The 70,426-nt window shown below is 42.1% G+C and overlaps 4 protein-coding genes and 2 long non-coding RNA genes across 27 annotated transcripts in view; 1 reads left to right on the forward strand and 5 right to left on the reverse strand.

Annotated features, from left to right (window-relative positions):
* Nucleotides 1-640: 640 nt before the first annotated feature.
* Nucleotides 641-4,537, reverse strand: LOC106585322 (uncharacterized). The gene is made up of 3 exons (XR_001323937.2): nt 4,097-4,537; nt 1,080-1,230; nt 641-852 (listed from the first exon to the last, which is right to left on the reverse strand). It is a non-coding gene; the product is annotated as an uncharacterized lncRNA (long non-coding RNA).
* A 6,500-nt stretch (nt 4,538-11,037) lies between these two features.
* Nucleotides 11,038-11,724, reverse strand: LOC106585323 (uncharacterized). Its single transcript, XR_001323938.2, has 3 exons — nt 11,588-11,724; nt 11,322-11,423; nt 11,038-11,163 (listed from the first exon to the last, which is right to left on the reverse strand). It is a non-coding gene; the product is annotated as an uncharacterized lncRNA (long non-coding RNA).
* An 11,480-nt stretch (nt 11,725-23,204) lies between these two features.
* Nucleotides 23,205-33,046, reverse strand: susd1 (sushi domain containing 1). Of its 18 annotated transcripts, XR_006761746.1 has the most exons (24): nt 32,833-33,044; nt 32,250-32,592; nt 31,927-32,067; nt 31,639-31,794; nt 31,221-31,373; nt 30,786-30,965; nt 30,440-30,619; nt 30,052-30,231; nt 29,697-29,876; nt 29,294-29,473; nt 28,885-29,064; nt 28,401-28,580; nt 28,055-28,234; nt 27,777-27,956; nt 27,408-27,587; nt 26,675-26,839; nt 26,441-26,535; nt 26,136-26,322; nt 25,895-25,988; nt 25,514-25,769; nt 25,297-25,336; nt 25,112-25,205; nt 23,817-23,930; nt 23,205-23,379 (listed from the first exon to the last, which is right to left on the reverse strand). XR_006761746.1 is itself a non-coding variant. In XM_014172279.2 (23 exons), exons 2-23 carry the CDS (start codon nt 32,302-32,304, stop codon nt 23,349-23,351), a joined length of 3,087 nt encoding a protein of 1,028 aa, XP_014027754.2. In that variant the 5' UTR covers nt 32,305-32,592; nt 32,833-33,044; the 3' UTR covers nt 23,205-23,348. The 18 variants fall into 18 exon arrangements, 14 of the variants coding, with proteins under 14 accessions (XP_014027754.2, XP_014027747.2, XP_045562730.1 ...); XM_014172279.2 differs by lacking the exon at nt 23,817-23,930 and having other exon boundaries at nt 28,885-29,052; nt 29,462-29,473; XM_014172272.2 differs by lacking the exon at nt 23,817-23,930.
* A 13,271-nt stretch (nt 33,047-46,317) lies between these two features.
* LOC106585371 (immediate early response 3-interacting protein 1) lies at nt 46,318-50,837 on the reverse strand. 3 transcript variants are annotated; one of them, XM_014171493.2, is made up of 7 exons: nt 50,596-50,771; nt 50,193-50,294; nt 48,627-50,022; nt 48,312-48,475; nt 47,897-48,139; nt 47,533-47,742; nt 46,318-47,367 (listed from the first exon to the last, which is right to left on the reverse strand). In XM_014171493.2, exons 3-7 carry the CDS (start codon nt 48,878-48,880, stop codon nt 47,165-47,167), a joined length of 1,074 nt encoding a protein of 357 aa, XP_014026968.2. In that variant the 5' UTR covers nt 48,881-50,022; nt 50,193-50,294; nt 50,596-50,771; the 3' UTR covers nt 46,318-47,164. The 3 variants fall into 3 exon arrangements, with proteins under 3 accessions (XP_014026968.2, XP_014026967.2, XP_045563033.1); XM_014171492.2 differs by having other exon boundaries at nt 48,312-50,022; XM_045707077.1 differs by lacking the exons at nt 46,318-47,367; nt 47,533-47,742; nt 47,897-48,139; nt 48,312-48,475 and having other exon boundaries at nt 49,273-50,022; nt 50,596-50,837.
* Nucleotides 50,838-51,183: 346 nt separating this feature from the next.
* Nucleotides 51,184-63,269, reverse strand: LOC106585370 (mothers against decapentaplegic homolog 2). 3 transcript variants are annotated; one of them, XM_014171491.2, is made up of 11 exons: nt 62,969-63,269; nt 61,645-62,044; nt 59,562-59,651; nt 59,086-59,279; nt 58,727-58,861; nt 58,566-58,628; nt 58,330-58,383; nt 57,766-57,978; nt 57,467-57,604; nt 53,777-53,921; nt 51,184-53,426 (listed from the first exon to the last, which is right to left on the reverse strand). In XM_014171491.2, the coding sequence occupies exons 2-11, from the start codon at nt 61,869-61,871 to the stop codon at nt 53,303-53,305; spliced, it is 1,383 nt and encodes a 460-aa protein (XP_014026966.1). In that variant the 5' UTR covers nt 61,872-62,044; nt 62,969-63,269; the 3' UTR covers nt 51,184-53,302. The 3 variants fall into 3 exon arrangements, with proteins under 3 accessions (XP_014026966.1, XP_014026965.1, XP_045563032.1); XM_014171490.2 differs by having other exon boundaries at nt 58,554-58,628; XM_045707076.1 differs by having other exon boundaries at nt 58,554-58,628; nt 61,645-61,931; nt 62,969-63,198.
* A 1,870-nt stretch (nt 63,270-65,139) lies between these two features.
* Nucleotides 65,140-70,426, forward strand: part of LOC106585369 (low-density lipoprotein receptor-related protein 2) — a 9,218-nt gene continuing 3,931 nt past the window's right edge. Inside the window, exons 1-13 of the mRNA XM_045707075.1 lie at nt 65,140-65,245; nt 65,421-65,579; nt 65,792-66,007; nt 66,151-66,372; nt 66,687-66,899; nt 67,522-67,751; nt 68,031-68,160; nt 68,297-68,487; nt 68,620-68,806; nt 69,013-69,225; nt 69,361-69,547; nt 69,812-70,013; nt 70,332-70,426. The exon at nt 70,332-70,426 is cut by the window's right edge and continues 70 nt beyond it. Coding sequence (XP_045563031.1) covers nt 65,200-65,245; nt 65,421-65,579; nt 65,792-66,007; nt 66,151-66,372; nt 66,687-66,899; nt 67,522-67,751; nt 68,031-68,160; nt 68,297-68,487; nt 68,620-68,806; nt 69,013-69,225; nt 69,361-69,547; nt 69,812-70,013; nt 70,332-70,426 — 2,291 coding nt within the window. The 5' untranslated portion in view covers nt 65,140-65,199. The remainder of the gene's footprint in view (nt 65,246-65,420; nt 65,580-65,791; nt 66,008-66,150; nt 66,373-66,686; nt 66,900-67,521; nt 67,752-68,030; nt 68,161-68,296; nt 68,488-68,619; nt 68,807-69,012; nt 69,226-69,360; nt 69,548-69,811; nt 70,014-70,331) is intronic.

Genomic DNA, 70,426 nt, shown 5'->3' on the forward strand with positions numbered 1-70,426 from the left:
TGTGTGGGTCGCGGTGTGAGTGTGGGTTGCGGTGTGTGTGTGGGTTGCGGTGTGGGGGTGGATCGCGGTGTGTGGGTGGGTCGCGGTGTGTGTGTGGGTCGCGGTGTGTGTGTGGGTTGCGGTGTGTGGGTGGGTCGCAGTGTGTGTGTGGGTCGCAGTGTGTGTGTGGGTCGCGGTGTGTGGGTTGGTCGCGGTGTGTGTGTGGGTCGCGGTGTGTGTGTGGGTCGCGGTGTGTGTGTGGGTCGCGGTGTGTGTGTGGGTCGCGGTGTGTGGGTGGGTCGCGGTGTGTGTGTGGGTCACGGTGTGTGTGTGGGTCGCGGTGTGAGTGTGGGTTGCGGTGTGTGTGTGGGTTGCGGTGTGGGGTGGGTCGCGGTGTGTGGGTCGCGGTGTGGGGGTGGGTCGCGGTGTGTGTGTGGGTCACGGTGTGTGGGTGGGTCGCGGTGTGTGTGTGGGTCGCGGTGTGTGTGTGGGTCGCGGTGTGTGGGTGGGTCGCGGTGTGTGTGTGGGTCGCGGTGTGGGTCGCGGTGTGTGTGTGGGTCGCGGTGTGTGTGTGGGTCGTCGCGGTGTGTGTGTGGGTCGCGGTGTGTGTGTGGGTCGCGGTGTGTGTGTGGGTCGTGGTGTGTGTGTGGGTCGCGGTGTGTGGGTGGGTCGCGGTGTGTGTGTGGGTCGCGGTGTGTGTGTGGGTCGCGGTGTGTGGGTGTTGGTTGCAGTGTGTGGGTGTTGGTTGTCTCTGCTGGTGGCAGAAGGGTCGGTGGAGCTACTGTGGTCTTTCTGATGAGTGAACTCAGTGTGAGACTCTGGAGAGGAGGCTGCTGCAGTCAGCTTGTACAGAGACGGGGTGTCACTGAAGAGCTGGAATAAAAACAAGATATTGTATTACTGCAAGTATTATCAATATAGCACCACCAGAGTTTGACTGATAAACAAAGTTGGCAAAGTTCGTAATGAAGAGGATGCAGCTGCTCCAGTGTATATGGAAACACAACACAATATACAACCCCATATTGTCTTCCCAGTGAAGGCAAGGTGTATGACAAGACCAGGACACTAAATTGAGAGGAGGTGACTGGCCAGGTCACCTTGATGACTTTGTGAGGGACCTCAGAGAGCAGCTCCTGCAACTGGGAGAGGGGTGGCCCCCAGGAGCCAGTGGCGAGAGGGGCCCCTCCTCAACATCAGCTGAGCCGCTAGAGGGTTCATACAGGGGAACTCTAGCAGACACCTCTCCTCCTGGGGGGAAGACAGGGGGAGAGCAGGGGGTTAGACCTAACAAACAAACATATACACACATGCATGCACACACACACACACACACATATACAAATAAACATTTGCAAATACACATGCAAACACACACACGCACACACACACGCACAAACCATCCACTGGGACGACTCATTCTCTCTGTGTAACCTGTATACTTCCATCAGTAATGAATTTAATGATGATACTGCTACTATTACACAATAGATAATGAAATTAAAGGGAACGTTCACCCATTTTAAATGTTATATTGTTTTTGTGCATCTCTGAGTGATGTTCTATCGATTCCTGGGTAATTTCATGTTTATCTGAGTTATTGGCATTCAAGCAGGCAGAAATCCAGCTGGTATGACGTAGCACCATGATAAAGTCACTCACTACACTGGAAGTTAATAGGAATCCGACTTTTAGATCGCAAAAACATCTATCATACATGTCCGTTTTCAATACTGGCCGATGTCATAACTCGGACGATGTCTTCTCTCGAATGAGCCATTGATCATATTTTTGCTGTATTCCTACCTTGAGAAATGTGTAATTTAACGGAGGGTCTAGCACACAAATCAAATCAAATTGTATTAGTCACATGCACCGAATACAACAGGTGTAAACTTTATAGTGAAATGCTTACGAGCCCCCTAACCAACAATGCAGTTGAAAAAAAAAATGAGTAAGAATAAAAATGAAAAGTAACAAGTAATTAAAGAGCAGCAGTAAAATAACAATAGCGAGACTATACACAGGGGTTACCGGTACGGAGTCAATGTGTGGGGGCACCGGTTAGTTGAGGTAATATGTACATGTATGTAGAGTTATTAAAGTGACTATGCATAGATGATAACTATAGCCATTTATAGCCATTTGATTAGATGTTCAGGAGTCTTATGGCTTGGGGGTAGAAGCTGTTTAGAAGACTCTTGGACCTAGACATTGCGCTCCGGTAACGCTTGCCGTGCGGTAGCAGAGAGAACATTCTATGACTAGGGTGGCTGGAGTGTTTGACAATGTTTAGGGCCTTCCTCTGACACTGCCCGGTGTAGAGGTCCTGTATGGCAGGGAGCTTGGTCCCAGTGATGTCCTGGACCGTACGCACTACCCTCTGTAGTGCCTTGCGGTCGGAGGCCGAGCATTTGCCATACCAGGCAGTGATGTAACCAGTCAGGATGCTCTCGATGGTGCAGCTGTAGAAGCTTTTGAGGATCTGAGGACCCATGCCAAATCTTTTCAGTCTCCTGAGGGAGAATAGGTTTGCCGTGCCCTCTTCAAGACTGTGTTGGTGTGCTTGGACCATGTTAGTTTGTTGGTGATGTGGACACAAAGGAACTTGAAGCTCTCAACCTGCTCCACTACAGCCACGACGATGAGAATGGGGGCGTTCTCGGTCCTCTTTTTCCTATAGTCCACAATCATCTCCTTTGTCTTGATCACATTGAGGGAGAGGTTGTTGTCCTGGCACCACACGGCCAGGTCTCTGACCTCCTCCCTATAGGCTGTATCGTCGTTGTCGGTGATCAGGCCTACAACTGTTGTGTCATCGGCAAACTTAATGATGGTGTTGGAGTCGTGCCTGGTCGTGCAGTCATGAGTGAACAGGGAGTACAGGAGAGGACTGTGCACGCACCACTGAGAGGCCCTGTGTTGAGGATCAGCGTGGCGGATGTGTTGTTACCTACCCTTACCACCTGGGGGCAGCCCGTCAGGAAGTCCAGGATCCAGTTGCAGAGGGAGGTGTTTAGTCCCAGGGCCCTTAGCTTATTGATGAGTTCAGTGCGGATGTTGCCTGTAATCCATGGCTTCTGGTTGGGGTATGTACGTACTGTCACTGTGGGGACAACGCCATCGACGCACTTATTGATGAAGCCAATGACTGATGTGGTGTACTCCTCAATGCCATCGGAGGAATCCATATTCCAGTCTGTGCTAGCAAAACGGTCTTGTAGCTTAGCATCTGCTTCATCTGACCACTTTTTTATTGATCGAGTCACTGGTGCTTCCTGCTTTAATTTATGTTTGTAAGCAGTAATCAGGAGGATAGAATTATGGTCAGATTTGCCAAATGGAGGGTGAGGGAGAGTTTTGTATGCGTCTCTGTGTGCGGAGTAAAGGTGGTCCAGAGTTTTTTCCCTCAGGTTGCACATTTAACATGCTGATAGAAATTTGGTAAAACGGATTTAAGTTTCCCTGTATTAAGGTCCCTGGCTACTAGGAGCACCGCCTCTGGGTGAGCGTTTTCCTGTTTGCTTATGGCGGAATACAGCTCATTCAGTGCGGTCTTAGTGCCAGCATCAGTCTGTGGTGCTATGTAGACAGCTACGAAAAATACAGATGTAAACTTTCTAGGTAGATAGTGTGGTCTACAGCTTATCATGAGATACTCTACCTCAGGCGAGCAAAACCTCGAGACTTCCTTAGATATCGTGCACCAGCTATTTACAAAAATACATAGTCCGCCTCCCCTTGTCTTACCTGACGTAGCTGTTGTGTCCTGCCGATACAGTGTATAACCAGCCAGCTGTATGTTGATAATGTTATCGTTCAGCCACGACTCCATGAAGCATAAGATATTACAGTTTTGAATATCCCATTGATAATTTAATCTTCCATTTGTTAACATTTCTTATCAGAGTGAATTGAAAGACTTTTATTTTGAAGAGAGCTGAAATGTATGTTACCTTGACATCCAGATCTTCACTCTTGAAGCCAAACAGAACCAGAGAGGAGTAGACTAACAACAAGTTGTTGAAACCCTCACTGGTCAACCTACACCCACCGAGACAACCACACACATTTCATCTGTGGGAAATGTGTGTGTGTGTGTGAGATGAGTACTAACCCTGAGTCCTGCAGGTAATGCAGGATGAGTCAGCAGCAGTTGTACCACAGAGAGAGTGGTCAATCACATCACTATACTCTCACAGGCCCTCTCCTGGCACAGCTCCTTCTGCTCCTGGTGATGGGGGAGACCAGAGCAGAGGACACACATATTCACAGTTTGAGTTGAATGTCTTAACTTACAATTATTCTAGATATAAGACAAAAAACAGAATACAAAAGTCTTATCAATTGGGGAATGAATGATGTGGTATTCTACACTCTGTAATACTAGTTAAGTTAGACAGGGGGAGACCTAGGATAGGACGGGGAGTGTATGGAGGGACAAGGTCAAGGGAATATTATACATTTTGGTGGAGACATCCTTCTGAAGAACAGTTATTGGGACACAACTAGGGTTACAAAATTCAGGGAACTGTCAATAAATTCCCTAGTTTTCCAGAAATCCTGGTTGGAGGGTTCCGGATTTCCTGCTTATTTCCTCCTGGTTCTGGGATCCTCCAACTGTGATTTTGGGAAAACCAGGGAATTTATTTAAAGTTCTTGGAATTTTGCAACCCTAGACACAACTAGACGAAGGATAAGATCCTTCTAAAGACAAACAGAGCAAGGCCCTCTCCTCACTGTGACTGACTATGACCTACCTGAAAGACGAGTGACTATGGCCTACCTGAATGATGACTGACTATGAGGACCTTCCTGAATGATGACTGGCTAGTACCTACCTGAATGATGACTGGCTAGGAGGACCTACCTGCATGATGACTGGCTAGGAGGACCTACCTGAACAATGACTGGCTAGGAGGATTTACCTGACTGATGACTGACTATGGCCTACCTAAATGATTACTGACTATGGCCTAACTGAATGATGACTGACTATGGCCTACTTGAATGAAGACTGACTAGGAGGACCTACCTGAATGATGAATGACTAGGAGGACCTACCTGAATGATGACTGACTAGGAGGACCTACCTGAATGATGACTGGATAGGACCTACCTGAATGATGACTGACTAAAAGGGAACTACCAAAATGATGACTGACTAGGAGGACCTACCTAAATGATTGACTAGGAGGACCCACCTGAATGATGACTGACTATGAGGACCTACCTGAATGATTACTGGTTAGTACCTACCTGAATGATGACTGGCTAGGATATACCTGAATGATAACTGACTAGGAGGACCTACGAGAATGATGACTGACTAGGGCCTACCTGAATTATGACTGACTAGGACCTACTTGAATGATGAATGACTAGGAGGACCTACCTGAATGATGAATGACTAGGAGGACCTACCTGAATGATGACTGACTAGGGCGTACCTGAATGATGACTGACTAGGAACTACCTGAATGCTGACTGACTAAGAGGACCTACCTGAATGATGACTGGCTAGGAGGACCCACCTGAATGATGGCTGACTATGGCCCACCTGAATGATGACTGGTTAGTACCTACCTGAATGATGACTGGCTAGGGTCCTACATGAATGATGACTGACTATGAGGACCTACTTGAATGATGACTTACTAGGAGGAACTACCAACATGATGACTGACTAGGAGGACCTACCTAAATGATTGACTAGGAGGACCTACCTGAATGATGACTGACTAGGAGGACATACCTGAATGATGACTGACTAGGAGGACCTACCTGAATGATGACTGGTTGAATGATGACTGGATAGGACCTACCTGAATGATGACTGACTAGGAGGACCTACCTGAATGATGACTGAATCGGAGGACCTACCTAAATGATTGAATAGGAGGACCTTACCTGAATGATGACTGACTAGGAGGACCTACCTGAATGATGACTGACTAGGAGGACCTACCTGAATGATGATTGGATAGGACCTACCTGAATGATGACTGACTAAAAGGGAACTACCAAAATGATGACTGACTAGGAGGACCTACCTAAATGATTGACTAGGAGGACCTACCTGAATGATGACTGACTAGGAGGACCTACCTGAATGATTACTGGTTGAATGATGACTGACTTGGAGGACCTACCTGATGACTGGCTAGGAGGACTTACCTGAATGATGACTGGCTAAGACCTATCTGAATGATGACTGACTATGAGGAACTACCAAATTGATGACTGACTTGGAGGACCTACCTGAATGATGACTGACTAGGAGGACCTACCTGAATGATGACTGGCTAGGAGGACTTATCTGAATGATGACTGGCTAGGACCTACCTGAATGATGACTGACAAATTTTCTACTTTTAACCTAGGACAAAACAGAGATGCTTGTTCTAGGTCCCAAGAAACAAAGAGATCTTCTGTTGAATCTGACAATTAATCTTGATGGTTGTACAGTCGTCTCAAATAAAACTGTGAAGGACCTTGGCGTTACTCTGGACCCTGATCTCTCTTTTGACGAACTAACATTGCAAAAATCAGAAACTTTCTGTCCAAAAAAGGATGCAGAAAAATTAATCCATGCTTTTGTCACTTCTAGGTTAGACTACTGCAATGCTCTACTTTCCGATTACCTGAATAAAGCACTAAATAAACTTCAGTTAGTGCTAAACACGCCTGCTAGAATCTTGACTATAACCAAATAATGTGATAATATTACTCCAGTGCTAGCCTCCCTACACTGGATTCCTGTTAAGGCAAGGGCTGATTTCAAGGTTAAACTGCTAACCTACAAAGCATGACATGGGCTTGCGCCTACCTATCTTTCTGATTTGGTCCTGCCGTACATACCTACACGTACGCTACGGTCACAAGACACAGGCCTCCTTACTGTCCTTAGAATTTCTAAGCAAACAGCTGGAGGCAGGGCTTTCTCCTATAGAGCTCCATTTTTATGGAATGGTCTGCCTATCCATGTGAGAGATGCAGACTCGGTCTCAACTTTTAAGTCTTTATTGAAGACTCATCTCTTCAGTAGGTCCTATGATTGAGTGTAGACTGGCCCAGGAGTGTGAAGGTGAACGGAAAGGCACTGGAGCAACGAACCGCCCTTGCTGTCTCTGTCTGGCCGGTTCCCCTCTCTCCACTGGGATTCTCTGCCTCTAACCCTATTACAGGGGCTGAGTCACTGGCTTACTGGTGCTCTTCCATGCCGTCCCTATGAGGGGTGCGTCACTTGATTGGGTTGACGTGATCTTCCTGTCCGGGTTGGCGCCCCCCACTTGGGTTGTGCCGTGGTGGAGATCTTTGTGGGCTATACTCGGCCTTGTCTCAGGATGGTAAGTTGATGGTTGAAGATATCCCCCTAGTGGTGTGGGGGCTGTGCTTTGGCAAAGTGGGTGGGGTTATATCCTGCCTGTTTGGCCCTGTCCGGGGGTATTGTTGGACGGGACCACAGTGTCTCCCGACCCCTCCTGTCTCAGCCTCCAGTATTTATTCTGCAGTAGTTTATGTGTCGGGGGGCTAGGGTCAGTCTGTTATATCTGGAGTATTTGTCCTGTCTTATCCGGTGTCCTGTGTGTATTTAAGTATGCTCTCTCTAATTCTCTCTCTCTTTCTCACTTTTTCTCTCTTTCTCTCTTCCTCTCTTTCTTTCTTTCTCTCTCTCGGAGGAACTGAGCCCTAGGTCCATGCCTCAGGACTAACTGACCTGATGACTCCTTGCTGTCCCCAGTCCACCTGGCCGTGCTGCTGCTCCAGTTTCAACTGTTCTGCCTGCGGCTATGGAACACTGACCTGTTCACTGGACGTGCTACCTGTCCCAGACATGCTGTTTTCAACTCTCTAGAGACAGCAGGAGCGGTAGAGATACTCTGAATGATCGGCTATGAAAAGCCAACTGACATTTACTCCTGAGGTGCTGACCTGTTGCACCCTCGACAACCACTGTGATTATTATTATTTGACCCTGCTCGTCATCTATGAACATTTGAACATCTTGGCCATGTTCTGTTATAATCTCTACCTGTCACAGCCAGAAGAGGACTGGCCACCCCTCATAGCCTGGTTCCTCTCTAGGTTTCTTCCTAGGTTTTGGCCTTTCTAGGGAGTTTTTCCTAGCCACCGTGCTTCTTCACCTGCATTGCTTGCTGTTTGGGGTTTTAGGCTAGGTTTCTGTACAGCACTTTGTGACATCAGCTGATGTAATAAGGGCTTTATAAATACAATTTATTGATTGATTGATTGACTATGAGGAACTACAAAAATGATAACTGACTAGGAGGACCTACCTAAATAATTGACTAGGAGGACCTACCTGAATAATGACAGCAGTGTTCTCGTCTACTGCAATCACAGCATTATGGTAAGTCCCTCCAAGCATCCGTCAGGACTGAGAGTGGCTTCTCTCCAGTACAGTCATATTATACAGTTACAGTCAAAAGTTTGGACATAGCATTTTTGTATGTTCTCTATAGTTATGTACTTGAAAATGTATCAATTGACCAATTCGGCACATTTGGTCAAACTCCTGGCAGACTTCCTACAAAATATTGTGTAGTGATGTAATTCTTCACTGGATCAGTCTGAAATGCTAACTGGCTAGGAGGACCTACCTGAATGATGACTTACTAGGAGGAACTACCGAAAGGAGGAACTAGTAGGAACTAGGCAACAGGCTTTACATCTAACCCAGGCCTTGGTTCTGTGGTGGGTGGCTGTGGTGCATGCTGCTTCACCTGTGACACTGAAAAAGCACAGCTACCCATCACTCACAGACTTATTAAATATGTGAAATGCTTTCAGGGCCTAAAATCATTTCGCAAACCCCTGTTGTGGTGAGAACTGGTTGCCACCAATGAGTTTAGCGTATTGTATCCTATCTCTACATAATACTCTGTCTGGGTGCTTGTATAGTTCTGAGGCAACACAGAGACGGAGGTTCTCTGTTGGGACCGTAACATCATGAAAGTGGACAGAGGGTCTAAGTCCTTCTGAGATTTAGCCACTGTGAGACTCCTGTGACTGTCTCTCACACCGGGCCTGGGAGTTGGGTGTTTGGATTCGTTAGCTCTCTGGTCAGGTAAGCCCTCCTTCTTCTGAGGTCTAACTGCATGGTTCAATTTCTCCAGATAAGTAGTGGTGGTAGCCTGTGCTGCTGTGATAGCCATACTAAGTAGTGGTGGAAGCCTGTGCTGCTGTGATGGCTATACTTCCTGCCTTCTCTGTGATGGCCCTACTCTCTTGGGAAGAAGTAGAGGGGGCCATATCCCAAAGGCACCAGCTTGTGCTGAAAAGACGGTATTCCCAGATTTCTCTTTCCCATGGGAAATGGCAACAGCCTGTGCTGAAACGACTGTATTTCCAGCTCTATCTCTCTTCTGATGAGATGGCACAGTCATGGGTTTTTTATTCTTCAGGATGGCCTTGACTTTGATCTCACCAGGTGAGACTGACAGATCTGGGCACAGAGAGAGGAGCGAGATTCAGAACTTTGCTGCAGCCACATTAGACACCTTTTCAATGGTTTTTAAGAGGCGCTACGGAAGATAGTGGCAGCAAAGTGCTTATAATATTAGATGGTAATAAACTGATTCATATATCGGCCTGATCTCTGCCTGATGAAGAACTGATCTGACGCTTATCAGGGTCATCGACAGTACAGGTTCACTCAAATTATCTGCAAAACAATATTACACAACTTTCTCAATAACTTTCATTCTTTGAAGGAATGAACTAAGTTAACTAGACAGGTTGCTAGCAACACTGCAGTGGGACAATAGGTAATATTGTTTTATTGTTTTGTATTTTTTGTATTTTACCCTCTTTTTCCTCCCCAATTTTGATCTTGTGTCCTCGCTGCAACTCCCCAACAGGCTTGGGAGGCGAAGGTCAAGTCATGCGTCCTCCGAAACATGACCCGCCAAACCGCACTTCAAAATGCCCACTTAACCCGGAAGTCAGCCACACCAATGTGTCGGAGGAAACATCTTCCAACTGACGACCGAGGTCAGCCTGCAGGCGCCCGGCACAAGGAGTCACTAGAGCGCTCGAGCCAAGTAAAGCCACTCCGGCCAAACCCTAACGTGCGTCGCCCTATGGGACTCCCGATCACGGCCGGTTGTGATACAGCCCGGGATCAAACCCGGGTCTGTAGTGACACTCTATCACTGTGATGCAATGCTTTAGATCACTGCGCCACTCGGGAGGCCAGGGACAATAGGTTTTATATCTCAGTCACACTCTGTCCATCTGGCAGGGTGATAGTGGTGTGAAGTCCTCTATCTTACTGCTCAATGTCTCCATAATGTGGGGTTGCTCTGAGCTTGTCATACTCTCATTCATCCCTGTCAGTCCTGGTGAGCTTGTTCCTTCATTGAGTGTCACAAAGTTGTCCCGAACAATCAGTAATAACTTCAAGGCTTCAGTCAAAGGCTGGAACTGCACAAATGATTACGACTTCTGGGGCTCTGTTAGCATTTAGCAAAGAGAAGAATATGGCTTTTTAGTAATTCAATGCCGCTAAGAATGCACTGTGCAAAATGCAGTATGAATGCAGGAAAAGGACAAGTGTGACAGGAAACATAGGTAACAGTGAACTGGTAAGTGCATATTCTAATTTGTGATTAGTCTTGTTATGTCAAACACTTCATACAACTACAGGACTACGCTCTTCTTACCTGCTAAAAGAAAGCCCAGTAGAAAGTGAGGGTGCTACTCTGTCCTCCATCTCTTCCTGATCTTTCTCGGACACTAAATAACTACAAGACAATCACCGGCCCCATGAGACCCTGCACCACTTAGTGGCACATTTACAGAGCCATATATAGAGATATACTATACTATGAATATGGGGCTGCACACTTAGTGATGAAACCTCAGAAAACACACTATTGCAGGTTGCTGTGTCTTGTAACCTGATACAAGTAGCATCTGTGGTGGTAGAAAATGTCAAGGAATGTACCTCCGCTATGAAAAGTACATGACATTATCTCTAGCCTTACCCCCACACTGGTCATAGGCCAAGAGTTGACTTACTGTCTGTAGACTGGAGAGATCTGCTCTGCTGGGAGATGGGAGGAGACCAGACTGAGCTGGGTCAAGCTGGGCTTGGGAGAGTGGGTGAGGGGGTGAGGGGCAGGTCCATCTCCATCTGAGTAGGCAACATTAAATTATCTGAGAGGAGAGGGGGGAAATTCAAATAATTCACATTTGGATTTGGTTACACCGTATGTCGATAATACACTGTACAGTGTAAGTAGCCATTTTGTTTATTCACTGACTCTTGACACATGAGAAACAGTGAGATCTACAGTAAATTGCCAGTATAGTACCTGATGACTTGATATCCATCTCACAGTGAGAGTCATTGACTGTTAGCCTTGGCACTTCAAACTGGGATATGTCCACTTATACCAGTGCATCTGAGGGAGAAGCTGAAAGAACATATAAAACAGGTTGTTATTGAAAATGCTAATTTTTTCTCAATGACTTACCTGGCTAAAGGTTAAATAAACAAATGACTCGGGACGTTGCAATTAGCCTCAATGACAGTCATTCTACACTGTAAATGTTGGTCCTTGACAAAATTATCGCTCACCTGTGGTGAGCATATCCAGGCTAGAGGTTTGGTCCTCTATCAATTCTGCTAAAACATTCAATAGTTTATGAATATTTGAAAAGGGGTTAAAATCTTTCCTCTTGAGTGTGCAGGTGTCCAATTCAACTGGTAACATCAGAGACTGTAAGAAAGGAATAACATTGTAGAAATAAATCATTACATCTGGTAGCTATTTCCTAAACAGATGTGTTATGTCATCCTTCTCCTCAGTGTCCCAGTGTTTCCCTATATTCATTTGCAGTGGCAGGCCGCCGCTGCTAAATTGTTGCTGCCACTCCAAGATGTACTTATTTTTTTTTTTTTAAATGTTGGTTATGGTAAAAATTTGGTAGTGTAAACTTAAACGACTAAAACTAGATATAAAGTATGTAGAAAAGATAAAGGAGCAATATATTTTTTTAATAAGATCATCTTGGAGAACTAACAATCCCCAATAAAAACTGGACAGTCAGAGAGAATCAAAACTGTTAAAAATGTCATGGCTGTCACGACTTCCGCCGAAGTCGGTCCCTCTCCTTGTTCGGGCGGCGTTCGGCGGTCGAAGTCACCGGTCTTCTAGCCATCGCCGATCCACCTTTCATTTTCCATTTGTTTTGTCTTCTTCCCACACACCTGGTTTCAATTCCATCATTACATGTTGTGTATTTAACCCTCTGTTCCCCCCATGTCCTTGTCCGGAATTGTTTATTGTAGTGCTTGTGCACGTTATGCTGGTGTGTAACGGGTTTTGTTTACCCATTGAAATATTTGTTCTGTTTACGGTGGTTTTATTTATTAAACTGCGCCGTTGTAAATCAGTTTTTGCTCTCCTGCGCCTGACTTCTCTGCCGCCAGTACGCACCCCCTACAATGGCAGGGTGATAGGGATTTTGTTATAATGTTTGAGTCACTTAGATAGCATAAGGAGATGGAATAAACCATGGCAAAATGTGTACAATTTCAGGAAATGTGCTTTAAAAAAGCAAAATGTTGTCTCTGCTGCCAAGAGGGACTTGAAAATCTTTGGTCGGAGACCAGGCAATTGGCCACACCCACTACCATGCCCCCCATGCTAACTTTGCCACCGCTGCTTCATTCAACAATCTTTGCTGAACTCCTTGTCAGTGTTTGAACAGGTGTTTGAGCTTTCTGTCTCTGTGTCAAGGGGTACCTCATAGGCCGCACAGTGCTTGAAAGCTCCATAAGACATGGAATAGTTTACAAAACAATAACTAATTATTAATAAGGATCCAACCCTTTTTTTTCAATTTTAGCCTAAAATGACATGACAAAAGATTTAAAGTGCCTTTGAACAGGGTATGGTAGTAGGTACCAGGTGCACCGGTTTGTGTCATGAACTGCAACACTGCTCAATTTTTCACGCTCAACAGTTTCCCGTGTGTATCAAGAATGGTCCAACACCCAATGGACCTCCAGCCAACTTGACACTGCAGGAAACAATGGAGTCAACATGGGCCACCATCCCTGTGGAACGCTTTTAACATCTTGTAGAGTCCATGCCCTGAAGAATTGAGGCAGTTCTGAGGGTAAAATGGGGGGGGGGTGTGCAACTCAATATTAGGAAGGTGTCCTAATGTTTTCTACACTCAGTGTAACTCATGAATTGATTATTGCCTATTGATTTCTATTTGGATTTTTTCAATTAACTAAATTTCAAGGAGGGCAGACTTTTCTTGAGCTGTGGCAAGTGATCGAAAAACAGCACCTCCTCTGGCATGACAAGATCTGAGACAGAAATGCAGGTTTGGTTAAATCAGCACATGTCCACATAGTTATTGGGTGACTTGTTTCTTTTAATTTACCCCTATTGACATAGACACATTTTATATCAGGGATTGGGATTAGAAAAACAACAAAACAGCCACCCTGCCACTGTTATACAGCTGACAGTCCATGGCATCCACATGATAGTTTCAAACATAATTAGAAGAGCAACGTATACCTCTATACATCGGTTTGTTTACGAGCTTTGAATCGACCCGCTTTCTGTGTTTACAAACATTGCCGCACGAGGGTGAAGCGGGCAAATTGTTGGGAGAACAAGGGGGTGTTCTTATAGAACGCCAGCAAAAAAATCCTTGATTTACATGTTGTTTATCAGTGCACTTTTGGATTACAATTTGATTTTAAGGCTCGTATGAATGTCCTACTTAAAATAATGTTTGTGGCATCATCGCAAATCAACTGCATTATACTTAAAAAAAACACTTCAACTTCAACCAGTAAAATGGCTCTTTGGATAGCTTTTGCCACAGCCCATATCAATGAACGTTAGTATTCTAGCAAACAACTGCGGCATCCAAAATAGTTATTTTAAAAATATCAGGGGTTGAACTGGCTATTTGTTTGCATAACCTATATAATATACCGGGGAAGCTATGCTACAATATTAAGTATATAAACTACGGATAAGTCAACTGCTGAAGACAAGAACTACACCCGGCGACAGGAAGTGCGTCATGAGGCTGGGACCAGCCTGCACGCCGACGTTAGGATGAGCAAGTTTAAACCACGCTCATCCTCCCTCTGACAGGCCAGCATTGAGCGGGAACTATCTCTGTCAGAGTATATAAGGGAGAACAAAAGGATGTGATGCTCTCTTCTCTGTCTGCCCTGCGTGGTGTCACAGTGAGACCGTATATACGTACAACATATTTACCATTCAAGTGTTTGCAATAGTTAAAGAACAAAGAAAACTTGAGTTACTCGTTGCTAAATAATTCGTTCTAATAACAGATTCGAATTGACGTGACCCGACAAAATGTAATCTTAGTGACTGTTCAAGCAAGAATCAAAACAAGCGTATGAGAACGCATCTGTGCGTGACGTCAGTGTCGTGTACTGGAAAAGGGTCTATAGTTTATTGTAGCTGTGTAACTTGTGATTTATTTTAGTTAGCTAGTACAGTAGTACACTCTGTTACAGAGAACTCCTAATCCTCTGCGCTTTATATGAAGATGTTCTTCATTTAAAGCTAGGCCTATATTGTATTGTGTACAGTACATTACCCAGGGCCAAAATAAGCTTACTGTATGATATTAAGTTTATAATGTGTTTTTGTTGCTAAAGAGTTGAATTATATTCTCATGTCAAAATCAAATTGTATTGGTCACCTACACATGTTTAGCAGATGTTATTGCGAATGTTATTGCGGGTGTAGCTGAAACAAATGTGGATTGTGTTATACAAAAACAATGTCTTCTTTGCAATACAAGTTAGGCCTAATTTTGTTTTCTACTATGAAGTACACTTGTGATGAGGTGAGAGAGACGTTACAAGGATGCTGTTAGCTGTAACGATCGTCTGGAAGAGGGGACCAAGATGCAGCGTGGTAAGTGGTCATAATGATTTTTAATGAGACACTTCAAAAACAAACAGGGAAAACGAAAGCCAACAGTTCTGCCAGGTGAACACACACAAGACAGAAAACAACTACCCACAAAACCCCAAAGGAAAACAGGCTGCCTATGTATGATTCCTAATCAGAGACAACGATAGACAGCTGCCTCTGATTAGGAACCCTACTCGGCCCAAAACAAAGAAATACAAAAACATAGAAAAATGAACATAGAACGCCCACCCAATGTAACACCCTGGCCTAACCAAAATAAAGAACAAAAAACCCCTCTCTATGGCCAGGGCGTTACATTAGCTAACTCTTTTTTTAGTCATTTGCTTTCAAGTATGATTTCAGAAAGCTAAAGCCAACCAGGCCATCTGATCTGGGCTAGCTAGCTAACACTGTCACAACAAATAGTGGGTTACTGTTGACTAACTAGCAAGCAAGCAAGCTCTGGCCATGGAATCAAGCTCTCTACAAATAAAGATTATTCACAGGATTGTGAATATTATTGTACAGTGAGGGAAAAAAGTATTTGATCCCCTGCTGATTTTGTACGTTTGCCCACTGACAAAGAAATGATCAGTCTATAATTTTAATGGTAGGTTTATTTGAACAGTGAGAGACAGAATAACAACAAAAAAATCCTGAAAAACTCTTAAAGGGAGTGCTCCTAATCTCAGCTTGTTACCTGTATAAAAGACACCTGTCCACAGAAGCAATCAATCAATCAGATTCCAAACTCTCTACCATGGCCAAGACCAAAGAGCTCTCCAAGGATGTCAGGGACAAGATTGTAGACCTACACAAGGCTGGAATGGGCTACAAGACCATCGCCAAGCAGCTTGGTGAGAAGGTGACAACAGTTGGTGCGATTATTCGCAAATGGAAGAAACACAAAAGAACTGTCAATCTCCCTCGGCCTGTGGCTCCATGCAAGAGCTCACCTCGTGGAGTTGCAATGATCATGAGAACGGTGAGGAATCAGCCCAGAACTACACGGGAGGATCTTGTCAATGATCGCAAGGCAGCTGGGACCATAGTCACCAAGAAAACAATTGGTAACACACTACGCCGTGAAGGACTGAAATCCTGCAGCACCCGCAAGGTCCCCCTGCTCAAGAAAGCACATATACATGCCCGTCTGAAGTTTGCCAATGAACATCTGAATGATTCAGAGGACAACTGGGTGAAAGTGTTGTGGTCAGATGAGACCAAAATGGAGCTCTTTGGCATCAACTCAACTCGCTGTGTTTGGAGGAGGAGGAATGCTGCCTATGACCCCAAGAACACCATCCCCACTGTCAAACATGGAGGTGGAAACATTATGCTTTGGGGGTGTTTTTCTGCTAAGGGGACAGGACAACTTCACCGCATCAAAGGGATGATGGACGGGGCCATGTACCGTCTAATCTTGGGTGAGAACCTCCTTCCCTCAGCCAGGGCATTGAAAATGGGTTGTGGATGGGTATTCCAGCATGACAATGACCCAAAACACACGGCCAAGGCAACAAAGGGGTGGCTCAAGAAGAAGCACATTAAGGACCTGGAGTGGCCTAGCCAGTCTCCAGACCTTAATCCCATAGAAAATCTGTGGAGGGAGCTGAAGGTTCGAGTTGCCAAAAGTCAGCCTCGAAACCTTAATGACTTGGAGAAGATCTACAAAGAGGAGTGGGACAAAATCCCTCCTGAGATGTGTGCAAACCTGGTGGCCAACTACAAGAAACGTCTGACCTCTGTGATTGCCAACAAGAGTTTTGCCACCAAGTACTAAGTCATGTTTTGCAGACTGGTCAAATACTTATTTCCCTCATTAAAATGCAAATCATTTTATAACATTTTTGACATGAGTTTTTCTGGATTTTTTTGTTGTTATTCTGTCTCTCACTGTTCAAATAAACCTACCATTAAAAGTATAGACTGATCATTTCTTTGTCAGTGGGCAAACGTACAAAATCATCAGGGGATCAAATACTTTTTCCCCTCACTGTATATGACCAACCATTACATTGTATCAATACTTATAGCTGTGTTATTAATTGACACTTGCGTGGTGGCCCCAATGACCTGATTGACCTCCCTTTATCTAAAAATAAATACATGCAGAACCTCCTCTTCACTTCAGTCTCACCTTCCGATGCTCTTGTGACATTCACTTGACAGAAAATCATGACGTCACAAGTAGGACCTCCCATCCATAGAATGACATATTTCCATCTGGAACTCTCATGTTGTTTAGAGGTGTAACCAGACCTCAACTTCTTGACCTACCCTCGCTTAATCCAGTTGACTCTCCAATAGGAAAAATGTTTCTCCTTGCCCCCTCAGAACAACAGATCTATACGTGCTTTATTTCAATGGGATAATGTATCCATTCCTTATGTAACAACTTACTGGAATATGTTTGTTATAATATCTGTTGGAAAAGTCTGGTTATAACCACACAAATACCTGCTTGTTAACAAGGTCAAAGAGGTCTATTTCAGAATGATCCATAAGTATTACCCTGCGAATCATTTTACCTCATAAATCTAATTCAATTGTGCTAATGGTAAATGTCATATTCATAAATGTAAATTCACTTATAAAAAACTATTCCGTGTTTTCTATAAGTTCGAACAGTACATTAAGACCATTCTACATTCTTCTTAAAAGAAAGCTGTTAAAACAATCAATATGTTTGCATCTTTTAAGGTCTTTGTATAATCTGTCATTTTCAATATGTTATCATTGTCTGTTTGTATACTTCTTGTATGTAAACTGTTTTTTTCTGCACTAATTTAAAAATAACAAAAATAGAATTACATATTGACTATACTCGTTATTACCGTCCTTCTTCACTCATAATTATATTGTTATGCTTCCTTGAGCTCAATGATTTGATTATTCTAATAAGTGTGACTGAATCACTGAAAGTTGATCTTTCCTTCATGAAATATTGTAATTTTGTGTATAATAGAAAACCTATAAGACTATGCAGTGGTGGAAAAAGTACCCAATTTTCATACTTGAGTAAAAGTATAGATATCTTAATAGAAAGTTACTCAAGTAAAAGTGAAAGTCACCCAGTAAAATACTACTTTAGTAAAAGTCTAAAAGTATATGGTTTAAAATATACTTAAGTATCAAAAGTAAATGCAATTGCTAAAATATACTTAAGTATCAAAGTAATTTCAAATTCCTTATATTAAGCAAAGCAGACAGCAAAATGTTTGTTTTTAAAATGTATGGATAACCAGGGGCACACCCCAACACACAATATTTACAAAAGATGCATTTGTGAGTCCTCCAAAACATAAGCAGTACGGATGTGTTCTCTTGATAAGTCTATGAATTTCACAATGTTCCTGTCCTGCTAACCATTCAAAAGGTAAGGAGTACTTTGGGTTGTCAGGGAAAATGTTTGGAGTAAAAAGTACAATATTTTCTGTAGGAATGTTGTGAAGTAAAAGTAAAAGTTGTAAAAAATTTTTTTGTAAATTAAGGTACAGATACCCCCCCAAAAAACTACTTAAGTAGTACTTTAAAGTATGTTTACTTAATTACTTTACACCACTGAGCCTATGTTCAAAATTATCATCTATCATCACATACTGTATAGCCCTTGTATTGCATTTATTTCATTGTCCCCTACGATTAAATCGGGACGGGACTGTGGATCTGTTCGTTCTGTCTGTCCGTCCGTTCGTTCCGTTCGTACATTCACACGCGATATCTCAGCACTTGCCCTATTTTGATTTTGACGAAACTTGGGCGAATGATGCGTCTTGCCATTGGATCCGGCATTTAAACGACATTACACTCATTGGCCAGATGGTGGCGTTACAACAAAAGATTGAAAATATAAATTTAGAAAGGTCACGCCCCTCACCCCGTTTAACCGAGTCATGAAATTCAGTACATTGGTCCCTCTCCTCCAGAGCCGCTGACGTGGTAATATTGATGATTTGTCACCAAATATGGCTTGTTTACATAGCAATAACTAATATGGCAGGTTAGGAAAACGAATGCATCAGGTTAGGTTAATTAACGTGGGAGGTTAGGAGAATGAGGTTAAGGTTAGGACATTTTGGGCTAGGCTTTGCTACAGCGTTAGTTGTCAACAACTGTTGCCCCCGACGCGACCACTAGATGGAGCTGTAGGCCTATTCAATCTAGTCACAATGGTAGAAAGGTGTGGAACGCCGTTTGGGTCTTTGCATGTCAAAAAAAGATACACGTCAAATACAATTCTATTATAGAATGTTGTGTGTGCTGAATTTGTACGTGCAAGCCAATCGCCACCACTACTATCAGCTGTACAAAAAAAGGTCCGTAAACAAGCACACACCAGCCACGAACGATATGTTTGCAATACCGCGTTGGTAATAAGGCATTTTTTGTTCGACCGCAATTTATTGGTTAGCTAGCTAGCTTTAGCTTGGTACCTAGCTAGCACCAATACAATCAGCCTGAAAACAATGACCAGTAGAAACTGCAGTCATTTTCATTATTATTAGCAATGATTTAGGAATCCACTTGTTCGCCTATTGAAATGTAACTTAAATAGCTAGCCAGCTATGTAATACTGTTGCCCAAAGCTAACGTTATAAGCAGCTAGCTAGCTTCATCTGGCTAGTGAGGCTGACCGGACCAGGTTACGTGTTGTGAAACTAGCCACAATAAGTATTAGGCACAATAGTGGAATTTGCGGTTTGCCTTCAAAATAAAAGTACCTATTTGAAAGTGATGCAGAAGGTTACAATTGGTGGAGTCATGCCATATTTAGACTAGATAATGTAAAACGAGGTTGGAATGTGAAGCAACCAAGTTGGCCAGTTGAGAACAAGTTCTCATTTACAACTGCGACCTGGCCAAGATAAAGCAAAGCAGTGCGACACAAACAACTCAAGAGTTACACATGGGATAAACAAACGTACAGTCAATAACACAATAGATAAATCTATATACAGTGTGTGCAAATGAAGTAAGATTAGGGAGGTAAGGCAATAAATAGGCCATAGTGGTGAAATAATTACAATTTAGCAATAAACACTGGAGTGATAGATGTGCAGAAGATGAATGTGTGAGTAGAGATACTGGGGTGCAAAGGAGCAAAAAATAAATAACAATATGGGGGTGAGGTAGTTGGGTGGGTTATTTACAGATGGGCTGTGTACAGGTGCAATGATTGGTAAGCTGCTCTGACAGCTGATGCTTAAAGTTAGTGAGGGAGATATAAGACTCCATCTTCAGTGATTTTTGCAATTTGTTGGCAGCAGAGAACTGGAAGGAAAGGCGGCCAAAGGGGGAGTTGGCTTTGGGGGTGACCAGTGAAATATACCTGCTGGAGCGCGAGCTACGGTTGGGTGCTGCTATGGTGACCAGTGAACTGAGATAAGGTGGGGCTTTACCTAGCAAAGACTTATAGATGACCTGGAGCCAGTGGGTTTGGCAACGAATATGAAGCGAGGGCCAGCCAACGGGAGCATACAGGTCGCAGTGGTGGGTAGTATATGGGGCTTTGGTGATAAAACGGATGGCACTGTGATAGACTACATCCAATTTGCTGAGTAGAGTGTTGGAGGCTATTTTGTAAATGACATCGCCGAAGTCAAGGATTGGTAGGATAGTCAGTTTTACGAGGGTATGTTTGGCAGCATGAGTGAAGGATGCTTTGTTGCGAAATAGGAAGCCAATTCTAGATTTAATTTATGTGAGTCTGAAAGGAGAGTTTACAGTCTATCCAGACACCTAGGTATTTGTAGTTGTCCACCTATTCTAAGTCAGAACCGTCCAGAGTAGTGATGCTGGATGGGCGGGCGGGTGCGGGCAGCAATCGTTTGAAGAGCATGCATTTAGTTTTGCTTGCATTTAAGAGCTGTTGGAGGCCACGGAAGGAGTGTTGTATGGCATTGAAGCTCATCTGGAGGTTTGGGCTGAGTTCAGAATGTTTTTACATTCTGAAACATTAAATTGAATGGAAATGGTGCTGTACTGAATGACCAGTTGTAAAGAGGTAGAGGTTGGGGAACGCTGTCAGCATGGCCACTTCCCTTTAGATACGTCACTCATTGCTCAAGCCACACCCACCAAACGGGAGCAAACCTACCTCAAAGTCTGTTCAAGAACGTTTTAGGGAAACGTTTTGTTCAGTACAAACCGTTCTGCAAAGTAACAAACGTTCAAGCGAACTGAACGCACCTCAGGTCGATATCTCTTTTGGAACGCAGTTCTCTTAAAGGGGAAGCATCCTATTTTGACATGTAAAAAAATAAAAAATAATAATAATCTAAAAATGTATGCAATGCAATTCTTAAGAATAGAGTAATGACTTACATTTTTAATTCTATTAAACAGCTTTTTAAAGGCGGTGGCAGGTTGTCTAGCGGTTAGAGCGTTGGGCCAGTAACCGAGAAGTTACTGTTTCAAATCCATGAGCTGACAAGGTGAAACATCTGTCAATGTGCCCTTGAGCAAGGCACTAAACCCCGAATTGCTCCAGGATTGCCGTTAATAATGGCAGACCCTGGCCGTAATCCCCCTCTCCAAAGGTGTCTCAGGGAGAGCTGGGATATGCAAAAATCACATTTCCAATTCACAAATGTGTATTAATGCACACTTGTACATGTGTGAAATAGGGCAAATATAAGCACCCACCAAATTATTTTGTATTTATTTATTATAAATATAGACTATTAATAGCTGCATATACAGAGAAAGCAAGCCAACCTATAGGCCCTGCATGACCCCAATGCATTTAAAATCTACACCATGTTCGGGCCAGTAGAAATTTTGTTCAGGCCCGTAGATTTTTGGCCAACTGGCCCAATCGGGCCAGTGAGAAAAAAATAATAATTGTGGACCCTGTCATAGGCTACAACTTACCTGACCAGGTCATGAGATATAAAAACTCCAGGCCCCAGAAAATACACTTTTGAACCCATGGTGCCACCTCTGCTCTCCTCACAATGAACAAATTCCCTTCAGGGACACATAAGGTCCGCCATTTTGCATTTTGTGAAAAACACTTAAAACGCTACTCTTCTGGCACCGAATGACCGATAGGCATGAAACTTGAGATTTGGCATCTATGGACAATGGTTTCTCAATGAAATATTTTTCAGACTAGTACCTAAAACAAAATGGCTGCTATTGACCAATAAACATTCATGTGGGTGTGGTCTGGCACATAAACGCATATAAATAAGTCAAGGATATTCATATTGTCACACAATTTGGTACACCTGTTGCAAACACTGTCAAGACTCAACATATGCAAGAACATTCACATTGACCACATGGTAGCACTATAACGGACACATATTTAAATCTCTTGATCTGTTTGACTCAGAGTGCTGAAATTTGGCAGACATGCTCAAGGATATGAGTCTAGCTAACCCATGCAACATCTCAGACACCACTGGCCTGATTTTGATGAAACTTGGGTGAATGTTGCGTCTTGCCACAGAGATCCGGCATTAGCAAAATTACACTGATTGGCCCAAGCGGGGAGCTGCATCATTTGTGGGTGACTACATGTATACTGTTGCCTTTTTAAAATGTATTTAAACAGGGAATCACATTGAGCCAAGGCCTCTCTTTCATAGAAATCATAGAAAATTCACAATATTTACAAATCCAACACAATAAAAAACATACAATATTTACAAGCAATTTAAGAAAAGTGACTTACACAACATGCTCATGAAAAACAACACATTCCTCAGTAAAAAAGTAATCAACCAGCCGTCTGAACTGTCCTAGCGGCACCAAAACATCCAACCTTAGAGAGTTCTGGAGATCAATCTACAAGGTGCAAAAAAACTAAACCCAGATCCACCTAAGGGGCCAAAAGGATCTCCAGAGTTAATCATCCCTTTGATTGGGTCTGGTGATGTCTGTAATTGCCCCCCACGATGAAATCGGAGGGGGAAATACGGATCTGTCTCTTTCCTTCCGTTTGTACTTTAGTCACACACGGTTTCTCAGACACCACTAGCCCGATTTTGACGAAACCTGGGTGAATGATGCGGCTTGCCATAGAGATCCGGCATTTACAAAATTACACTGATTTGCCCAAGGGGAGCGCTATAGTAATCAAATCGGGGGGGACACGACGATATGTTTACTATTGCCTTTTTTGAAACATGTAATTAAAAATGTAGCAAACCAACAGAGTAAAAAGTTTAAATGCATTGTATTGCATGTGTTTGTATGTATTTTAAGAACATATTATTTATGATATTGCTGATAATAAAACTCTATAAACAATGATAAAACATTTTTTTTCCTTTATTTTACTACAGAAAACAACTACAATACAAAACACATTTTTACACAGTTACAATATTACAGGTAAATGTCGTTGAACGTTATGCTAATATAAACCAAGTGTGACACAATTTAAAAAGTCAGTCCTCACGATGACTGTCTTGTCTTCTTACAAAACCTGAAAAGGGGATACAGAAAGTTAAGTAGGCTATGTATTAAGTCAGATTTGATCAGTATACTGAAAATCAATTCCACATACAGTTGAAGTAGGAAGTTTACATACACTTAGGTTGGAGTCATTAAAACTCGTTTTTCAACCACTCCACACATTTCTTCTTAACAAATTATAGTTTTGGCAAGTCGGTTAGGACATCTACTTTGTGCATGACACAAGTAATTTTTCCAACAATTGTTTACAGAAAGATTATTCCACTTATAATTCACTATATCACAATTCTAGTGGGTCAGAAGTTTACATACACTAAGTTGACTGTGCCTTTAAACAGCTTGGAAAATGCCAGAAAATTATGTCATAGCTTTAGAAGCTTCTGATAGGCTAATTGACATAATTTGAGTCAATTGGAGGTGTACCTGTGGATGTATTTCAAGGCCTACCTTCAAACTCAGTGCTTGACATCATGGGAAAATCAAAAGAAATCAGCCAAGACCTCCACAAGTCTGGTTCATCCTTGGGAGCAATTTCCAAATGCCTTAAGGTACCACGTTCATCTGTACAAACAATAATACGCAAGTATAAACACCTTGGGACCATGCAGCCGTCATACCGCTCAGGAAGGAGACGCGTTCTGTCTCCTAGATATTGAACGTACTTTAGTGCAAAAGTGCAAATCGATCCCAGAACAACAGAAAAGGACCTTGTGAAGATGCTGGAGGAAACAGGTACAAAAGTATCTATATCCACAGTAAAACGAGTCCTAAATCGACATAACCTGAAAGGCCGCTCAGCAAGGAAGAAGCCACTGCTCCAATACCGGCATAAAAAAGCCAGACTATGGTTTGGAACTGCACATCGGGACAAATATTGTACTTTTTGGAGAAATGTCCTCTGGTCTGATGAAACAAAAATAGAACTGTTTGGCCATAATGACCATCGTTATGTTTGGAGGAAAAAGAGGGAGGCTTGCAAGCCGAAGAACACCATCCCAACCGTGAAGCAAGGGGGTGGCAGCATCATGTTGTTGGGGTGCTTTGCTGCAGGAGGGACTGGTGCACTTCACAAAATAGATGGCATCATGAGGGAGGAAAATTAAGTGGATATATTGAAGCAACATCTCAAGACATCAGTCAGGAAGTTAAAGCTTGGTCGCAAATGGGTCTTCCAAATGGACAAGCATACTTCCAAAGTTGTGGCAAAATGGCTTAAGGACAACAAAGTCAAGGTATTGGAGTGGCCATCAAAAAGCCCTGACCTCAATCCTATAGAAAATCTGTGGGCAGAACTGAAAAAGGGTGTGCGAGCAAGGAGGCCTACAACCCTGACTCAGTTACCCCAGCTCTGTCAGGAGGAATGGGCCAAAATTCACCCAACTTATTGTGGGAAGCTTGTGGAAGGCTACCCAAAACGTTTGATTCAAGTTATAGAATTTAAAGGCAATGCTACCAAATACTAATTGAGTGTATGTAAACTTCTGACCCACTGGGAATGTGATGAAACAAATAAAAGCTTAAATAAATCATTCTCTCTTCTATTATTCTGACATTTTACATTCTTAAAATAAAGTGGTGATTCTAACTGATCTAAAACAGCTAATTTTTACTAGGATTAAATGTCAGGAATTGTGAAAAACTGAGTTTAAATGTATTTGGCTAAGTTCTATGTAAACTTCCGACTTCAACTGTATCATAAATGTCATATGTAGGCATACACACTAGGATAGGATAGATCTTACCAGGTGTAACAGTGTCCCAGAAAAATGGCCAAAGCAAAGACTCCAATTGATCCTCCAGCAAAAAGCGATGAAACCTTCATTATGTAGGATTTATCTGCCAAACGAGAGAGAACATCATGCAACATCAATAAAACAATCTGATTAAACCACAACAGTGGGCTAAATATGACAAAAGGAACCCTTACCTCTCACTTTTGCCCAAATAACACAAGAGTGCTTGAAAGCCTAGAAAATAGTTCAAATGGCACATACAGAATGACTAATTATTAATGCAGGAGTTCTATAAGATCAACAAGCATTATCAATAATCATTTGTTAAAGATGACCTTCAAAACTGCTATTCCTTTTATATGAATAAACTTCACATATCATTTATTTCCAATGCATAGCAGTTAGTCTTACCCCTCCCCATTGACTGACAGCTCGTAATATGACGTAATAGTCTCTGCCGTTCTGTAAAGGAGCATTGTAGAACCCTCCATAGTAGTGTCCATCGCCCAATGTCAGGTTCATCTCTTTCCCTATATCCCTCAGATGGAGCTGGGCAGTGATGTACTGTCCATGGGGTTTCCTCTGACTGGAGAAGTCTGGGGTCTTCGGAGAGCTGCAGTCAAACACAAGAGTCCCCTCCAGTGGCAACACAAACACCTGGTAGAAACTGTAAACCCAGGAACAAAAGAGAAAAGGATTTGTGTCGTAATAGCCAGACCTCAGTGGGCAAATTTCAAGATACAAAATCAGCTTTTAGTACGGGAGAGCGTTGGAGGTAAAATTATGAATTACCTAATTGGGTCCAGAGTGTTAACTGATCTGCGTAGCCACAAAGTGGGCAATGGAGCCTCAATTTCCCTGTATAAAATCTCTGGGGCTTGAGGCACTATAAGATGAGAAGGTATTGACACATTTAACAACATTGGATTTCATATCCAAGTCAAAGTCAATATTCTTCTCCATGTTTCTCATAATATCTTCAAATATTTATTAATCAAATTGTCATTGTTAGTCAAGGGTGTTTGTAGTGCACCTTGTAGGCTGGTGTTTGTTGTGAGTGTGGAGGTGAACCTGGCAGACAGTGCAGTGATGCTGATGGTGTAGTTGGTAACAGGCAGCAGGTTCAGGCAGATCTCAGGGTGGTCTGATGTGGAGCTGAGGAGCTTCTTCCTCTTGTCATGGAATGACCTTTGATAGGCCCTGAATCCCACAAATGCTATCTGTTACATACAGGTAGACAGATCAAATAATGATGGTCAAGGTGTATGCAGCTCAGAGAGCACTTTTTATAATCAATAATATTATCATATTTTAAGGTCCTTGTTAAGGTAAACTTACTCTGTAATTCTCTGTGTCTTCTTCATACTTGTCTGCTTTCCAACGCAAACATTTTTCATTAAAGACAACCAAGTCGCTGATGGCAGGCTTGATTTCTGGTAGTCACAAGGGATGAGAAACAATGTGTTAAAAAAAAAAAGTGAAATGAAAAAAATCACTGATTTACACTAATTCCTTCCACATACTAAAAGGTTTTTCAAATGAACTATAGTTCACAGATTTATGAATGCATACCTCTGCATCGCATTGTGGCAGCTTGCCACTTCCCAGTGATGTCACAAACAGAGGTGTTTCTTCCTCTCCAGCTGTGGAATCCTTCCAGACAACGATGGAACACAACACTTGTGTTCTGCAACACCACCTCTGTATTGACCAGAGCAGGGGCCGGTCCACATGTAGCTGTCAAAACAAGGTGGATCAATTGAATTATGTGACGATTACCATAAAAGATTAGATTACACTGCACAGTATACCTATTTTTTTTTTTACATTTTACATTTTAGTCATTTAGCAGACGCTCTTATTCAGAGCGACTTACAGTAGTGAATGCATACATTTCATTTCATTTCATAATTTTTTTTTCTGTGCTGGCCCCCCGTGGGAATCAAACCCACAACCCTGGCATTGCAAACACCATGCTCTACCTACTGAGCTACAGGGACGGCTGTACACAAATACTAGTCTTGATTATTTTGTTGCAACATATTCATGATCATGATTAAACATTAATTTACAACCCATTACCCAATACATCATTACCCCCTTCTGGTACAGAATAGTAAGTGCTGAAAGCACATCTACTACATAGGTGGGCGCATTCATGATAGATATACAACATCAATTTGAATGTGAGCACTTTGACACAATATAATGAGTTCACGGGAGTAACTGTTACAGTGTGCCCGCACAGACAATTGATCATGCAGCAGAATAGGGTTTGCTTCAGAGTGAGATATTGTTACCGTACCTTTGCATATTATTGAAACAATTCCCCACTGTCCTGATGATGTACATGTTGAGAGACTATTTCCTCCCTCCTGGTAAAATCCATCCTTACATACATACTCAATCACACTGCCCAGGACAGTTGTATTGTCCCACAGCATGTTAGTATGGGGAAGGGTTAGTGGAGCCCCACAGTTTAACTCTGTTCACAGAAATCAGTTGAGGTTAGTTTGGTTAAACATAACGAGACAAAAACACTACTGTACATGTTCAAGTTATTCAAGCAAAATGACTCATACAGTACAATAACAAAGCAAATGTGCATTTGAATATAAATGAAAATACATGTATTTGAAAGACCTTCATTATATTGCTGGTAGTAGAAATGCACCTTCACATTGAAGTTCTATATCCTCCCAAAGTCCATTCTCTCCACACTCAGTATAACATTTCCCACTCGTGGAGTAATATCCTTCAACACATTGGTAATAAACCACACTACCAATCAACGATGTCCGGTCCCATAGCATCTTAGCATGGGATATAAACACTGGCTCCCCACAGTCAATCTCTATAATTTTAAAAGGGGATAGTGGTTATATAAGAATTGGTATCATATGTAATTGTTATTAATGTGTCATGACCACACAGAAATTACTAATATAATACCTTCACATATAAAAGATGTCTGGTCCCACTGTCCATTGGCAGTGCATACTGATACATTTCCCTCTCCCACATTGTAATATCCAGAGTTACACTGATAAAGCACCTCAGAGCCTATCCTGGTGCTCTGATTCCACAACATTACTGAGTGAGGGAGGGCAGGGGGCAAGCCACAGTAAACCTCTGAGAGGCAAAGCAATGACATTGACCAGTGACCATTCCTAGATGCAGTACATGATAACATTTTTCTCTACAAACAAAACACTCATCCATCCACATGTTAAATACATGAATGAATGCAAAAATCTAAATGAAACCTTGCTAGGAGGAAAACACTTATAAATTGTACCTTCACAAACAAGACTTGGGCCCTTCCACACACTTTCTGCCCCACAAACGGAGGAGTTCTCCCCGCTTTTCCAGAAGAATCCCTCAGAGCAGCCAAATGTAGCCACGCTGCCGTAACGTGTTCCTGTGGCTGACAGCTGGACTGCATTCAGAGCCGAGGGAGGCTGCCCACAATCAATGGCTACACATGGAGAAAAGGACAACACTACAGATACCATACTTTTTGATAACACTACTGTCATTCTGCAAATGTTCTATAAATCATTGAATTATCCAGGTGCTCTGATCTCATAACATTACTGAGTGAGGGAGGGCAGGGGGAGAATTACAGTCAACCTCTAGAGAGAATGGTTGAGATAACAGATTGTTCACCAGGATATTTGTATAGGAAGGAGATTTGGCCTCTGATATGATTCATACATACATTACACAACGTCTCAAAGGAGGTTTAACTAGAGAACATGTGAAAAAGTCATATACATTACCTTTACATGACAATGTTGCCTTTGTCCAGTAACCGTCTTTAGTGCATTGGGAAATATCTCCCCCCCTCTCTCTATGAAATCCCTCTTTACAGTAAAACAGCACAGTGCTGCCAGGGTTTGTGCTGCCATTCCACACCTGTCCAGTGTGGGGCAGTATAGGGGGATCACCACACATTATTTCTAAGGGGGAAAGCAGTATGGAATTGATTATGTGTATCCTGGATGTAAAGCATAAGAAACATTTAGATTTGACTTTCAACACTTTCATTTCAACCACAGGTCTTATCTTATGAAGACATGTGGCTATTTATCAATAATGCTTTGTTTCTACTACTGTATCAGGGTGCTAAAAACCATGTATTTCTCATCATTTCATCTCTGTCAGTGTACGTAAGAAATGTTCAGTTACCTTTGCATGATAATGTTGCCTTTGTCCAGAAACCATTTTCTGTACAGTAGGAAATATTACCTCCTCCCTCTCTATAAAATCCCTCTTTACAGTAAAACAGCACAGTGCTGCCAGGGTTTGTGCTGCCATTCCACACCTGTCCAGTGTGGGGCAGTATAGGGGGATCACCACACGTTACCGCTACAAAGAGAAAGCATTACAACAGTGTGCAATTTCTGCACATTTCCATCAAGCAGACATTAATATCATACATTTTGCACACACAATATAATTCATGGTATGGTCATCATGGCCTCTGAGGTATTTGTTAAAGCACTTGGGTAATTCAGTTATGGGTTAGTTATGGATAACTTGTAAGGTATTGATTGCAGGTGGTAATGTTGAGAGGGAAGATGTATTTTACCTTCACATAGAAAATATGTCTGGTCCCACTGTCCATTGGCAGTGCATACTGATACATTTCCCTCTCCCACATTGTAATATCCAGAGTTACACTGATAAAGCACCTCAGAGCCTATCCTGGTGCTCTGATTCCACAACATTACTGAGTTAGGGAGGGCAGGGGGCAAGCCACAGTCAACCTCTACACAGAGAATGAGACAATGGTTGAGATAACAGATTATGCACCATGATATTTGGATAGGCAGTAGATTTAGCCTCTCTGATATGATTCCTACATGACATATAGATTACAGAAAATCTCAAAAGAGGTTTCACAAGAGAATATGTGAGAAAGTATTACGTGGCAAAACTGTTACCTTTACATGACAACGTTGCCTTTGTCCAGTAACCATCTCTAGTGCATTGGGAAATATTCTCCCCTCCCTCTCTATAAAACCCTCCTTTACAGTAAAACAGCACAGTGCTGCCAGGGTTTGTGCTGCCATTCCACACCTGTCCAGTGTGGGGCAGTATAGGGGGATCACCACACGTTATCTCTACAAAGAGAAAGCATTACAACAGTGTGCAATTTCCATCAGACAAACATTCATGTCTGATATTTTGGACACACAATATAATTCATTGTATGGTCAACATGGCCTAGGAGGTATTTGTTAAAGCACTTGGTTAATTCAGTTATGAGTTAGTTATGGATGTAAGTTAGTGATTGCAGATGGTAATGTTGAGAGAGAAGATTTATTTTACCTTCACATAGCAAAGCTGACTTGTCCCACTGTCCATTGGCAGTGCATACTGATACATTTCCCTCTCCCACATTGTAATATCCAGAGTTACACTGATAAAGCACCTCAGAGCCTATCCTGGTGCTCTGGTCCCACAACATTACTGAGTGAGGGAGGGCAGGGGGCAAGCCACAGTCAACCTCTGAGAGGCAAAGCAATGACATTGACCATTGACCATTCCTAGATGCAGTACATGATAACATTTTTCTCTACAAACAAAACACTCATCCATCCACATGTTAAATACATGAATGAATGCAAAAATCTAAATGAAACCTTGCTAGGAGGAAAACATTTATAAATTGTACCTTCACAAACAAGACTTGGGCCCTTCCACACACTTTCTGCCCCACAAACGGAGGAGTTCTCCCCGCTTTTCCAGAAGAATCCCTCAGAGCAGCCAAATGTAGCCACGCTGCCATAACGTGTTCCTGTGGCTGACAGCTGGACTGCATTCAGAGCCGAGGGAGGCTGCCCACAATCAATGGCTACACATGGAGAAAAGGACAACACTACAGATACCATACTTTTTGATAACACTACTGTCATTCTGCAAATTTTCTATAAATCATGAAATGATTGCAGTGGCTGCAGTATAGTATAGGGCAGCAGGCAAAGAGATTCTGAAACATGCATTTTTGAAGCATACAGCTTTCTGATTATTATCCATTATCTTAGAATTGTACCTATAATTTAACTGAAAAGTCTTACAATACTGAGCCCAAGTGGTTTGTGTTATTTACCTTTGCACAAGGCCTTGTCCTGGTGTGGGTGGAATGGCTCTGCTCCATTGTGAACCTGGTATCCGACTTGGCAGAGGCAGTTAAAATACCCCTGCATGTTCGTGCACTTACCCCCCTCACCACAGATCCCTTGGACTCTACACTCATTAATGTCTAGATAGAAGCAACACGAATGTTGTGTTAGTATTATTAGTTAATGTGATTGGATAATGTACCCAGTTATTAGGCACCAATATGTGTGTGACTGTAGCACATTCACTCATTCAAAATTAGCATCAAGTTAATGTCCATAAAGCTTAAGAAGACTCACAATCATATATCATATCTGCCAAAGTGGCAATGATTTTTATGTCGCCCTTCTTTTCATAATGTTACAAAGCTGCTGAAGTATTCAGCATCAGTAATCGCTATAACTTACCCTGACAGCGGGTTCCATCATTGGGGATGAAGATGGCCATGTTGTTGGAAGGGCTGTATCCTGCCAGGCAGGTGCAGTAGTAGCTTCCATAGGTGTTATGGCAGGCAGTATGCTGCCCACAGATCTTATTGGCTCCTATCTGACATTCATTTTTGTCTGTAAGAGAGAAGAATAGTGGTAAATAATAAAATAATCAATAAATACTAGTATAATTTTAATACAACTGATACCCATTATATAAAAGATAAGTAATTCCTTCACCTTGAGTTTATACCTGGAGATACACACCTTGACAGTAAGTTCTTCCATTACCAACAAAGCCATACATGCAGTTACAGGCTTTGCCGGTACCATCCACCTTCTCCTCACAGGTGGCGTTAGGGTGACAAGTGGCACACACATCCAACGTTTGACCAGTCACTCGCATTTCTAAGATAAAGAAAATATACACTATTAAGAGAAATCTTTGTTTGTTGCAACAGTCACCTATAACTGTTATTTATTGAAATAGATGCTCTATGTAAGAGCTTCACCATTATGATTTACAAAGGTTCTGTCAATATTAATTTGAGTATATTACCAATGTGATGGATTTGTTTTGATCCACTCACCTGTAATGGCAAGAGTAAGAAAGGCCAAGATCACAAGTGCTGTTCTCCAATACATCCTCTCAAAGTATGTCCATTTCCCTCTCTTAGATATTGCAAAGACGCACCCTTATTAAACACATCTTTATTTATTTCCGTCTTGCAGAACTCGTGGTGCTGAGCGGATTTGATAACCAGGATTGAAAGAAGGGTATAAGAGTTAGCTGAGGTCACAATGAAATCCAACCGCCGCTCTCTCTTCTCAATGGTGATGTTGGCACTAGTGGTTTGGGGACATGTCTGTCATCATCAGCATTTTGACACATTCAGTTATGTGTGATAATGTACTCTACGCTTTGGGAGACATCTGAAACACATTTTCAAATTGCACGGTCATGCTGTGTATGCTGATAAGAGCTATATTTGGCTCAGCAAATCTGCCTGGGGTTGATAATGAACATAACATTATGAACTAAAAAAGTAAAAACTAGGTAAATAAACAGACTCTAGATGATAACCATGGATATAAGAGTGACATTAACAATTGGTGATATTCAATTTATTAAAGTAAATTAACTAGGCCAGCCTTGTTGTTTATACATCCTACCTTTTCTTGAATCAACTTTATCCAGTGTTTGTGAGACCCATCATAACTACAATCCACGCTAGGTGCTCTGTCACATGAATTAAAGGAAAACACTGTCCATGAAAAGGCACAAAAAAGGTGTGAAATTGACTAAAACTGGCTCATCACCACATCATTGCACCAATAGTGTCAACACAGTGAGAACAGCCATCCACCATTGAGCTGTTTCCAGTTGGTTCTAGCGAGTTAATCTAGTATAATGTGGAAGGGGAAGATAAATCCATCATGCTGCTATCGCCCAGCCCACCAGGACTCAGTGGGGTCTCAATCTATCACTCCCCCAGTGAGACCACACCTCACACTGCGCCTGCTGGAGAGGCCTGATTAAGCACCAGTCTGTCCCTCAAAACCACCAGACCCTCTGTAACACGCTACACAAGGGTCTCTCCACCAGCAGCACATATGAGGATACAACATACGGTAACACAACATTGTAACTAGATAGACATAGAATGTCTAGAGCAGGCATAGGTCTCTATTTATTGGTTCATAATGAAGCTGTGAAACCTATTGTTAATCTCTGTATTCTGCTCATAGTCAAATAACTCAAGGATAGATTGGTAACGTTTTTCTAACTTGGCAAACAGAAACCACTGGCCATGATTAACTTGGTCAAAAATAATGGCACTGGTTGGCATATAGGTGGTGCTGTTATAAAGTCTCACTTAAAACCTCATATCCGCCACCCTGATTGACCCAGAGACTTGAAACGTTGAATGTAGTTGTTTTTACCCATACTGAATTAATTTGCCTCAAGGACCCATAAGGTCTGGATAGATTTTCCTCCATCTTGGAAATTTCAGAAAACATTTAAAAAACGTATCATAAACCACAAGTCCATATAACACCTCCAAATTTAGGCCCATAGTACATCTCTTAATGTAGTTTGAGAAAAGCTAAGAGATGGCTGAGTTATTGATAAATCAGGAAATCTGATTTTACCTGTCAATTTAAATCCTTCGTAAATTCATTCCACAATGGCTCATCAACTTGAAACTTTTCAGAGTCATCAAATCCATTACCGTGATGAACACTGATATCTAACATATAAGGAAACTATTAACAATTTACTTTTTTTGACTATGTAACGCTAATGCTTAAAATAATCATTATACCGTCTTCACATGGACTAAAAGTCAGATTCACTCCAAATATGGTCTTTGGACTCATTACAATAATCCCTAAAGAATTTGAGAAGATAACGTTGATGCATTCAAAGATGACAGCACTATACCAGTAGATACCCATTAGCACATAAGCTAATATGCTAAAATATGCTAATAAAAGCTTCTAAAATATTATTCTCATGACCCATAGGACTAAATGACACCATATTTGGAATGTAGGCCTATGGTACATGTCTTAGTTTTAGAAAGGGATTGGTCAAAAGATGGCTTAGTTATTGACAAATCAAAAATCGGATTTTATTTGTCCATTTAAACCACCGTAAATCCACTCCACAGTGGCCTATCAACTTCAAACTTGTCATCGGTATTATGGACGTCCCTAAGATGAACCACATGGAATTTGATATTGATATCTAAAAAAAAACAAGGAAACTATTAACAACTCATTCTTTGCATATGTAACACTAAATAGTTTCTGAATTCAAATATGGCCACACTGTACCTATAGATGCACGTTAGCACAAATGATAATGCAAAAAATACGTATGAAATCTTCTTCTCATAAACCATAAGTCAGACTGACTCCAGATGTGATATATAGTATCCCTGCAGTATTGCAATGCTTCACTGGATCAGTCTGAAACGTTGCACATACACCACTGCCATCTAGTGGCCAAAATCTAAATTGCGCCAAAACTGCAATATTATATTATGGCATTTCTCGTGCATTTCAAAGACGATGAAAAAAACAAAGATTTGAAAACGCATGTTTTTTTGTTTGTATTATCTTTTACTAGATCTAATGTGTTATATTCTCCTACAATAATTTCACATTTCCACAGTGTTTCCTTTCAAATGGTATCAAGAATATGCATATCCTTGCTTCAGGTCCTGAGCTACAGGCAGTTAGATTTGAGTATGTATTTTTAGGTGAAAATTTAAAAAAAGGGTACGATCCTTGTTAACTTGAGGATCCGCCCCTTTTTTAAATTTTTGCCAAAATGACATACCCAAATCTAACTGCCTGTAGCTCAAGCAAGGATGTGCATATTCTTGATACCATTTGAAAGGAAACACTTTGACGTTTGTGGAAATGTGAAAGGAATGTAGGACAATATAACACAATAGATCTGGTAAAAGATAATACAAAGAAAAAACAACCGTTTTTTTTGTATTTGTTTTGTACCATCATCTTTGAAATGCAAGAGAAAGGGCATAATGAATTATTCTAGGCCCGGCGCAATGTAGACTTTGGCCACTAGATGGCAGCATTATATGTGCAAAGTTTTGGAGCGATCCAATGAACCATTGCATATCCGTTCAAAATATTGTATCAAGACTGCCCAAATGTGCCTAATTGGTTTATTCATACATTGTGCACTCTCCTCAAACAATAGCATGGTATTTTTTCACTCTAATAGCTACTGTAAGAAGAAATGCTCACTAACAGGGATGTAAAAAAATTGTGCACAAAATTGGAGAGAAATAAGCTTATTGTGCGTATGTAAAGTTTCTGGAATCTTTTATTTCAGCTCATGAAACATTGGACCAAGACTTTACATGTTGCGTTTATATACATACGCTTGCACCCCTATTTTGAAAGTGGGGATGCAGTTGTTGCAGATTGTTCAGGCACCTATGGTCTTGCCCATTCACCCTCTGAATGGCACACATACACAAGTCATGTCTCAATTGTCTCGATGCTTAAAAATCATTCTTTAACCTGTCTCCTCCCCTTCATCTACACTGACTGAAGAGGATTTAACAAGTGACATCAATAAGGGATCATAGCTTTCACCTGAACACTTTACAAGTGAAGTTTATCCCCTAAAAGTTAGTTTGTTAAGTAGCCATATTGACGTGATCTGTTATTAGCTAGCTAGCCAATTTGACGTGGTCCATCAATCAATATAGCCTATCATGTCTGTCAGCGGTAATTTTGATTAAACACTATTAAAAACAATGTTGAAAAGACAATAATGTAGCTAACATCGCTAGGTAAGCCTACACTGGTTGGAGAAAAAAGTACATTAGGTCTACTTACCACTATGTTTAGCTAACTGTTCAAAGTTTCTACCAGTATCTTGCAAAGTAAACATCATCAGCTAGTACATCAGCACCACCACCACTCATACTTGTCAGGTATAGTTGACTTTTCACTTAAATATCCAATTAATGGTGGCCGATATTGAGAGATATCGTGAGGCTACCCTAACATATCTGAAATGACATGATCAATTGATGTTTACTGATCATGTAAAGCATGTAGTTACTTGCTGTAGAAATCTGATAGAGCTAGATGTGCGCAATTGTTTTGCATGGAATAATCGGAAGTTTGTAGGTCTAACTATGTTCTTCAAAAAGGTGATGATATTCAGTTCTGTAAAGTACTTAAGTAAAAATACTTTAAAGTACTACTTAAGTTGATTTTTGGTGTATCTGAACTTTACAATTTATATTTTTGACAACTTTTACTTCACTACATTCCTAATGAAAATAATGTACTTTTTACTCCATACATTTCCCCTGACACCCAAAAGTATTTGTTACATTTGGAATGCTTACCATGAAAGGAAAATGGTCCAATTCCCACTTATCAAGAGAACATCCCTACTGTCTCTGATCTGACAGACTCACTAAACACACTTGCTTCTTTTGTAAATGGTGTTGGAGTGCAACCCTGGCTATCCATACATTTAAAAAATAAGAAAATGGTGCCGTCCGGTTTAGTTAATAAGGAATTTGAAAAGATTTATATTACTTTTGAAACTTAAGTATATTTTAGCAATTACATTTACTTTTGATACTTAAATATATTTAAAACCAAATACTTGTAGACTTTTACTCAAGTAGTACATTAATGGGCGACTCACTTTTACTTGAGTCAATTTCTATACGTATCTATACTTTTACTCAAGTATGACAATTGGGTACTTTTTCCACCACTGATGATTTTACAACCAAATAGTTAACATTTATTTAACAATCCCTTGAAAATGGCATGCAGTTGCCAATTGTTTTAGCGGAGCTGTGGGTCTCCTTGCCCCCCAGCAGGCAACTGGAATGTTGTGCACCTTCTTGCGACATTTTATTGATAGCAACCTATAAACATTGATGAGTACAAACTTGCAGTGGTCGAGGGAAAATAAATAATGAAAATATGTTTTTTAAATTACACAATTATTGCATTATATTGTTGGGGGTATGCTGTGAAAAAAAGCTTGGTTGGTGACAGTTTTTGACGTTGCACACACAGCACAGTAGTTGAACAATATCCTGCTATCCACAGAAGAGCGTGTAAAGTCACACCCACATATTAAAGCGTCACTGTGTTTTCTGGCTTGCATTTCATGATAGAAACAGTTGCAAAAAGTCTGATTGTGTTTAACTAAATCGAAGATAATTTTCTTAGTTAACACAAATGGAATTTATGTTATTTTTCATTTGGGACATTTCTTACAGTGCATTCGGAAAGTATTCAGACATCTTGACTTTTTCCACATTTTGTTACATTACAGTCTTATTCTAAAATGTATTAAATTAATTATTTTCCTTATCAATCTACACATGATACCCCATAAGGACAAAGCGAAAACAGGTTTGCTATAAGACTAAAAATTTAGCTCAGGTGCATCCTGTTTCCCTTTATTTTCCTTGAGATGTTTCTACAACTTGATTGGAGTCCACCTGTGGTAAATTCAATTGATTGGACATGATTTGGAAAGGTACACACCTGTCTATATAAGGTCCCACAGTTGACAGTGCATGTCAGAGCAAAAACCAAGCCATGAGGTTGTTGGGAAGTTCCTCTGTGGAGATGGAAGAACCTTCCAGAAGGACAAGCTTCTCTGCAGCACTCCACAAATCAGGCCTTTATGGTAGTGGCAAGACGGAAGCCACTCCTCAGTAAAGCTCCAATCCAGATGTGTTGGTCATCACTGACACGTGGTTAAGAAATAGTGTTTTGAACGGTGATGTTAACCTTTCTGGTTATAACTTTTTTCGGCAAGACAGATCTTCCAAAGGTGGTGGAGTGGCAAACTTTACCAAGGAACACCTTCAGTGCTCTGTCTCCACCAGGTCTGTCCCCAAACAATTTGACTTGATGGCGTTATCATCCACAATCATCCCCGGCCTGTACCCTAAATGCACTAAGCTCTCTCCTGGCCCCTTACACTAAGTCTGAATTTGTACTGCTAGGTGACCTAAACTGGGACATGACTAAACCACCTGTCCAAGTCCTAAAGCAATGGGACTCCCTAAATCCCACAAGGTATGAGTCCAAACACCTAGAAAAAGCTACTCTGGTGTTTTCTGTAATGACCTTAGTAATCACAGTTTTGCAGCCTGTATTCGTAATGGCTGTTCAGTGAAACAACCTGTCCTGATTTGTCATAGAAGCTTGCTAAAAAACTTTAATGAGCAAGCCTTCTTTCATTTTATTTATTTAACCTTTATTTAACTAGGCAAGTCCATTAAGAACAAATTCTTATTTACAATGACGGCCTACCAAAAGGCAAAAGGCCTCCTGCGGGGATGGGGGCTGGAATTCAAAATAAAAAATATACAAATATAGGACAAAACACATATCATGACGAGAGACACCACAACACTACATAAAGAGAGACCTAACACAACAACATAGCATGGCAGCAACACATGACAACACAGCATAGTATCCACACAACATGACAACAACATGGTAGCAACACAACATGGTAGCAGCACAAAACATGGTACAAACATTATTGGACACAGACAACAGCACAAAAGCAAGAAGGTAGAGACAACAATACATTTACATTTTACATTTAAGTCATTTAGCAGACGCTCTTATCCAGAGCGACTTACAAAATGGTGCATTCACCTTATGATATCCAGTGGAACAACAACTTTACAATAGTGCATCTAAATCTTTTAAGGGGGGGGTTAGAAGGATTACTTTATCCTATCCTAGGTATTCCTTAAAGAGGTGGGGTTTCAGGTGTCTCCGGAAGGTGGTGATTGACTCCGCTGTCCTGGCGTCGTGAGGGAGCTTGTTCCACCATTGGGGTGCCAGAGCAGCGAACAGTTTTGACTGGGCTGAGCGGGAACTGTGCTTCCTCAGAGGTAAGGGGGCCAGCAGGCCAGTGGTGGATGAACGCAGTGCCCTTGTTTGGGTGTAGGGCCTGATCAGAGCCTGAAGGTATGGAGGTGCCGTTCCCTTCACAGCTCCGTAGGCAATCACCATGGTCTTGTAGCGGATGCGAGCTTCAACTGGAAGCCAGTGGAGAGAGCGGAGGAGCGGGGTGACGTGAGAGAACTTGGGAAGGTTGAACACCAGACGGGCTGCGGCGTTCTGGATGAGTTGTAGGGGTTTAATGGCACAGGCAGGGAGCCCAGCCAACAGCGAGTTGCAGTAATCCAGACGGGAGATGACAAGTGCCTGGATTAGGACCTGCGCCGCTTCCTGTGTGAGGCAGGGTCGTACTCTGCGAATGTTGTAGAGCATGAACCTACAGGATCGGGTCACCGCCTTGATGTTAGTGGAGAACGACAGGGTGTTGTCCAGGATCACGCCAAGGTTCTTAGCACTCTGGGAGGAGGACACAAGGGAGTTGTCAACCGTGATGGCGAGATCATGGAACGGGCAGTCCTTCCCCGGGAGGAAGAGCAGCTCCGTCTTGCCGAGGTTCAGCTTGAGCTGGTGATCCGTCATCCACACTGATATGTCTGACAGACATGCAGAGATGCGATTCGCCGCCTGGTTATCAGAAGGGGGAAAGGAGAAGATTAATTGTGTGTCGTCTGCATAGCAATGATAGGAGAGACCATGTGAGGATATGACAGAGCCAAGTGACTTGGTGTATAGCGAGAATAGGAGAGGGCCTAGAACAGAGCCCTGGGGGACACCAGTGGTGAGAGCGCATGGTGCGGAGACAGATTCTCGCCACGCCACCTGGTAGGAGCGACCTGTCAGGTAGGACGCAATCCAAGCGTGGGCCGCGCCGGAGATGCCCAACTCGGAGAGGGTGGAGAGGAGGATCTGATGGTTCACAGTATCAAAGGCAGCAGATAGGTCTAGAAGGATGAGAGCAGAGGAGAGAGAGTTAGCTTTAGCAGTGCGGAGAGCCTCCGTGACACAGAGAAGAGCAGTCTCAGTTGAATGCCCAGTCTTGAAACCTGACTGATTAGGATCAAGAAGGTCATTCTGAGAGAGATAGCAGGAGAGCTGGCCAAGGACGGCACGTTCAAGAGTTTTGGAGAGAAAAGAAAGAAGGGATACTGGTCTGTAGTTGTTGACATCGGAGGGATCGAGTGTAGGTTTTTTCAGAAGGGGTGCAACTCTCGCTCTCTTGAAGACGGAAGGGACGTAGCCAGCGGTCAAGGATGAGTTGATGAGCGAGGTGAGGAAGGGGAGAAGGTCTCCGGAAATGGTCTGGAGAAGAGAGGAGGGGATAGGGTCAAGTGGGCAGGTTGTTGGGCGGCCGGCCGTCACAAGACGCGAGATTTCATCTGGAGAGAGAGGGGAGAAAGAGGTCAAAGCACAGGGTAGGGCAGTGTGAGCAGGACCAGCGGTGTCGTTTGACTTAGCAAACGAGGATCGGATATCGTCAACCTTCTTTTCAAAATGGTTGACGAAGTCATCCGCAGAGAGGGAGGAGGGGGGGGGGGAGGAGGATTCAGGAGGGGAGGAGAAGGTAGCAAAGAGCTTCCTAGGGTTAGAGGCAGATGCTTGGAATTTAGAGTGGTAGAAAGTGGCTTTAGCAGCAGAGACAGAAGAGGAGAATGTAGAGAGGAGTGAGTGAAAGGATGCCAGGTCCGCAGGGGAGGCGAGTTTTCCTCCATTTCCGCTCGGCTGCCCGGAGCCTTGTTCTGTGAGCTCGTAGTGAGTCGTCGAGCCACGGAGCAGGAGGGGAGGACCGAGCCGGCCTGGAGGATAGGGGACAGAGAAAATCAAAGGATGCAGAAAGGGAGGAGAGGAGGGTTGAGGAGGCAGAATCAGGAGATAGGTTGGAGAAGGTTTGAGCAGAGGGAAGAGATGATAGGATGGAAGAGGAGAGAGTAGCGGAGAGAGAGAGCGAGGGTTGGGACGGCGCAATACCATCCGAGTAGGGGCAGAGTGAGAAGTGTTGGATGAGAGCAAGAGGGAAAAGGATACAAGGTAGTGGTCGGAGATTTGGAGGGGAGTTGCAATGAGATTAGTGGAAGAACAGCATCTAGTAAAGATGAGGTCAAGCGTATTGCCTGCCTTGTGAGTAGGGGGGGAAGGTGAGAGGGTGAGGTCAAAAGAGGAGAGGAGTGGAAAGAAGGAGGCAGAGAGGAATGAGTCAAAGGTAGACGTGGGGAGGTTAAAGTCACCCAGAACTGTGAGAGGTGAGCCATCCTCAGGAAAGGAACTTATCAAGGCGTCAAGCTCATTGATGAACTCTCCAAGGGAACCTGGAGGGCGATAAATGATAAGGATGTTAAGCTTGAAAGGGCTGGTAACTGTGACAGCATGGAATTCAAATGAGGAGATAGACAGATGGGTCAGGGGAGAAAGAGAGAATGTCCACTTGGGAGAGATGAGGATTCCAGTGCCACCACCCCGCTGGCCAGATGCTCTCGGGGTATGCGAGAACACGTGGGCAGACGAAGAGAGAGCAGTAGGAGTAGCAGTGTTATCTGTGGTAATCCATGTTTCCGTCAGCGCCAGGAAGTCTAGGGACTGGAGGGTAGCATAGGCTGAGATGAACTCAGCCTTGTTGGCTGCAGACCGGCAGTTCCAGAGGCTGCCGGAGACCTGGAACTCCACGTGGGTCGTGCGCGCTGGGACCACCAGGTTAGAGTGGCAGCGGCCACGCGGTGTGGAGCGTTTGTATGGCCTGTGCAGAGAGGAGAGAACAGGGATAGACAGACACATAGTTGACAAGCTACAGAAGTGTTGTTTCTTGTATTATTGTCTCCTGTGTCTTTAGAGAACTGTTTCACTTTGATATCCTTTTTCTTCTGTCCTGATTTTCTCTTTCTTTTCTTCTGTTAACTAGATATTCTTTGTTATTCTTCGTTAGCTAGCTAGCTTCTTCCAAAAGAGTCCCTAGCAACTGCTTAGCAACTGGTAAACAATTCAGCTTGCTAAGATAACTACAATTTTATGAAAAATAGTTATTTTTCAAAAGCCTATCTTCTTTGTTTGTTGCTTGTCTTTTCTCCTATTCAGTCTTGCAGTTTTCTTTTGCTTTTTTCCGATGTACTTCACTCTAAAAACCATGTAAATTTCAATATTTGTAGGAGCTCATTTTTCAGCTGCTGCTGCTCAAATTGGAGTTCCGGAACAAACTATTAACTACTAACAATACATCAGGCGAAGCACCACAACTGTCAGTAAGAGTGTCCATGACAGTCTTTGCATGAAGATAAAACTGTCCAGTTTAAGTGTTTTTTGCAGCTCGTTCCAGTCGCTAGCTGCAGCAAACTGAAAAGAGAAGCGACCAAGCGATGTGTGTGCTTTGGGGACCTTTAACAGAATGTGACTGGTGGAACGGGTGTTGTATGTGGAGGATGAGGGCTGCAGTAGATATCTCAGATAGGGGGCAGTGAAGCTTAAGAGGTTTTTATAAATAAGCATCAACCAGTGGGTCTTACGACGGGTGTACAGAGATGACCAGTTTACAGAGGAGTGCAGTGTTGTGTCCTATAAGGAGCATTAGTGGCAAATCTGATGGCCGAATGGTAAAGAACATCTAACCGCTCGAGAGCACCCCTACCTGCCGATCTATAAATTACGTCTCCGTAATCTAGCGTAGGTAGGATGGTCATCTGAATCAGGGTTAGTTTGGCAGCTGGGGTGAAAGAGGAGCGATTACGATAGAGGAAACCAAGTCTAGATTTAACCTTAGCCTGCTACTTTGATATTTGCTGAGAAGGACAGTCTAGCCATACTCCCAAGTACTTGTATGAGGTGACTACCTCAAGCTCTCAACCCTCAGAGGTAGTAATCACACCGGTAGGGAGAGGGGCATTGTTCTTACCAAACCACATGACCTTTGTGTTGGAGGTGTTCAGAACAAGGTTAAGAGCAGAGAAAGCTTGTTGGACACTTAGAAAGATTTGTTGTAGAGTGTTTAACACAAAATCCGGGGAGGAGCCAGCTGAGTATAAGACTGTATTATCTGCTTATAAATGGATGAGAGAGCTTCCTACTGCCTGAGCTACAGTATGTTGTTGATGTAAATTGAGAAGAGCGTGGGGCCTAGGATTGAGCCTTGGGGTACTCCCTTGGTGACAGGCAGTGGCCGAGACATGTTCTGAGTTTATACACTGCACTCTTTGAGAGAAGTAGTTAGCAAACCAGGCCAAAGACCCCTCAGAGACACCAATACTCCTTAGCCGGCCCACAAGAATGGAATGGTCTACCGTATCAAAAGCTTTGGCCAAGTCAATAAAAATAGCAGCACAACATTGCTTAGAATCAAGGGCAATGGTGACATCATGATTTAGATGCACTATTGTAAAGTGGTTGTTCCACTGGATATCATAAGGTGAATCCACCAATTTGTAAGTCGCTCTGGATAAGAGCGTCTGCTAAATGACTTAAATGTTAAATGTAAATCATTTAGGACCTTTTAGGTTGCAGTGACACGTCCATGACCTGAGCGGAAACCAGATTGCATACCAGAGAGAATACTATAGACATCAAGAATGCCAGTCAGTTGATTATTGACATGTTTTTCCAACACTTTTGATAAACAGGGCAAAATAGAAATTGGCCTATAACAGAGGATCAGCTTGTTCTCCCCTTTATATAAAGGATGCACTGTTGCTGCCTTCCAAGCAAAAGGAACCTCCCCAGAGGAGAGACAGGTTAAAAAGGTCAGAGATAGGCTTGACGATGATAGGGGCAGCAACCTTAAAGAAGAAAGGGTCTGAACCATCTGACCCAGATGTTTATTTTTTGTCAAGATTAAGGTTCTCCTTTAGCACCTCGGACTCAGTGACCGAATGCAGGGACAAATTTTGTGGCGGGGCAGGGGGAAAAGGAGGAGCATCAGGCTAGTCGCAATTGAAGGGGTGGGAAATGAGGAAATGTTGGATGGCAATGAGGCATGGTTGAGTCAAATAGGAATCCTGACTTAATGAGGTGGTGATTAAAGAGCTCAGCCATGTGCTCCTTGTCTGTTACAAGCACATCATCAAGTTGAAGGGACATGGGCAGCTGTGAGGAGGACGGTTTATTCTCCAGGTCTTAGACCCAAGAGATAGAACTGCTCCTCAAAGTAACTAACTTTGGCCTTCCGGATAGCCTGAGTGCACTTGTTTCTCATTTGCCTGAACGAGAGCCAGTCAGCCTGAGTATACGTGTGCCTTTCGCCAAATGGAATTATTGAGGTGGAGTCACTTTGCCAGATCACAGTCAAACCAGGGCTGAACCTGTTTTCAAATCTCATTTTCTTTATTGGGGCGTGTTTGTTAACAATACCACTGAAAATATCAAAAAAGAAGGTCCAAGCATCTTCGACAGAGGTGATCAAGCAGATTGCATATCAATTTACAGAGGCCAGGTTGGCAGGTATCCTAGTGGTTAGAGCATTGGGTCAGTAATCGAAAGGTTGCTGGATCGAATCCCTGAGCTGACAAAGTAAAAAATATGTCGTTCTGCCCCTGAACAAGGCAGTTAACCCACTGTTCCTCGGTAGGCCATCATTGTAAATAAGAATTTGTTCATAACTGACTTGCCTAGTTAAATAAAGGTTAAATAAAAAATATTTTTAAAAGTTACAGGAGTTTGCCAAAAAGCACCTAAAGACTCTCAGACCATAAGAAACAAGATTCTCTGGTCTGATGAAACCAAGATTGAACTCTTTGGCCTGAACGCCAAGCGTCACGTCTGGAGGAAACCTAGCACCATCCCCACGGTGAAGCATGGTGGTGGAAGCATCATGTTGTGGCAATGTTTTTCAGTGGCAGGGACTGGAAGCAAAGTCAGGATTGAGGGAAAAATGAACAGAGCAAAGTAGAGAGATCGTTGATGAAAACCTACTCCAGAGCGCTCAGGACCTCAGACTGGGGCGAAGGTTCACCTTCTAACAGGACAACGACCCTAAGCACACAGCCAAGACAATACAGGAGTGGCTTCGGGACAAATCTCCAAATGTCCTTGAGTGGCCGTGCAGCGACGCTCCCCATCCAACATGACAGAGCTTGAGAGGATCTGCAGAGAAGAATGGGAGAAACTCCCCAAATACAGGAGTATTTGAGCTTGTAGCGTCATACCCAAGAAGTCTCAAGGCTGTAATCGCTGCAAAAGGTTCTTCAACAAAGTACTGAGTAAAGGGTCTGAATACTTATGTAAATGTGATATTTCAGTTTCATTTTTTTATACATGTGCAAACATTTCTAAAAAACTGTTTTTGCTCTGATGAGGGGAAAAAACAATGTAATCAATTTTAGAATAATGCTGTAACGTAACAAAATGTGGAAAAAGTCAAGGGGTCTGAATACTTTCTGAATGCACTATAACTTTAAAATACTGGATAGTCATGTTCATATGTCCTTGAATAGTTCAAGAATCCATTCATCTGTCTCTGCACGACGATGGATGAGAGGTGTAAATGCTGCTTTGTGGTCACTGAGTGAGGAACAGGAAAATTAGATGTGATATCATTGCAACAAAAAAATAAAAGTATGATTCATTCAAAGCTTTGCTACACAGCATACTAAGATGTAGTAAGACGAAACATGCCTTTAGGTTCACTACCATAAAGTTATATGTTTGATTTTCTGATCCTCGGTCATATTCAACAACAATCACAGAGCAATGTTTCCAGCATGTGCAAGAGCTGCAGGGAAACTTAATAAAACAAAAATGTTTTACCAAAAGTTGTGTAGTCCTCTGTTGTGCAGTCTTCCTTCTTCAAAATGTTAGGGGTTTACAGTAATGTAAATCACGTCACATGTGGGATGTATTGGCAGGATTTCATCAGTGGGCAGTCAGACTAAATATCGTCAGGTGCTGTTCAGTTATCCAGTGATATGAAGGTCTACTAACAGAGATGCTTTTCTTCACAACCACATCCCCTCTCCTTCCCTCAAACACTGGAAAAAACACATATTCTCTCTGTGCAATGAGAGGCTGTCACGGGATGCTCTTTTGATTACACAACCACTGTATACAGTAAGGCCGAAGAGATCCGGGCTTCTAATCACATGATTTAAGGTTACATAAAATTGAATTTCCAACTCTATAACTGCAGAATTACATACATCTCTATGGGCATGCAAACAATATAATAATATTACTTCACCTAATCCACTCAAAATAAAGATAATTTTTTCACCACATGACCTGAAACTACAATTCATTTTAGTAATATTTATTTAACATTTTACTCCTAGGCAGAATCTAATCACCACTCTTTGAAGTTTGGCAGAAATATGTAGATGCTGACATTAAACATTAGGGATAGTTTAATTCATGGATCTCTACAAAGCATTTCAGTGAACAATACTGTTTATGTTCCTCGACATATTTCCTGTCTACACCTCAGTTTTACAATGAGTAATACAAGAGAAAAGACCTTCATATACATGAAGGCAGTAAACAAGAATATCAAACAGATCAAATAATCAAGTCTCCATTCCCTGTAGGGACCTTGTCTGCATTAGCAGATGCCTGGTACTGTAGCTTATGGTGCTTCTGTGGACATAGTAACATTAGAGAGTTGTAGAGGACACAGAAAATGCCTTAAGACTGCAGTTCTTGATTGATGTAAATATCTATTCTAGAGGGTAGCAGTATTGGGGTACATTGGATTGAAGATACATTTGTGTAAATCCCCTGCTGGGCCATGAAGCCTGACTAGGATGCCACATAATGGCAAAGATGAGATGTCATTCCACTAATAATTACACAATCATCCCTTATTATTACGACTTTCATCTACATGATATTTATACAATGTCATGTCATAACTGATCATCTTAAAGCTGGAATCCTTATTGGTGAAACAGCCACAACCATTTGCGATATTACAACAAAGAAGTTACTGCAAACAACAAACACAGTTTTTTCAACTATGACATCATTTAACACATCATAGAAGAGTACTGCAAAACATTTTTTACCATGCTACGTGATGCTCCTCATCTCAGCAACAAAAACAATAACAATGGTGCTGGGGTGGCCATTGGCGCCGTTTTCATCTTTAGTTCACATCCTCTACAGTAGTCCTGCAGATTTGTCCCGTGATGTGAGGTATCTTCCTCTCGTATCGCTCCATTTGGAAGCTAACACATTTGGACTGCACTCCCACACTCTCACAAAATTTGATGGTCACTTTTCCTGGTACCAATAATGGTTCCTTGAACTGGGCGGTGACAGAGATGGGGGCTCTAATGGCATCAACTCCTGTGGAATCAATGGATGTTCGGAAAATATCAATCAAGGTGATAGATTGAGGATAAATAGAGTATGGACAGCAACAACAACAAAAATACTGTTTGAGCCACCATCATTTTGCTTGTAAATAATTCAGTATTGAGTTAGAATCACTAGAATAAAAAGCTACTTTACCTTTGTGCTTTTCAATTTCAGCCAAGCATTTAGACAGCATCCATAGACTAGGAGTTTGGGTACATCTGTAGCCCAAGAGTTTAGCAGGAAGAGTTAGGAGACAATGTGGAGAGTAGTCAGAGAAAGCCCACACAAACTTCAGTCCTGTAGTCCAGGGAACATTGATGTCCACCGCCTTCACGTCATCTGTCTCTGATGTGTCCATGTGACCTGTCAAAGTGTAAGAAAATATATTGGTTTATGATGTGGGTCCAGTTGTTCTGTGCTATTCAAACTTGAATAGAACAATTTCATTCAACTTCCTCAGGTTTGTTGACTGATGGCAAAGTTTAGAATGAATTAACTTAACTATTGGTCTACTCACCATCATACCACTCAGGTTTAGGTTGTGTGTTTGGTGTTCGGCCTCTGTCCTGGGAGAGCATTGTCAAAACACTCTCCCATACTGGCTGGTCAGTGCGTGAAATGGCAGTTAGAGAAATGTCAACCTCCACCCCATCTTCAACGACCCTGTACTCTAACACACGAGCCTGCAACTTGAAGGGTCCCTTCTTCAGCTCATCTATTGGCTGCCATGTTCTCAAACTCTGACGTACCCGGACTAGACCTAAAGAAACAATGCACTGAAGTGGGGGGATGTTGTATGAACTACACATCTGGCTGAAATGAATTAATATATTCTACAGAAATGTAGGAAGAAAACTGAGTATCTTGTGTGTTGACATTTGGAGGCCTTCAAAGACATGCACTACCCAGCCAGCAGAGGATGTTTTACTTACCCAGAGGGCTCAATCTGAACTTCTCAGCAGATATTAATATGTCAAACATTCGCAGACAGAGGGTCTCTGGGTAACACAGAGGGATATCCCTGAACTCAATGTCTGGGTAGTCCCAGCCATATCCAGTTGCACTACAGAACCTCCTCAGTAGATCCTTGTTGAACCTTAGAGAGAAAAAAGTACAGCACATAGGAGATAATTGGTCCAAACGTGAACAAATAAACAACCATCTTTGTAAGGCAGTGTGTTGTTTGAAATGAAACCATAGCCCTAAAAGAAATCGGACTGCTACATTGTCAAGCGCAATCAGTTTACCTGCAGTTAAAGATGGTGAAGGCAACTTCACCTTTGACATCGCTATCGCAAAAGTACAAATGCCCCTGTCTTTTGACAAGAGCTCTGAATACATATCTGAGAAAAAGGTAGGCAAAACTTGGAATCCTCTGATGACTGTCAAACACCACATTATCTTTCAGTAGTTTATAAGAGCAATAAATGTTGGCGTAAAGAAAATATATGGCACACGCTGGGAGCCCAGCAATGAAAACATTAGTCATAATATTTTCCATTTTCAAGTATTACATGAGAAGCATCCACCGACTATTGTATTTGGTCACTAATATGTACTATACTGTTATAAGAAGGCCTTCTCGGGAGAACGAGTGCTAGCTGCCCTTGTACTGAAGTTTGCAGCTAGTGCGAGAGTACACTGCCATGCCATTCATACACGGCAATTAAAAAACGAAAAACATCGCCAACATGCACACAATTTTGGATTTAACAAATATATTTCTAATCAAGTCACTTCGGTCTCCTTACTGCACTTTTGACACTTCCAACCATAATCAAAACGAAAGTTGTGTTGAAGTACGGAGTGCGTTATGGGACAAAAAATATATAACGTCAACATGTAATGTCGTTGGGTAATATCAGTTATTGATATGAACAAACTCAAAATGTGTTGATATTTAAAAAATGTTTATTTTTTTCAAGTAATTGATTGAAAGTTAGTGAGAAAAAAAAAAGTCATACATAATTAAGTTGTCTACATGAGACACAAAATATGATATATCCCGACTTATGGTGTTTATGTCTGTTCAAATTATGTACATTTTACATTTTGTCCAGGAAGGTGTGAAGAATATTTTTTTTTTGTTGCAACATAACATTTTTGCAACAACATAAGATTACAAGATGTTAAAAGCAACATGCATGCCATAATCAGCACTGTGACGCAATCACAGTTTCATATTAGGAGAAAGAAAGTTTAATTAATCGCGTGCTCAAAGTAAATTATCCTTTGACATTGTAGAAATCGTCCAGCAGCAACATGCTTTGGACTGCTTTGTGTAAACATCATTGACTAACCGGTGTCTTTGAAAGAAACTGAATGGAGTAAAGGAGTAAACACTGACTGTTCCTGCATCTGAACTGTTACTCAGTCTGACCATGTAAAGTGGGAATAAATAAAAAGGGAATCAAATGTAATGCTGACTCTTTGTGATACAGCAACAAGTGTGTGTGTGTGTGTGTGTGTGTGTAATCTTCTTTGTTGTGCATGTAGGGTTTCTCCTTCAGGAATCATGGAGACATCCCCCTGAGCCCTGAAAATGTCTTCTCTTAGTTCAACATCCAGATTCAGTCCAGTCTTCGCTTCAGCCAAACAGCAGCAACAACACAATGCAGACCGAATTGACAGCAATCAACGGCACTGCAAGATGAGAGAAAATATGATGAATAAAGCCACAAACCAGTCTCAGTTCAGTTAGGTAAACATCATAAAATATTTTGAGGAAAACAAGAATAATCTATTTAAAAAAGTAGTATGTATGCAGAACAAAGATTTGATATTTATAAATGGTATTGATTTTTCAGTCGTACCTCTCATTACTGTCCTCACAGAGCGGACAAGGTTCATTAGCTGCACTTTAATGCCCGGTTCATCACCAAATCCCCCAATACTTTGGTCCACACCCCAGCCAACTAAGTTAGAAGGAACAAAACAATTACATTAATGCAAACAAAAATGGCCCTGGCCATAAGAGGCAGATCAACGTACCTGTAAGTTTTTCCAACTCATTATACTGGTGTAGTTAGCTAGCTAATTTAGCAGTACCGCCAAATTATGCTAAAATGACTCATATCAACCAAATAACGTTACTTTCTTGCTTCCCTGTCTAGGTAACTAGTTATCTATCACCAACCCATTTCAGCCGACTAGCTAGCAAGCAAGCAAATCATTGTTGAAAGTAATGTTAGACAAAATGTGTAGACGGCCACTTACTTTTACTTAAAAATCTTTCTTCGTGCAATACGGCGACAGCATTTACACACAAAATCACCGCTTGAATAAGGGAATATAATGTAAACGCCATATCTGTAACGTGTTAGCTGACGTTAGCAGCTTCAAGTACTTCCCTATGACGTTGCCTAAATGTATGGCATCATGAGAAGAACAAATTCAACGAGCAGTTCGAACGCGTGACTTTCTTGACGGAATAAAAAAGTGGGTGCCCAACAGTAAATGGCCAATGTAATACCAATACTGTATAATAATAATCCATACTCATGTCCAAATAGGTAGCATTTTGTGACTATTGATTTAATGGTGTAAGTGCTTGAAAATGTTGCAGTAGAACTAGCTAACATTCCTGGGAGGTTATGGATGTATCTTGCCATAGGCACACCACTGGATGGCTATCTCCATTAATAACACCTCAATATCTCCTTCATTTGCACTTGATTTACTAGAAAGGTAAAGGCATATTCCCAGAAGTAAAATTCTGTACTCGGTAAACATGAGTACACCACTGTAGACCACTGAGATCAGTGGAAAACATTATTGTTAATAAAGATGGAAAGAAACACATGGTCATCATGAGAATAAAAATCTTTATTAGTGTTTTATGAAGTCTGCATAATATGCCACACGCCTGAGAAGCTTATGGTCAGAAAAAAAACCTGCTCTATCAATAACGCCCTCTACTGGTAAAACTGAGAGAACTACTGTACTGACTGTTTTGCAAATATTTGACTGTTAAATACACACTACTGTATAATGTACGTCTGGTCCACTTCAGATTTGTTATGTACTCTCTTCACATTCATATATTGTAGGCCAATGGTACAAGGATTCATCACTGGACCCTAACACATGGTTCAGTTCCCCAAATCCAAACTCACTAGTTGCACTTACAAAGTACAATCACTAGTGCCGTAAGGTTAATAGATGAATAACATCAATAAAGGAGAAAGGAGAAAATAGATGTTAAAAGAAATCTTGCAATAGCCACAAAATGACAATGTCAGACTGCAAGCTCAGTCTTGTTGTACATACTGTATTTTATAGACAAGAACAAATACAATGCACACTAATACAGAAAATATGTCCCAGTGTGCAGTTTCATTTCTCTCTTCCTTTTGTGATGTAAGAACATAGAATACTGCCAAGTTTCTGTAACATTTAGCTAAAAAATAAATCACTTTTTTGGTTGACCACTGTTTTATGGTGGACCTTTTATCCTTTACTGAGCACCAAACAGCTTCCAGAAAGCAAATGTGTTTCAAGACTGAAGAGATGAATGAGTCAAAATAAGTTCATACAACATGCCTCAGTCACATAACCCAACCATACATTGCAGGAAAGCAGATATCATGTTACAGGCATTTATGTTTTGATTTGTGTACTTCTGATGCACCAAGTTTATTCTTTTAAAAAGCCAAAAGTGTCTAAATAACATGGGGCTGTGTTTTTCTTACCAAGGCAAGGGCTTAAATTGGATTCAAGTTGAACCTTAAAAAAAACACTAATGATCCATGCTCTCCATGTCACTTAAAAAGAGACAGTCTTGAAAATATTAACTTTAATAAAAAGTGAACGACAGAAGAAAGTTTAATTATATTTATATATAAAAATACATGAGAATACAAAAAAGTAGCAAAAGAAAGGGGATATAGGCTAAAAACAATATAGAATGAAATTCATTGATACCTTCCATTCTCCAAGTGAAATAACTTTTTAATAATTCACCTCGAGAGACCTGGACACCCAGTGAAACATCAAAAAAAGATTTTACAGCTGATATTCTCTGGTCCTTGCCCAGTGCATCCAAACCTAACAGAGCCTAGAATTCACTAGCCTGCATCTGAGGCGGTTTGTGGTCCAAATGAAACATGGGCTACCTATAATAACATTGGAGGTGCCATATAATGACAGAGCTAAAATGTATGTCAACTACAGCCGGATTGATTTCGCAGCTTGTTTAGTTTTTTTTTGCTAAACATTCCTATATGTCCATTAAGAGGTGTCTTACAACGACACATCTGGAATAAAAAAAAAAGACATTTTGACAAAAGGGTAAAGAGTTAATTAGGTAAATTAAACAATTACATTTTAAAAACATAATTGAGCATTTCCCTTCGAGGAGAAAGCGACAAATGCCATCTTCATTTCTTAACCACGCTAACTCCCCAGACAAAAAAAGATGGGTCCATGTTTCCCAGAGAAAAGTTACCTCATGGTCAAAAAGATGGATGGATGAGTTGAACCAAAATTCATTTAGCATTCACGCTTGTGTTACTTATACAAGCATTCTCCAATACTGAGAAACTATTTGTAGAATATCTTTTGGTATTTCCACTGCCTCCAATAATTCATACCTGGACTTTAAAAATCAATATACATTTTATTTGCACCACAAATTGATCTAATATTAAGGATTTGGGGGAAAGCAATTTAACAAAGATGACGAAGATGGGTAACAAAGTGCCTAATTCTATTCTGAAAAGTCTGTCTTGCTGTGTGTGTGTGTGTGTGTGTGTGTGTGTGTGTGTGTGTGTGTGTGTGTAGACAGGGTCGTGGAGCTAGGCCACAAATACTATGAAGTATGTTATTAGCAGAAATTATTTCTGCAGCTTTTTTTCATGATAGGACTTGCAAGTTAGAATTTGATGATCTTTGAGTGGGCGATGTTTTGGGTCATTTTCTAGCATTATGACATACTGGAGCAGCGTACAGAAGGGGAACCCATCTGAGTCAACACTTTGTCCAGCCATTGCAGAGGTCCATTCAAATGCAGTTCAATCCAGCAGGGAGTGCTTGTGACAGTCTGCCGTCTAGCAGACAAAAAGACAACAATGACAAATTGGTGAAATCACTCGGCATGCAAGCACAGGAATGTCACCAAAAAACAAAGAATAGCCTGAACCTCTCTGACTTCTTCCATAACAGAAGTATTGTTTAAGAGGGACAAATCACATTTGAATACCCATCCCAACTCCTTAAACATTCCAAAGTTTCTACAAATACAGAAAAGTGGATCATTAGCAGGCTAATGTTTTAAAAAAAATGTATGCCAATGATTACATTAATATTACTGTCTTCCTCCGACTATTCATCTTCTACTAACTATGCCATGGTGTACAACTGAAAGAATAAAAAGTAACAAGTCGGTCATCATGCTTGCCTGTATTCAGCCCCCCAGCCTTTGACAAAACTCATGCGGATGGTGCACATCCTGGTGAGCTGGTACACTGCCTCAAAGCCCTGGTTCACGGACTGTGCCAGCAGGGCGGCAAACTCCTGGTTGTTGAAGATCTTCAGGTTACAACCTGAGGGGCAGTGGAAGGAGAGGGTCAGTTGGGCATTATAAATCATTTCACTAGTCAAATAAGCAGTGGTGTAAAGTACTTAAGTAAAAATACTTTAAAGTACTACTTGAGTAGTTTTGGGGGTATCTGTATTTTACCATTTATATTTTTCACAACTTTTACTTCACTACACTTTTTACTCCATACATTTTACCTGACACCCAAAAGTACTCGTTATATTTTGAATGCTTAGCAGGACAGGAAAATGGTCCAATTCACGCACTTACCAATCCAACACATGGTCATCCCTTCTGCCTCTGATCTGGCGGACTCACTAAATACAAATGCATCTTTTCTATGGGTTCCCGAGTTGCGCAGCGGTCTAAGGCACTGCATCTCAGTGCTAGAGGCATCACTACAGACACCCTGGTTTGAATCCAGGCTGTATCACAACCGGCCGTGATTGGGAGTCAATTGGGCGGCGCAAAATTAGTGTTGGGAGTGTGCCCCTGGCTATCCATACATTTTAAAATGCCGCCTGCTTTGCTTGACAGAAGGAATTTTAAATTATTTTTACTTTTGATACTTAAGTATATTTAGAACCAAATACTTAAGACTTTTACTCAAGTAATATTTTACTGGGTGAATTTTACTTGATTAACTTTCTATTAAAAAGGTATCTATATTTTTACTCAAGTATGACAATTGGGTACTTTTTCCATCACCGCAAATAATACATTTTGTTCAGATATCCAGATATTTATTTTGACCATTTAAAAAAAAGGTTTAAACTTGGGAACTGGCTTGCTGCGCAGCCTGCACGACTTGGGAGAGGTGCTGCTCCGCATGCGTGCAGCAATGAAGGGGCCGATGAGTTTGATATGGGAGGGAGGGAGACAAAGCTTAAAAACGATGTTTGAGTGAACCCTGAATACAGAAAATGAATGGTGAACTCTTCTGGACAGAGACTCCTCCTCATTACTCTACAATTCAGGTTCACTCTAACATTTCAAGCATTGTTTTACTATTGACAGTTACAGCTGATTTCGGGATTGTACAGTGCCTTCAGAAAGTATTCACACACCTTTACTTTTTCCACATTTTGTAGTGGAGTTTAAAATGGATTCAATTTAGATTTGTTTGTCACTGGCCTTCACACAATACCCCATAATGTCAAAGTGGAATTGCTTTTCAAAATTCTTACAAATTAATTAAAAATGAAAATCTGAAATGTCTTGAGTCAATAAGTATTCAACCCCTTTGTTATGACAAGCCTAAATAAGTTCAGGAGTAAGAATTAGCTTAACAAGTCACATAATAAGTTGCATGGACTCACTGTGTGCAATAAGTGTTTAACATGTTTTTTTTTTTATGACTACCTCGTCTCTGTACTCCACCTATACATGTAATTGTAAGGTCTTTTAGTCGAGCAGTTAATTTCAAAACACAGATTCAATCACAAAGACCAGGTAGGTAAAAAAAGAAGAAGCAGATATTCAATATCCCTTTGAGCATGGTGAAGTCATTACACTTTGGATGTTGTATCAATACACCCAGTCACTACAAAGATACAGGTGTCTTTCCTAACTTAGTTGCAGGAGGGGAAGGAAGCCACCCAATGTCTTCACCATGAGAACAACGGTGACTTTAAAACAGTTACAGAGTACTCCGGCTTCAATGCTCGTCGGATGTGGCAGGACTTGCAAACTATTATGGACCACAAAGGGAAACCTGGCCGCGGGCTGCCCTGTGACGGAAGCCTACCAGAGGCTTTTATGCTTGTTTCGAGGCAAGCAACACTGAAGCATGCATGAGAGCACCAGCTGTTCCGGACGACTGTGTGATCACACACTCCGTTGCTGATGTGAGCAAGATCTTTAAACAGGTCAACATTCACAAGGCCGCGGGGCCAGATGGATTACCAGGACATGTACTCAGAGCATGCACGGAACAACTGGCAAGTGTCTTCACTGACATTTTCAACCTCTCCCTGACCGATTCTGTAATACCAACATGTTTCAAGCAGAAGAAAGCGAAGGTAACCTGCCTAAATGACTACCACCCCATAGCACGTCAGTAGCCATGAAGTGCTTTGAAAGGCTGGTCATGGCTCACATCAACACCATCATCCCAGAAACCCTAGACCCACTCCAATTGGCATACCGCCCCAATAGATCCACAGATGACGCAATCGCAAATTGCACTCCACACTGTCCTTTCCCACCCGAACAAAAGGAACACCATGTGAAAATGCTGTTCATTGACTACAGCTCAGCATTCAACTCCATAGTGCCCACAAAGCTCATGACTATGCTAAGGACCCTGGGACTAATCACCTCCATCTGCAACTGGATCCTGGAGTTCCCGACACCCCCAGGTGGTAAGGGTAGGCAACAACATCTGCCACGCTGATCCTCAATACGGGAGCTCCTCAGGGAGCTACTCCCTGTTCCTAAGCACGACTTAAACACCATCATTAAGTTTGCTGATGACACAACGGTGGTAGGCCTGATCGACAAGGATGAGATTGACCTCCTCCCTATAGGCTGAGACCTGACAGTGTGGTTCCAGGACAACAACCTCTCCCTCAACGTGAGCCAGACAATAGGAAATTGACTATAGGAAAAAGAGGGCTGAAAATGCCCTCATTCACATCGACGGGGCTGTAGTGGAGCGGGTCGAGAGTTTCAAGTTCCTTGGTATACACATCACAAACAAACTATCATGGTCCAAACACACCAAGAAAGTCGTGAATAGGGCACGACAATGTCCTTTACCCTGAGGAGACTGAAAAGATTTGACCTGGGTTCCCAGATCCTCAAAAAGTTCTACAGCTGCACCATGCAGACCGGTTCATCACTGCCTGGTATGGCAATTGCTCGGCATCTGACCGTAAGGCGCTACAGAGGGTAGGGCATATGGCCCAGTATATCACTGGGGCCAAGCTTACTGACATCCAGGACCTACACGTGTCAGAGGAAGGCCCAAAAATTCTCAGACTCCATTCACCAAAGTCATAGACTGTACAAATTACCTCGACTAACCTGTACCCCCACACATTTGACTCGGTACCGGTACCGCCTGTATATAGCCTCTGTTCTCCTGGCATCCGCCAAACCCAGATTCATCCGTCAGACTTCAAATCCAGTCATTTGAAGGAGTGTATAATGAGTAATCCAGGAATGTCACAAGTTAATTGACGAGAAAACTTGAGAAAATAGCAACTCTACATATCGCTATGACTACAATAAATGGCTAAATGACTTCTGGACACTATGGGTCCGCAGAGCTCCTCCTCACCACTCTCAAGTATTTGAATACTAACGTCCGTTTGGATATTCGAATATCCATGCCCATTCCTACTGGGCATCATGTATGGACTTTTAAAGAAAAATCATAACAAGTAAAGCCTGCAGAACCACCCTGCTATCAGTTTTATATTGGCTGTAGAAACAAGTAGTTAGACTGACTAAATATGGAATCTAAACACGTGAAAAACATGTAATACTAAGTAATGATTATAGGAACACACTGAATATTAAAGAAATTGGGTTTGGCTAAATTACCTGGAGGGATTTTGCACACGGTTGCTGGGTGCCACCCATACCGCTGGTTGCAGTTTGGACTTTGAACAAAGATGGCGCTATCACTGAGACACTCAGCAAACACCTCACCACCAATATAATACAACCTGACTCCTCGTCCTGTGGAAATAATAGAAAATTAGCATGAGTATTTCTGCTACAAAACATCTCTGTTCCTGGGCAAATCTGAATTGGCACCCTATTCATTTTAGCCATAGCCTTCAAAAGTTGTGCACTACATAGGAAATAGTGTGCCGTTTGTGACATAGCCCCTGTTGTACCTATATGCCTCCTGGTCATCTCAACAGTGGCGTTCCTGTTGACGTTGGAGAGCAGGCCCAGACAGAAACGCTCTGAGTTGGAAGGGTCTGTAAAACCGTCCACTGTCAGAGAGGGCTGTGAGGCGTGGAAGGTCTCTCCAACACGCTGGTTCAGCTCATAGTAAGCTATAGAGCACCAGAACGCAGGCTCAGAGTAGGTCACCGGCTGCAGGTCTGGGGGGAAAAAAGTGAGATGTCATGATGAAAGACAACTACACAGGTTGACAGGCATTGACCAATGATCTCCAGAGCGGGCACCGGGCTATTTCAATTGTACTCAATGGATGTTTACACAGGCACCCCAAATTCGGATATTTTTCCCACTAATTGGTCTTCTGACAAATCACATCATATCTTTTTCAGAGCTGGTCTCATTGGTCAAAAGACCAATTAGTAACAAAACAAAAAATATCAGAATTGGGCTGCCTGTGTAAATGCAGCCAATGAGTTTGGTCAAATTTGTTCAGATGATCAATTACTGGTCCTTCAGACATCGAGCAGGTCTAAAAAGACAATTCTTCTTACCCATGCTATGATTGACAGGTGAGAGGGTGCCAGGGGACAAATCAGCAGGAGAACCTAACATGGGAGAAAACAGGAAATTATAAAGTTGCATGGTCAGATTTACTTGTACAAAGAATCTACTAAGACATTTAAATCAACAAATCTAAACTTGGCAACAGTTTGACAACTGTTTTTCTTTTATTATTTTATGTTAGAACTTCTTATCTGAAGTAAGTGGAATATACCTGTGTCCATACTTTGATTCATCGGTTGATCGCTGGCTTCCCCATCCTCACTTATGTATCCAGGTGGTGGCGTTTCTATAGTAACAGGGGAGGGAAAAATATTGATGAGGTGAAATGGATACCTCGTTATCATGAATACCATTTGCATATCAACTCATGATAGATACACAAACCTGGTATGTAGTTATTTGGAGGCTCGATCCCTGCAGGAAAGTTTGTGTTCTCAGGTATGGAATGAGTGTAGTCATCCAATGGGGGCAGTTCTGTCAGAATTTCCGAGTGTCTTGGCACAAGGACAGGTGGCAGAACTAGAGGAAAGGTGGAGAAAAGATTCTTCAATGCCACACAAAATTCAAAAGAAGTGACATCTTCACAAAACATAATTGAAGAGTATGCTAACACCACTTTCAGCCTCTCATACAAATCTTTTTTCATGTCCAGAAATAAGAATGTCACAACTAGCTGTCAACATGGGCTTTGATGGCACCTACAAGTCAGCACAGACACACTAGTGGTTCAAATGACAACCTACCTGGGGTCTCCACCCTCTGGTAGTGGTAGGGGTTGATGCAGACCTCATCCTTCTTGAGGTGGAAGGCGTACTCGCAGGCCTCGATGGCACGCAGCTCATGGTGGCTGTGCAGGTCAGGCCATCGCCACAAGCGGCAGTAGATGACATGAGGAAGACCCTTTCTGTGTGAGACCTGCAGGCGCCCATCCAGGGATCTGATAGGACAGGCAATGGAGGAAATAGGTGTGAAAAGTGAGTGCGGGGAAAGGAAGAAAAGGGGGAGGAATCGATAGGAGGAAGAGAAGGAGATGCGTGTGGCCAGCAAAACAAAAGGTGGGGGTGTGGAGAGGGAAGGTGGGGTATGATGAAGTGAGATGAGAATGATAGAGGGATGAATGGAATTTGTGCTCTCAATGTCCCTCAGCCCCCTGGAATGATTACTTCCCACATCAAGGTTGTACAACAGTATGTAGCATAGGACAGTTGAGGATAGTCACCTGGTTTGGTCAGGGTAGCTGTATAGGCCTGAGGTATCCCACTGTTCTATCGTATTTGGTGTACTCAGTCCCCATATTTCAGAGCAATTGCTGTGCACAGAAAAACCAAACAACAAAACAAAAACAAAATGATAAACATGGGGCATGAGTCATTCAGAAATACCAGTATGGGTAATGTAAACATTAAAAGGCATCTTTTATTAGAGTCATTTTCAATTAGGTATTTCATTCTTTCAGTCTGGAACTGAAAAAAAATAACTGTCAAATAAGAGAAGCCTTTTGACAGAATAAAGAAAAACAACAGCATAAGATGGGAGTACAGTAGTATACACAAACAAACATTATGCGAGACAAACAAACATTACTACTGTGGCATATCAAATTTTCGGAATAACTGAAACATTTCCACCACAGCTGTGTAGGTCGCAAGCAATTGACTTATCTTGAGACATTTAAGTAAACACAGAAGACACAAAATGGGACTAAAAGGAAAGGAGGGAGCAATCTTGGAAAAAAGTACATTTCCAATTAACCACCCTCTATATTTCACTTTGTGATTGTAATGGACACGTAGAAAGGAATGATAAAAATAAACAACTCTAGAAATCAAATAAAAATGAAATGGGGAAATATGATGTGATAGTTGCTGCTCATACAATATCCTGACTTAGAATTCAGAGCTAATATAGCCTACCTCTAAAGTGGGATTGAATCTAAACTATTGGCTAGGCCTATATATTTTGTGTTCTAAAAGCTGAAATAGGTTCTAAACTTCACTCTAATATATACGCATGACATGTAGATTGGTAAATTGCATTCAAGTTTAATTTCTTTGCAAGACCATCAATTATAGGCCTACACAATACATTTAATCCATCTGTCAACAAGCTCTATACAAATTTACTCAGTATCTAATAAACATACTAAACATCTGAACTGTTCTTAGCTGGTCATCATTGAACAAATAGGTATTTTACAGCAGACAACATTTCCCAGAGAATATGTTCTACTCTAGGACATCAAGGTTAACTGGCTGATAAGGAATGTTCTCACCCTACTCCCTCAGACAAATGTGATACAAGTACATAGCGGGAGGCTAAGTCAGTGTTTACAAAACAAACTGTTGCGCCATTTCTGAGAGTCAATGTTAGACAGAAAGTAGCAGCCTATAAAATGTGAAAGAATTTGGGAGTTGCTAAGACCTCTATGTATTGGGACCTTGTATGTTACATGCTGTTTAAGGAAAGATGAGGCGACAAGAGGGTTACCAGATACTAAATAATAATCTCCAGAAAACATACAGGAAACTGCCAAAATTAAGGGAACATTTGCGTAAATGAGGGATACAAAGTATATTGAAAGCAGGGGCTTCCACACAGGTGTGGTTCGTGAATGAATTATGCAAATAACATCCCATCATGCTAAGGGTCATGTATAAAAATGCCCTGTTGCGCATTATTTTGGGTACCATTGCTAGAAGACATCTGTGACTTTGAAAGAGAGGTCTCAAAGGAGCATAGGGGGTTTAAAGGGTGAGTGTGTGTCAGTCACCAGATCTCACCCCAATTGAACACTTATGGGAAATTCTGGAGTGGAGCCTGAGACAGGGTTTTCCACCACCAAATTACGGAATTTCTCATGGAAGAATTGTGTCGTATCCCTCCAATAGAGTTCCAGACACTTGTAGAACCTATGCCAAGGCGTACTGAAGCTGTTCTGGTGGTTCGTGATGGCCGAACGCCCCATATTAAGACAGTTTGTCTGCGTTTACACAGGCAGCCCAATTGTGATATTTATTTCACTAACTGGTCTTTTGAACAATCAGATCAGCTCTGAAAAAGATCTGATGTTATTGGTCAAAAGACCAATTTGTGAAAAAGAATTGGGCTGCCTTTGCAAATGCAGCCATAATGTTGGTGGAATTGGACTGCCTTTGTAAATGCAGCCATAATGATGGCGTTTCCTTTAATTTGACAGTTACCTGTAGGTTTCTGATGGTCAACTGTTAATTCTACAGAACCATACAATGACTGTAGGCAAACCCTAGCTCTGTGTTACCTGGCATGGGGCTATGGTTACTTACCTGGGGATGGTGACACACTTGGTGTTGCAGTTCTGGGTGGTGATGGCCTTCTCCAGCTCATCCAGCTGTCCAGTCTTCTTCAGCTTCTTCACCAGGCTCTTGACAGCCTTCTCACACCACTTCTCCTCCTGGCTGTTCTGCTCTCCTCCCCCAGCGCCACTGGCTGACTTCTTCCACCCCAGGAGCCTCTTAACTACTGGAGGGGTGAAAGGCAAGATGGAGGACATTTTGGTTGTAGCGAGGAGGAGTCTTGAGAGAACTCAAACACACACTGAGGCAGAGGGGACCTGGAGGAAGGGATGCACAGTTTAGCCCTTTCTCTGGTGTGGTCCCTCTGTTTCGTGAGGAATCACAGGGCTGGAGTGAGGAGGACTGGATATGTGCAAAAGAGATGAGACACCTGAGGAGGTAAAATCAAACACAGGAATTTAGTAATCAATGTCTGAATAAAAAAAAATGTGATGGGTGCATTTCAAATTGAATGGGTGGTCTTGAAAAACTTGTTAGATAAATCCCACCATCACATAATTTCATCAGCAACAACTGTAGTTACATAATATATCTAATAATAGCGGCGACTTGAGCACTGAGCACTCAGTGGACTGGATCACTAGCAGCAAGTAAACATAACATACCATTGTTTGCGAATGGACATATAGCCACAAAACAAACATTTCATACCAGTGTTGGTGGATGCTGTATAACACCACATCTTCATTATAAAGGTGATTAGCCATCTACCATGATATACTGTTCAATTGATAAACTCCATTGTTGGTTAGTTTATATATTGCAGCTAGTAGCAAGCTAGCTATCTCGGCTAAGGGGTGAGTTAGCCCCATAGCTAACTGATACTTTCAGGCCGGTTGGTTGATGATAGGCATTTTATCAGCAGTACAAATCTACTATTTTAGTGAGTTAAGTTAGCAATTATTTACTCATAAGGTAGCAAGCCATGAAAGGCTGCAGAAATTATTGAGTACATGACTCGTATGGTGGGATTACGTTATCGCCAATACCTTTTGTTGTGAAAACAACAATTACTGTAGCTAGCCAACGTTAGCCACCTAACTCAGACTTTCAATACAGCTAAATGACTGGTTAGCTAACTTACAACGAAACAATGGTTTGATTGAGACATACAGCGCCATCATTGCCAGCTACAATAACAATCGTGTTTTTTTTATGCTAACACTAGAAGTGATAAATAGGCCAACTAACGTTAGCTAGCTAGCCCAAATAAAAAAACTGGCTAACGTTAGCTTGCTAGCTGTCGTTAGCTAACAACATCAAAGTCGAGGGAAAATTAAAAGCATTGCATTACCCTGATGATGAAGCTCACGAACTCTTCTCTGTGTAAAGATATGTGCAAAAGACAAAGTGGGAAACTCCTCAAAAACAAAGGGATACCTTTTCTTTAAAAAAAAAACGATAAATGTAGCCGCTATCTCGACGAAAAGATTGTTGCCTTTTTTCAAATCTGATAACTAGCTAGCTGTTTAGCTTCACAAGCTATCAAGACCTGAACAAGAAACACACCCTAGCTGGCTAGCTGCATTCAGAATCTTAATCCCTCCTCTTATCACCTGATTGGATAAAACAAGACAGTCATATAACTTTCGTAGACCGGATTGGTCGCCAGCAATGTCAATCTGTATTGTTTATTTGACAGCATGGTTTGTTTTACAATCTGTCATTGTCGGGGAGGAACTAGCACTCCATTGTTATTTTTTTGTAGAATTTGTAATAGCCGTTAATCCTTTCTCATACTCCATAAAGACTAGAGGTGAGGAAAGACATATTGGGTGAACTATAACAGGAAGTGGTATCCTCTAATTTGTTAAGAAATTATGCACAATTGGGCCCACAGGAACAAAGATGCGATTCCATGTAAAAATCCAGGCGAGGCTACTTTTTCACAACAAGGTTGATGAGATAATTTATGTTACGTTTTTGTTTCACAGTAGCAACCGAGGCCGATGTACATTTCATTCCTCACTTGAAATAATCACCAATCTAACACATCTGGGTAAATTAAAGCACGTTTCAAAACTATGCCTAGTACAGCATATGTCAGTAACCACATCGGTGAAGGAAGGATGCAATTAAAAAACTATTCCGACAGGGCTACAGATTCATCATAACTCGAGGCTTCTTTCCTGCATAATCAGAATTCCTGTCTGATAGTGATAGCAGAGAGGAAGAGGCGAAGCGAGCGGGTTTCTTCCGCCAAAAATCTGTCTCAAGTATTAATAAGCAAGTGAGGATTTTTGTATAGGGGGCAATGGGAGTGTCGAATTTAGTCAAGATAAAACCCATTGTTATTTTGATACGTGATATAATAGAAGTATCGTAATGCTTAGTTTATTACGAATGTACTGATATGTGCACGTGACATTCGTAGTTGTCACTGTTGAAATTCGAGACGGCGTAGGCCTAACTCTGTATATCCATGAGGATAGCATAGACCCAAACGGCGTTCCATAACACAGTGATTCTCACACGCCATTGAATACATGTGGTTGACGTCAACACCCCTCATCGAAATTCGTTATTAAAATAACGAAATATATCCACCAATCCAAAGAGAGGAATAGGCGGGAGCTTGACAGCCTGCCGTTCTGCTCTGTGACAACGAATCCCACTGTTAGGGCGGATACACAAGCATCTCGTCATTATGTCCAGCATCTCTGATGATAGGCAGGAGAAAAGGAAAGGAAGCCAATGAGGGGGTTCGATAAATCTCACCCTGGCCCACACGTAGGCGTGTTTTACACCGGCTGAAAGTTGATAGCTTTCGATTTGGAACTTGGATACCTCCCGGGCATTCAAAAAAACTGGGAACTCAGAACTCTCCGACTTCAGTGGGTTCAAGACAACTGGGAACTCGTAAAAAAACGAGCTCCGACTGAGAAACATTATTTTGAAAGGTTATCCTACTCGGAATTCCAGATCTGATGCCGCGTTCACATGCTAGTTGAAATTAGAAACTCTGAAATGTTCGACTTGCTAACTGGTTATAGTTATACACATGCCGCGTTCAACGAATCAACAAGTCAGAAATGAGCTCCGATTGTAAAAACTGAACGGTCATCTAAATTCCAAGTCGGGAACAGTCCTTTTTCTAGACCTCCGACTTTTTTTTTTTTTCGATTTCCCGGTTGTCTTGAAAGCACCTCCCTCCCCGCTTTCACCCGATGACGTGACGGGCTTTGCTTGGTTCAACAGGGGCGAGCATAAAAAACTCCCTCAGAGACGAATATTAGGGGGACAATCTCAATTGCATACTCCTCACGTCCTCTCTCCTCATCTCCTTCTGAATTGCCATTGGAGGAGAAGTTCAGAGGGGATGGACCTCTGGCTTTCTCATCCAATGGGTTTTGATACGGAGGCAAAGAGAGAGGATGTGAGGAGTATGCAATGGAAATTGAAATGCTCCCACACTTGACAAATTGGCCTACTGCTCCTCCCCCCTCACTGATGGTTCAATTGGTATCATTATAAAATCCTTGACCTGATCTCTTGTGTTATTTGGTCCACTTGCATTAATCAGGCATGGCTTTCTGTTTGCTTCTGTGTATAGCAATTTTGGTAATCACAGGTGAGATAGTTATACTGAAATGGATGTGAATAATCACAGTTCACATTGCTGTATTTACTGAAAAATAATTATCTTGAATTCCCTTGAGTGTCTTACTTCAGACCATCTCATATTTACATCTTAAACTTATAGACTGAATGTATGATTTTTGTTGTGCCCTACTTTTTCCAAACAGTATTGAGTGCAGCAGCGCAGACGCCATTGAACTGCAACCTGGGCACCAAACCTTGCAAGGATGGATCTGAGTGTTTACTCCACCAACACGTGTGCGACGGAGAAGCCGACTGTAGGGATGGTTCTGATGAGGAGGACTGCACTGTTGCATGCAATAATGGTAGGGCCCTGTTTGAGTACCTTGTCAAATGCATCCATTCATATCTATGAAGAAATGGTTTCTACTCCATTGCTTTCATCAATTTTACTGTGTTAAATCAGGAAAGGGTCTATTTTAAAGTATTCAAAGTAGTTATCCAAGATCTATTGAGTCAAATGCATGCTTTCAATCTGTCTGTGCATAACACTTGAAGTGTTTCATCATCCACGTAGGCCAGTTTCTGTGTGCCCATGGGAAGAAATGCATTGACCAGTGGCAGGTGTGTGATGGTGTGGCCCAGTGTCAGGACCGCTCTGATGAGTTGGACTGCATGAATCCCATGGAGGGCTGTGTTCACCCCTGTGACAACAAGACCCGCTGCCTCCCAGACACCTTCCTCTGTGATGGAGAGAGGGACTGCCTGGACGGCACTGACGAGGCCAACTGCGGTAATGCCCCCTCAGTGTCACTTGCCTTTAGTTGAGTTTTGAAACCATGATCATCCTTATTTATAGCTTACAGAAGTTGAAAGATGTGATGTTTATTTTTGCCTTCTTCTGGTAGTAAGGTCAGTATTTCACCCTATCCCTAGATTCAGACTCCACTGATTATCTTAAAAATCATCACAATGTTGCTGAGGATGGCAACAATGGGAATACCACCATGTCTGCACCAGCACCCCTCAAGTGTCCCTTTGGCACTAAACCATGCCGGGACAGGATTGATTGTGTTCTTTACAACCATGTATGCGATGGAGAGGCGGACTGTAAGGATGGCTCGGATGAGGAAGAGTGTATATTAGAATGTGAACGTGGTAAGAAAATTGTCAGTGATAATGAAAAAATATATATGAACAGTAGTTTGAAGTTTTGAAAATAATATTCCTGCCCTTGGTTTTATTGTACAGTACATCATGACAATACTGCTCTTTAGTGCTTAAATTGCTTAAAGTAACAAACTTTGCACTAACTAGCATACTGGAATTTACTCACATACACACAGAAAGAACATGGTTGTGTAGACCACTGTGCATGGTATGAATGTTTAGCGATCTGTCTTTGAAATGGTCCTCACAGGTCACCATTTATCAGTGTTACTGATTGCACTTAAATGGAACTGTTTGTTCAGGCCAGTTTCAGTGTGCACATGGGAAGAAATGCATTGACCAGCGGCAGGTGTGTGACGGTGTGGCCCAGTGTCAGGACCGCTCTGATGAGATGGCCTGCCTGAAGCCCATGGAGGGCTGTACTCACCACTGTGACAAGACCCGCTGCCTCCCAGACACCTTCCTCTGTGATGGAGAGAGGGACTGCCTGGATGGCACTGATGAGGCCAACTGTGGTAAGTTTCAGCCCCAGTTCAGTAGTTCCTTGGAAGTATGTTGACTTTAAGTCCTAAAATGTGAAGGGGGGGGAGACTGCTCAAGTGGACCTGGCACAATATTGGATTGTAGTTCATACAGGTGCATCAAAGCGGGGACCGAGGGACTGAAACGGCTTCTATCTCAAGGCCATGAGACTGTTAAATAGCTGTCACTAGCAGAGGCTGCTGCCTATAAACAGACTTGAAATCATTGGCCACTTTAATGTCACTATTACAATGTTTACTTATCTTGCATTACTCATCTCATATGTACAATACTGCAATTCATATTTTTCTACTGTATCGTAGTCTAAGCCGCTCTGACATTGCTTGTCCAAGTATTAATTTACTTTTAATTCCTTTACTTAGATTTGTGGGTATGTTGTGAAATTGTTGGGTATTTCTGCGCTGTTGGAACTAGATGCACAAGTGTTTGGCTACATCTGCTAAACACATGTGTGAGACCAATAAAATGTGATTTGCTCGCTGAAAGAAATGATGGTTAATACTCCAATAGTGGCCCAAACACCACACGGTTTCCCATCGTTTTACTTTATCTGACCCAAACTAAGTTAAACTCAAATGTCCCTTTGACCCATAGCTGATGAGAGCTGCAATAGTGGTGAGTTCCGTTGCACCAGTGGTCAGTGTTTATCCGTAAGCATGCGCTGTGACGGGCATCCTGACTGTCGGGATCGGTCTGACGAGGAGAGCTGCACCAAGCCCCCTCAGTGCACCACCAAGCTCCGGTGCCCACAAAGCCAGGAGTGCCTGCTGGAGGAGTGGGTCTGTGATGGAGAGCAGGACTGTAATGATGGCTCTGATGAAAAGGTGGGAATATTTAGGCTGGGTGCAAATGTTTCTGCTCTTGCCAATTCCTTGTTTGGCATGTCAAATGAATGAGGAGTTGGCAAGTGAGCAGGAACACATTGGCACCCAGGCTAGATAATATTTGAAATTTCTGCATTTGGAGCATGTAGATGTGACTAGACAGCTGAATTCATTTGACTCCCAATTGATTTTGAATGATGTTGGATACTAATGTGCTTTTGCCTCGCGATACAAATCAGAACCTAGATCTAATACACAGTATATTGAATTCTCTTTCAGAATTGCAAGGTGGTCCAATTGAAGTGTGGTGATTTCCAGTGGGCCTGTACATCTAAGAGCCAGTGTGTGCCCAAATCATGGAGATGTGATGGAACAAAGGACTGTGCTGATGAAAGTGATGAGGCAGGATGTGGGTATCTGAAGTTATTTCAGCTATGTATGATTTGTTGACTAGTATGTGGTGACAATCCGTAACAGTAAATACAAATAAAAAAACCTTTAGCTGAGATTGTATTGAGTAAGTTGGGTGTTGTGTTTGTTCCCAGGTGGTCAGGTAGCAACATGCCCCTCTCACCAGTTCCAGTGTGGTAGTACGTGGCAGTGTTTGGACACAGCCCTGGTGTGTAACAAGGTCAGAAACTGTGCTGATGGTTCTGACGAGGGTGGCAACTGCCAAGCCAAGTGTCCAGACAAAGCCCAATGTGCCCATAACTGTTACAGCACACCACAGGGAACAGTGAGTAATTGGGGGGGGGGGGGGGGTTGTAGTTTGCTAAAACTACTGTTACAAAGCTTCTTGAAGTACAGTTTTTATCTTTTAGATTTCTGAGTGACCCCATTCTAACGACCCTATTTTTCTCCGATCTAGAGGTGTGGCTGTAAGGCTGGTTATCGACTCCAAGAGGATGCAGTGTCCTGTGTTGATATTGATGAGTGTCAAGGTGGTAGACCAGGTGTTTGCAGCCACCTATGCGTCAATGCCCAGGGCTCCTTCCAGTGTCACTGCAACCTTGGTTACCTGCTGGAATCTGATGGCCGCCGCTGCAAGATCGCAGGTAAAATTAGTAAAAAAATCCAGATTTAGTGACAAATTATGGAAATTCCCTCTGCTGGATGGCATCTTTAAATATTTTTTTTTAATTAAGGGAGACTGTGCACGAAAGTGACCAGAATTTGTGAATGCAGAGTATTGCCTGGAGAAAGTACTCTCCTATGCATTTAACACAGTAGGCCTATAACAACCCACTTTGTTTTCCCACAGGTGAGCCCTACCTACTGGCCTCTGTGCAGACTGAGCTATTCCTGTTTGGGCTGAGAAGCAGCAGTCTGGATGTCCTGGTGTCCTCTGCTAAGAAAGCCATTCTGTCCCTGGACTATGACTGGAGGGATCAGAAAGTGTTCTGGGTCAGCCTGGATTCAGAGAGCATCAAGTGGTCCTCTCTAGACCAGAAAAAGAGAGGAACTCTTGTCAAAGGTTAGTAGTGTGGTTAAACTGAGAGAATCTGTAAAACTGGCTGCAACTGTAAAAATGGCACATTTTATAAAAAGCACAGGTCAGTGTTCACTGGGGTTAACTAAAACGAACGTAATCCTTTTAATCTCACTACAGGCATCAAATCTGATTGCATTGCTGTTGACTGGGTAGGAAGAAACCTGTACTGGATTGACGGCATTGGAGGTGGTCGAATTATTGCTGTTGGATTAAACTCAACCATCACAAACTCTCTGGATCACACAGTCATCCTCGATGAGGACTTCGAACAACCTCGCTCTCTGGCACTCCTGCCACAGAAGGGGCAAGTATTTATTTTCTAGGTGTAACAAACAGCACCCACCCAAACAATCTGTTATTCTAGTGATTTTGTATACATTTGGAGAAAGGCGACGTTGACTGAACTAATACATGCGGCTAAACAGTCTTGATTGATTCTGCTTATTGAATTGGTTTCCACCTAGAGATGGGTAACTACTGTCCTATGATAGGATCATGTTTTTTGATGGCTTATGCATTACTGTCAGTAATCAATAATAAAATAACATTGCTTTGGCTTTAATTGCAGGATCATGTTCTGGTCAGAGATTGGTAACGAGGCGAAGATTGAGCGGGCGGGAATGGACGGGTCTGAGAGGAGAGTAGTGGTCAGTCACAGCCTCAGCTGGCCAGGCGGTCTGGCTGTGGACACACTAGGGGAGAGGATCTACTGGACGGACGAGAAGCTCCGGTGCATCGGCTCAGCCAACCTGGATGGCGGGGACATTGAGGTACTATAGAAATGTTTGCATATGACTAGATCAGACTTGTAGTGCGTGTTGCTGTATGCCAAGGTGCATGAAATTAAATGCACATGGGTTGGATACCCTAGATCCCTCAACTCAACTCTGGATCTTGACGCAAGTTTCACTGCTTTTCTCATTGTTCTGCTCTAATCAGACTGGTTTAGACATGGGACACCAGGCGTGTGCAATTAATGATCAAGTAGAACACAAAAGCAGCAGGTTCTGGACCTCAGGGTTAGTTAAGTACCCCAGGCCTTGATAAAGGCATATTGTAACATCTATCTGTTCCTTTCACTCCTGAAGCTTCTGCAGATGATGGAGACCACCAACCCGTTCTCTGTCACAGTTTACAATGACCTGCTCTGCTGGTCAGACACCAGGAGGAGAACTATTCAAAG

The sequence above is a fragment of the Salmo salar genome, chromosome ssa24, assembly GCF_905237065.1.
Source record: "Salmo salar chromosome ssa24, Ssal_v3.1, whole genome shotgun sequence".
Lineage (NCBI taxonomy): Eukaryota > Metazoa > Chordata > Actinopteri > Salmoniformes > Salmonidae > Salmo > Salmo salar.

Excerpts from the sequence above, each read along its gene's own strand:
- susd1 (XM_014172272.2), bottom strand. The coding sequence starts at position 32,304 with ATGTATTGGAGAACAGCACTTGTGATCTTGGCCTTTCTTACTCTTGCC. Across the intron at positions 32,068-32,249 it reads TCTTACTCTTGCCATTACAG|AAATGCGAGTGACTGGTCAA; the intron begins GTGAGTGGATCA and ends TCTTTATCTTAG. Across the intron at positions 31,374-31,638 it reads TGATGGAACCCGCTGTCAGG|ACATTAATGAGTGTAGAGTC; the intron begins GTAAGTTATAGC and ends GCTTCTATCTAG.
- LOC106585370 (XM_014171490.2), bottom strand. The coding sequence starts at position 61,871 with ATGTCCTCCATCTTGCCTTTCACCCCTCCAGTAGTTAAGAGGCTCCTG. Across the intron at positions 59,652-61,644 it reads AAGTGTGTCACCATCCCCAG|CAATTGCTCTGAAATATGGG; the intron begins GTAAGTAACCAT and ends TTCTGTGCACAG. Across the intron at positions 53,922-57,466 it reads CGTGTGCAAAATCCCTCCAG|GTTGTAACCTGAAGATCTTC; the intron begins GTAATTTAGCCA and ends ACTGCCCCTCAG.
- LOC106585371 (XM_014171492.2), bottom strand. The coding sequence starts at position 48,777 with ATGTGGTGTTTGACAGTCATCAGAGGATTCCAAGTTTTGCCTACCTTT. Across the intron at positions 48,140-48,311 it reads GTTCAGATTGAGCCCTCTGG|GTCTAGTCCGGGTACGTCAG; the intron begins GTAAGTAAAACA and ends TTGTTTCTTTAG. Across the intron at positions 47,743-47,896 it reads TAAACCTGAGTGGTATGATG|GTCACATGGACACATCAGAG; the intron begins GTGAGTAGACCA and ends ACACTTTGACAG.